Source organism: Eschscholzia californica, unplaced genomic scaffold (genome assembly GCF_041429995.1).
Source record: "Eschscholzia californica isolate CP2 unplaced genomic scaffold, dmEscCali1.0.p SCAF_1, whole genome shotgun sequence".
Lineage (NCBI taxonomy): Eukaryota > Viridiplantae > Streptophyta > Magnoliopsida > Ranunculales > Papaveraceae > Eschscholzia > Eschscholzia californica.
In genome coordinates, this window is record NW_028238198.1 from 15,205,759 (window position 1) to 15,258,109 (window position 52,351).

A 52,351-nucleotide genomic window follows, 5' to 3' on the forward strand; every position below is an offset into this window, starting at 1 on the left:
TCTAGGGGTGCTCCTGGTGACAGATTTTGGCCCATATAGAGACGGTCAGGCATATATATAAGATCATTGATCTTGGTTTACATGATTTCCAGGTAAAAAGATATACAAAATCTTGATATGAACCATTTATATCTGCAAACTCTTTCATTAGAACATCTTCTTACACTTTAACCTCCATTAACATCTTTCCTAAAGAAAAAAAAATAGATCAAGTCGAAATTCCTATATCACAATAACTCCAACACTAAATAGACGACAAACAACAGGGTTTTTTTTTTAAAGAAACAATTTTTCCTCTCGCATCTTCAATTGTTCAGAAATTAAACATTAGGGTTTGCACCAGACAACATAGCCATTAGTTACCCTGATTTAAATCAATAAGATCCATAACACAAATAATATCACATTAAACTCAGAAACATATATACAGTTTCATATTTTAGCGATTTACTTAAATTACCGTGAGATTCAATTCTTCCCACGACTCTGATGCGTAGCGAAGTACTGTGGATTTGGCCTCACTCAACCTCTAGTTATCTGGTTACGTGGGCGCGTGCCTAGCTGGAGTCCAGGTGGATTGACGTGGCAGACTAGAATTGGAATGCTAAGAATGTGGGCTTAAGGAAACACGGCATGCTTATTGGGTATGGTAGGCATGTTGGGGTTGTTGGGCAAGAAGGTTTTAGCGGGCTTCCTCGTTAGGCTAATCGGGTTGTTAGCGGGACAACCCCCTTGTTGTATTCGGGTGGGTGCACGAACTATATACCACGTATGTTGACATAAAGCTCATATGCCATTTTTTACCAATGTCGTCTGTCCCACACTCTCTGAGTTAGCAAGTGGTTCACTTAGAGAGTAATAAGGACTTAAAGTTATGGAAGCCTGTCTAGAAAGCCTTGGCGTATATCGTTGTCATTTTGTACGCTATGCTTGGTACGTCGGGACATCCCATATGAGAGAGGCTCAGGGATTTTTCTAAATCGAAATACATCTGGTCGAGAAAGATAGGGCTTCATGTAGTGCCATGGTTTCGTATCCGCCCTCCCGATTTCTTTAGGTACCCCGAACCTGCAAATTATATGATTCCACACAAAACTCATTACCCCCTTATCTTTTATTTAGTGGAAGGCCTCAGCTTCGATCCACTTTGAAAAGTAGTCGGTCATGGCCAACATGGTTGTAACGTCTCTCCAGCGGATATACGGTGAAAGGTTTTTTGAGAGTTCAGGGAGGACCTACTTATCCAGGGCTGGATGAGCTTCCGTATTCTGGTTTGTCGAGGAGGTAAGGGCAGACCTCTTTATCCAGGGTTGGATGTGTCGTATTACGTTGTTCCGGGGTGTCCGAAGATAAATGGTTCGGGCCCATTAGCCATTAATTCATGGGTTTGATCACCGTGTAGGCCCATTAATCATGAATTTCTAGGGGCGCTCCTGGTGACGTATTTTGGCCCATACAAATAGTAAACCGGAGATTGAGCTATCGAATATAATATTTGACCAAGACGATCGTTGGAAGAAAGAGTGATACAATCGGGTGTATGTTGGCGTAATTCTCTGGTTGTCGAGTGAGATAAAGTGTTTGCACCCCTTGGTCGTGTGGAGGGAGAAAGACTAATCGTCTTCCTTGATTAGGTGATCATTAGGAGAGAGAAAGATCACTGATCAATTGCTTAACCAAGTGGTCGTCAGGAGAGAGAAAGATCACTCGTCAATTACTTAACCAAGTGGTCGTCAAGAGAGATAAAGATCACTCATCAATTGCTTAACCAAGTGGTCGTCAGGAGAGAGAAAGATCACTCGTCAATTGCTTAACGAAGTGGTCGTCGGGAGAGAGAAATATCACTCGTCAATTACTTAACCAAGTGGTCGTCAGATAAAGATTAATCGTCTTCCTTTACAAAGTAGTCGTTGTCTGCCAGAGGTTTAGATGAACGATGTGAGAGAAAGTAATCAGTTGATTGTGGGAGAATTAGATGTCGGGTGTTGTTATCCTTGATTGGATTTCTTAATCGATAATCAGATGATCGGTAGCATCTTCCTCTCAGTCATTTTATAGCATTGGTGGTTGACTGTCAGCCGGTGACTAGCTGTTCTCTTTAATGTGGTAATGCCCGGAGCTGTCACCATAAATAAGAATATTTTAACCTCCCAACGGGCGTATTCGAGATATACCCGTCCTAGATGACTGCAATGTCTCCTTAACGAATGTACTGAAGGAGCTTGGTCGAGGAGGTGGGGACTGACCCCTTTATCCAGGGTTGGATATGCTTGTTCCTTCGGTGTGCCTGAAGATAAATGGGTTGGACCCATTTCGTCATTAATCATGGGCTTGGGTACCGTTTAAGCCCATTAATCATAAATTTCTAGGGGTGCTCCTGGTGACGGATTTTAGCCCATACAGAGACGGTCTGGCATATATGTAAGATCATTGATCTTCGTTTACATGATTGTCAATACAAAATCTTGATATGAACCATTTTGTATCTGCAAATTCTTTCATAAGAACATCTTCTTACACTTTAACCTCCATTAACATCTTTCCAAAAGCAAAAAACAAAATAGATCTAAGTTGAAATTCCTATATCACAATAACTCAAACACTAAATAGACAACAAACAGAAGGTTTTTTTCCAAAGAAACGGAAGATATTTTTCCTCTCACTCATCTTCAATTGTGCAGAAATTGAACATTAGGGTTTGCACCAGAGAACATAGCCATTAGTTACCCTGATTTAAATCAAGAAGATCCATAACACAAATAATATCACATTAAACTCAGAAACATATATACAGTATCATAAACCCAAATAATCATTGACACGTATAAAAAGCAGTATGGTGGAGCCGAGTGGTGGTCTCGTGGAACGCTGGAGGGTTGGAGGCAGTGTAGGGTATCTAAATAATGAAAGATGGGTTTGGTGTTTATTTATAGAGAATATATTTTGATCCGACGGTTGAGCGATCAAACGGCTGGTGATGCTCAACCGTCGGATCATATAATCTGATTATTGGACTAAGGTAATTAGGACGGACAGACGGGTAACAGATTCTATCGAGCGGGCTGATTGCGTATATTCGGGGGGGCGGGTAGTTGTTGTCTGACGGGTGAGCGTAATGGGTCGGGACTCGGGCAGGAGGAGTTACCTGAGTACTGCCCACGTCCGCCCGATATAACGGGTCGGGTACGCCCGAGTCGGGTGCTTCTCGATCTCCGGGTCGTCTCGGATCGGGCGGTTAGTGCTTCAAGGAATGGAGTACTTGGGCTTTGAAAAAAGCCAAGTAATTACTCATTATGGTTTCATCCCACTTGTGATCTTCATCGGAATGAATTCTGAACCAAAACCACATCTTTCTCAACTCCTTAGCCCCGTCTGAATCAAAATATCTTTTATACAACTTGAAAGATGGTGTTTTAATCGATTGTTCTGTACTATGAATCGACATTCAGGTTCTTTATTTGTTTTAGGTTTTTTCTATTCCGTTCTCTATTGTAATCTGACTTATTTTATGAACTCGAACATATATATATGAAGTTTATTTAAATTATTATTATTTTGTTTATATTGTTTCAATTTCTGATTAAATCTAAACCCCATTGGATTGATGATTATACACAAAAAATTAATTGGTTTTCGTTTTCATTGAATTGATAACAAACTATTACAACTCAATATATAGTTCTCTTAGAGAGAGAAACAAACTAAAACGAAAACAAAACTGTTAGTAAAACAGTTACAAGTTTGTTATAACCGAAATTAACAAACTAAGGTAATGATCCTGTGCTCTTTTTCATGATTCAGTGCTTCGCAGCTAGATAATCTCAATTACCCCCCTTCAAACTAAAGTTGTCTTAGAGAGAACTTTCAGTTTGTTTCGAAGTGAAATAAACCTAGGACCGGGCAAAGCTTTGGTAAACGTATCAGCTGGTTAAAGATGAGTGGAGATATAGCTAAGGCTTAACTGTTTGGAAGAAACCAACTCTCGAATGAAGTGAAAATCTAATGCTAGATGCTTGATTTTCGAATGAAATAATGGATTTGAGGCCAATGAAAGAGCAGAGATATTATCACACCAAATTTTAGGAGGTGTGGGAAGACAAATGCGAAGTTCCTTCAATAGAGAACAAATCCAAACTGCCTCAGCTGCTGATTGAGCTAAGGCCCTATACTCAGCTTCTGTGGAAGAGCGAGAAACTGTTGGTTGCTTCTTAGCAGACCAACTGATGGGGTTTCCAGCTAGATAAATCACAAATCCACCAGTACTTCGACTATCATGAGTACTACTAGCCCAATCAGCATCAGTGAACACGTCTAAGTGAAAATGAGAAGACTTGGAGAGATGAATGCCAAACTGAATGGTGAGATATCTTAAAATTCTCTTAGTTGCTTGGTAATGAGCATTAGTTGGTTTATGCATGAATTGGCATACCTGACTCACAGCATAATTTATGTCTGGTCGAGTTCAGGTTAAGTATTTTAGAGCACCCACAAGACTCCTATAGGAAGTTGGATCATTTAATAGATCAGCATCATTAGGGCCTAGCTTAGAAGAAGCAGCAAGAGGAGTAGAGCACGGTTTTGCACCATCCATTTTTTGTCTTTTGAAGAAGATCAAGAATGTATTTCGATTGTGTGAGAGTTATACCAGACTTATCTCGAGATACCTCTAAGCCTAAAAAATAGTGCAAAGAACCCAAATCTTTCATGGAGAATTTGGTATGAAGTTGCTGAGTCACCTCTTGACAAATACCATTTGAGCTACCTGTGATGAGAATATCATCAACATAAACCAGTATATAAACCAGATTCCCTTTATGACAGTAAATGAACAAGGAAGAATCAGAACTAGATTTGGTGAATCCAATTTCAAGAAGACAATCAACCAATACCTCATACCAAGCTCGAGGGGCTTTTGTTTAAGACCATAGAGAGATCTGTGTAATTGACAAACATAATTGGGTTTCAAAGGATCTTGAAATCCAGGTGGTTGGGTCATAAACACAGTCTCCTTTAGGTGTCCATGAAGAAAAGCATTACTGACATCAAGTTGTCTAATATCCAAATCATTTTGAACTGCCAAATTGAGAAGAATTCGAATAGTAGATGGTTTAGCTACTAGACTGAAAGTTTCAGTGAAATCCACTCCTTCTCTTTGATGAAAACCTTTGGCCACCAATCGAGCTTTGTATCGCTCAATAGAACCATCAGAGTTTTGCTTAATTTTAAACACTCATTTACACCCCACTCAGTTTTGATCAGGAGAGGGAGGAACTAAAGACCAAGTGGCTGACTTTTTGAGAGCAGCAAACTCATCACACATAGCTGCACGCCACTTTGGGTCTTTGTTAGCATGTGTGAAACATGTGGGAGTAGGGGTAAAGCAATGCCTAACAAAATGGGAGAGATAGGATGAAGAGTAGAGAGATGATAGGCTTTTGGTTTAGAGATGCCTGATTTAGCTCTTGTCTGCATAGGATCACTACAAAATTGACAGACATTAGCTACGACCCTTTTGTTATGGTCTTCAATAAGCGTAGCTACTAGCCACCATTTGCTATGGATATCTTCTGTTCATAGCAAATGTCGACCAACAACTACAAACTATATATGCACCTGCTACAGATGAGTCCGTCTTAAATATGTTTGACACGCAATTATTTCGAAAAATTTAAAAGCCTCTTTTGGCTACGACCTAAAAGGCATAGCAACTGGTCGTCAGTCGCTACGGCTTGTGGCATAGCTAATGTATCAAAATTGTAGCATTAAGTTGGGAGCGAAAAAACTCCGCCAAAAATTTGGATATTGCGCGAAAAGATTAGAAGTTGCGCCAAAACCTTGGGTGCTCACTGTAAAAGAGGGAAAATATTCGGGCGCCTTCTGTAAAAGATGTTAGGTTTTGCTGTGCCTAAATCATCCCATATTTATTTTGGAAATAGAACAAATCGAGAAGTTTAGGGCAAGAGATTTTTGAGGGAAGGAGAGAGATTTCTAGGCTGCAACAAAGAGAGATTTTCGAGCTCGACGAGGAGAGGAATTTCTGAGTAAGTTTTCGGAATAAATACCACTACTCGTCATCGAACTTGGAGAGAGATTTTTGAGGGAAAGAGAGCGATTCTTGTTCATACTTTCAAAGAAGGAGAGGTAGTAGAGAGAGATAAAGAACAGATTTTTGAAGAAGGGTTTTATTGATTTGTTGGTGGGAGACAAGTCAGGTACTTCTTTATCTTTTGATTTTGTTTCATAATTTCAAACCCTAAATTTTCAATTGTTGGAAAAATTGATGTAGTTGTATTAGATTAATTTTAAATTGCTGAAATCCATCTATAGTTTTGCTCCAAAAGCTTTAAAAGAGAATGGAAATATAAAGTTTGAATCTCAAACTTGAATATCTATAACATCATTAAAATGGCTAAAGTAATTTATAGAGTGAGAAAGTATGAACAGGAAGCAAGGGTTGATTCTCTTAGTCTTTGACTAATTAGGTCAGAAATTACTCAGATTATCATCTTTCTAAAAGTTTTCCTCAATTGTATATTCAATTTGGTTCTATAATTGGTTCAACTTTGAAATTGTAGTTGGTAAGTAGTAAAGATCTATGATTACTAGAATTCGAATGTTTAGGATTTTGATCTAAATACTTCCCACCTACACAAATGGCAATTGAATTAAATTGAGTTTCCGTGAATAGTTATTGATAAATGGATGTTGACCTTGTTGTTCAAAATTGAGTTTCTATGAAGATTTGATGATCTCTAATATTGATTGTTGAGAACTTTGGATGATATCTCTGATATTTACAAGTGAGTTTATCTCATTATATGGTTTTTGCATGAGTTGATTGTGTTTACCTTTTAATTCAATGAAGTAAAATATAGTGATCATATATAACTACCTAGAAATTTTACTTTCTCTTCTCCGTATTTCTTGATTTTCCTTTGTTTTAGGATAGTGTAAACTAGCCAAACTACGTTGCCTTGCGGCAAGATTGTTATTGTTGTATTTTAACAACCCAAGCAGTAGTTAAATGTTAATAGTGGCGCTGAATTTTAAAAGTGTTAGTCACAATATAATTTTGAGTTTCATTACAATTTTTTTTAAACTGTTGTTTGTTGTAACAGAGTTGCAGATCGTATTTCTAAAAAAATTTCACTTATTAAGTTCTTTTAAGTGTTTTCTGAAGCCGATGGATAAAAGTTGGATTCATCTGTGTAAAAATTCTCAAGGTTATGATGAAGGAGTTTTTGCGTTTTTGGATTATGCTTTTGCTCATGGTTATGTTAACGAAGAAGGTCTTATAAGGTGTCCATGTATAGATTGTAAGAACTTCATCTTCAAAGATAGAGACACTATCTATGACCATTTGGTATGTAGAGGGATGTTGGGAACATATACAACATGGTATCATCATGGAGAGAGAGCAGAAACGACATCAAAGTCACCTACAATAGTTGAGAATAGAGAACATCTAAGTGATGAGAATGTTAATGAGGATAATATCAACGGTATGCTGCATGATTTGTTTCCCAATAGAAATGAAGACATGGCTGATGGGGTGGAAGGAGCCAATGGTAGTAGCAGTAATACTACTTCTGGACAATTTAACAAGTTATTAGAAGAAGCAAAAAAGCAATTGTACCCAGGATGTGAGAAAAAAACAATGTTAGCATTTCTTATTCGAATGTGGCATTTTAAATGCCTTGGTGGGTGGAGTAATAAAACTTTTAGTATGATGCTTCAGTTATTAAGAGGGTCTTTACCAGATGGATGTACTTTGCCAGAGAATTTTACACAGTGTAAAAAGATTATTTCTGATCTAGGATTGAGTTATAATAAGATAAACGCGTGTGAGAATGATTGTATGCTGTTTTGGAAGGAAAATTCTAACCTACAATCTTGCGCTATTTGTGGGGCATCCCGATGGAAGGTTGTAAGATCTGGAAAGAAAAAGAATACACCTGTTAAGATCCTTCGCCACTTTCCTTTGATTCCAAGGTTGCAACGCTTGTATATGTCTCCAGAAGTGGCGAAAGACATGAGATGGCACGAAGAAGTTCGCACAAGAGATGGAGTTTTACGACATCCCGCAGATTTAATGGCTTGGAAACATTTTGATGAAAAAAATCCAACATTCGCAAAAGACTTGAGAAGTGTACGATTAGGTTTAGCGAGTGATGGGTTTAATCCATTTAGAACAATGAGTTGTGCGCATAGTACTTGGCCAGTGGTGCTTATTCCTTACAATTTGCCACCATGGTTGTGTATGAAACAACCTCACATGATTTTGTCGTTGCTTATACCGGGTCCTAAAAGTCCAGGTAATGACATCGACATATATATGAGACCTCTAGTAGAAGAGCTAAAAGAATTATGGGAAGGAGTCGAGGCATACGACTCATTCAGTAAGGAAATGTTCAAATTACATGCAGGGATATTATGGACTATAAGTGACTTTCCCGGTTTTGTAATGCTTTCTGGATGGAGCACCAAGGGTTTTAAGGCATGTCCCACGTGTCATAAGCATACACACCACAAGCGTTTGAAGCATTCAAAAAAAATATGCTACATGGGCCCTAGACGATGGTTACCTTTAAATCATAGGTTTCGCACACTTAAAAAGGAATTTGATGGAACCGTTGAACGTGAAATGGCCCCAACTCCACTTACCGGGAAGGATGTCTTGGAGAAGCTAAAAGATGTGCAGTGTAAATTTGGGAAAAAACCTGAAGTCAAAGATACATTGTCATCTATTCGAAGAAAGAGACCAAGAGAGACTGAGTCTTTACCTAACTTTCCAGATAATTGGGAAAAATTGAGTATATTGTATGAGGTACCTAGTTTTGCTGAAAATCTTCTTAAACACAATCTTGATGTCATGCACATTGAGAAAAATGTATTTGATAATATTGTCGGTACACTTCTGGATATTGACAAGAAATCAAAAGATCATGCAAAAGCAAGACTTGACTTGAAAGATATGGAAATCAGGTCTGAACTTCATCTACAGTTTGAGGAAAATAATACAAAATGTTATATACCCCCTGCGTGTTACTCCATGGACAAGCCTAGAAAAGAGTTATTTTGCAAGATTTTAAAGAATATAAAGATACCAGAAGGCTATTCTTCTAACTTTGCTAGTCGAATTAATGTAAAAGAACGCAAAATATCTGGTTTAAAGAGCCATGATTCACACGTTATTATGCAACAATTTCTGCCTCTTGCTATTCGAAAGACATTGCCAAAGCAAGTCAGCTCTATTATAATAGAGTTAAGTTCATTTTTTCGTGATTTATGCTCTAAAGTGAACACACCAGATGATTTCAAAAACTTGGAGGAGCGTATTCCTACAACTCTTTGCAACTTAGAGAGGATCTTTCCCCCTTCCTTTTTTGATATTATGATCCATTTGGTCATCCATTTGGCATCTGAGGCACGTATAGGTGGTCCTGTCCATTTTCGATGGATGTATCCTATAGAAAGGTAAAATATCTTGCAAGTTATAATAATTTTTTAATTTTTTTAGTTTATAATACCCAAACTAATTTAGTTTATGGATAAATGTCTTTGCAAATAGATTTTTATGTACTTTAAAGTCGTATGTGCGGAATAGAGCTCAACCCGAAGGATCTATTGCAGAAGGATATATTGCCAATGAATGCCTCACATTTTTGACAAGGTATTTGGGAGATGTGGAGACTCAATTAGAAAGACCACCTAGATACAAAGATAATAGCCATATTGGGGGGCTCCAGGGCTTTATTCTTGATCCCATAGAAAGAAAACAAGTGCACGACTACATATTGTTTAATGACGATGATGTTTCTCCATATGTGAAGTAAGAATTTTTTTCTCTTATTTCATTGTTATTCAAGCATATTGTTAAGAATGATGATGGCGTTTTTCCTTATAAAGCATAATTTTCTATACAGGCAACATGCATCATATGTTAATTTGATGGCTGGACGAAGAATTTCAGCCCTTGAAAAACAAAAAAGGCACAAAAGGGATTTTGCCAAGTGGTTTAGTGAAGAAATTGAGCGGAAAAAACAAGCAAAACAACCATTTTCTGAAGATCTCGATTCATTAGCTCGAGGTCCGCGCTCTCATGCAAAGAGGTTCACCGGTTACACGGTGAATGGATATGTATTTAAAACATTAGAAAGAGAACGTGATTCTAAAACTCAAAACAGTGGTGTAATGCTTACAGCAACAGTCATGAACTTTTCCAGTGCGAAGGACAAAAATCCAGTTAACGGAGAGACATTATATTACGGACGTTTGAATGACATTATTGAGGTGTCATATCCACGTAACCGTAATTTCTTACTATTCAAGTGTGATTGGGTCGATGTTGACAAAGGCAAAGGCATAAAAAAAGATGAGTTAGGATTCACTCTTGTTAATTTCAATCATTTACTTGCATCGCAAAGAGACGAGCCATATGTCCTAGCATCTCAAGTCAAACAAGTTTTTTATGTTGAAGATCCCACTGAACCAGGATGGCAGGTTGTTGTTAATAATAAGCCAAAAGACACTTTTGACTTGGGGATAGACGATCAATTATTGGATATTGAACCTTTTCCTCACCTAGCACATGCCGTTAATGAAGAAGAAAACGATATAACATTAGTACGAGAGGATTTGATTGGAACTACAATTGAAACACCTGTGAACACAAGTCGTACCCAGGCAACTGACTCAATGAATGTCATATATAATGATGACACTGAAAGTGCCGATGAAGATGAAAGCACAAATGACGAGGATGAAGATGTTGATGAGGAAGATGATGAAAATGAAGATGACAATGAAGATGGTGATGAAGAGGACGATGAGGATTCAGACATATGAATGCAACTGTCATAATAATATTTTCAAAACAGAATGACAACTTAATGATTCCTTTAAGTATTTAAATATATTTATGAATGATAACATTTTTACTTCGAATTTTTGAATATAATAATGATGGGAAGTATCACGTACATTTTTCTTCAATATTAACCTATGTTTTCTTTGTAGTGATCTAACTCGGAAACTGTATAGGTGACGGGATATAAAGCTTTTAGGAAGGTGATGGCCGGAGAACAATCTCAATCTCTTAAACGAAAAAGAGGTCTAGCTAAGTTGGAATTTTTATCAAAGATTCCTCCTGGCACCAAACTTACGGTAACTACTCAGGATGGAATTCCTTATGGTAAAAATTCTACAAAATTAGCTGCTTATGTAGGAAAGTTAGCCAAAGATGGTGAACACTTCCCATTTGACGAGCCTGTATGGAGCAAAATGGTTGATAAGGTAGAGAGGGTAAAACGGGTGAAAGATGACTTGGAGGTAAAGATTATTGCTCACTTTTTCTTTCTCTCCGATCTTATATATGATTGTATTTGATGTATGTCTTTCTTTTCTTATAAATGTTCATTTTTCTTAGAATATCTTTGACATTCCCAAAGGATATGATCGTTGGTTAGAGATTACTCTAAACAACTGTTGGAGGAGCCATAAGTACAAAATGAAGCGGAAACATTTTGACCCATACAACAATCATAACGAGTGGTATGCAAACTGTCCAAAAAGTGTCATACCAACTCAATGGGTGAATATGGTTAGTTATTGGCAAACAAATTCTGATTTCAAGGTTTGTCTATCGTATCCTACATATATATAGTTTTATATATTTCATCTTTATTTTCATCATAAAACCTAACGAGTAGTATAGTTGATATTGAATTCAACTTCATTGTATAGAAAGCAAGTGAAACAAACAAGAAGAATAAGGCGATGAGCAAGGATCCACATATTGGTGGTTCCAAATCTAATATGAATTACGCTAAGGAGGTAAAATCCACATAAATTATCATATAAAGAGTTGTATCAATGTAAAATTACTTATATTATTTGTCTTTTTTTCCCCTTATTTCCTTTCTTCTTATAGATAGAAGCTGCAATGAATGTCAAGCCTACTCGGTCATTGATTTATAAGAAGACACATCGTCGTTCGGATGGGACTGTAGCTTCTGACGTTGCAACCGAGAGAATAGTATTATTCTAATATGTTTACAGTTGCTTGACATGTACTCTTTTAATATTCATATTCATCTTTGAATCTAAACTTTTGTTGTATACTTACGACGCAGAACAAGATGGATGAGATCTTGAGCAGTGGTGGCGAAGATGTCGTCTTATTTCAAGAATCTACAGTGGACTTGGCTGGAGACATCTACTCGCAAGTTGTAGGACCTGAGAAAAAGGGGCGATGGCGTGTTGTAGGACCTAGAATGAAATTTAACAAAACTGATAAAAGTTCTTCAAGTTCTACCAACAATGATGACAAGATCAACAATTTGACGGAACAAGTTGAAATGCTACGCAAAGACCGTGATGATATGTTGACTATTATGGATCAAATGAGAAGGGAGATATCACAACTATCTCATCAGGTATGTACATTTTTATATGTGTAATAAAAAATTATTATAAGTTGTCAAAGTTTCAACTATTTTTCCTATTTCAAACAAATAATAATTACTTTAACTATTTATAGGGTACTTCATCCTCCAGCACTGAGCAACAATAAGCATGCTACTACTTTTTGGAAGCCATGAGATTATATACGGTACGTTTATAAGTTACTTTATTCGATATATTTATGATACACTTCCTTGAATATATTTATTCAAGTATGCAAAATAAGTTAACCTAATGTCCTATGTAGATGTTTGCATGATTCTGTTTGGAATCTATTGCAGGTTCTGTATAATAAAAAACCTAATTTAGTTTCTATGTATTCATCATTGATATAAATATATCTATACTAAATAAATTGGTAGTTCTTCATGTAGCGAGGTTACCCAAGTATACAGAATATATATCTCATGTCAATTGTGTCTTGAATGATCATTCTAAAGTGAAGAACTTAGACAAGAAATATGTCAGATATCTAACACTATATAATCTCTACTGTTTGTGTATTTTACCTGAAACTATTATGGCTGATTGTGTGAATATTGGTTGAGTTATATTCGTGAACTTTAAACTAGAATTATTTTGTTTAAAGGCTAACATCCCATCCATCATCTTATTGCTTCAGGAAAGTGTAAAACTATAACACACTGCTCTTCAAACTAGAATTATTGTTCTTCATGTAGCTAAATCACCAAGTGCCTTTTGCTACTTTTGCTTTTCACTTTTTGTGTTTATATATTGATCTCACGCCCATTCACATTCTCTTTATCGAATCCTTCTAGACAGATAGAACGACTCTACTTTCTCTTTGCCTTTGTTGCTTAGATACATTTATTGTTGGGTTGGTCATGCCCTTGGAAGAATACAACTCTTTGTTGGGCTAGTTATTCAGAACGAGATACTTGTATTTAGTGGGGCAACATTAACAGCATAATAATTGTATTCATATGGCCACCATCAGTTGTCTGATACTTTTTTTTCTCATGCACTCTTGTGGATCCTTCTTATCAAGTTTAACTCAAATCTTTCTTTTCTTTCATATCATTTGATATTTCATGATCATCTTCGATTATATATGGTTTTTGATGATATTTTATATTGTAACGATGCAGGATAAGTTGGACACGGGCATGCTGGAGGGAGATTCTTTTTTTTTGATATATTATGTGGTGAATTCCTAGATAGACATGGTGAACTTGGATTGTTTTATGGATAACAAAATTTTGTTAGTATTAGGTTCAACTCTTATTAGGTATGATGGATATATGTGAGTGGAAGGTTTTGTCGAAATACAATAGATTTCTAATGAATATTGATTGGATTTAATTATTTATATGTGCGTCTTGTTGCATATGCATCTTAATTATGAAGTGATATCAGTTATTGTGTGTATATAACAGGTCAAATGAGTCCAGGTATTGACGTCGTATTTCACCTTTTGCTGACTTTTTACTATGGGAACTGCTGTAACAAATAAAAACCAACAGTCACATTATTTAAAAAATATATGACATCTTACTACGGACTATACCATAACTATTACACATCCAACGGTAAGATTATATTTGAAATTCAGGACCTTTTGCTACGGATTCTGCCGTAATTATTGCACATTCAACGGTCATATTATTTGAAAAAACAAAAGACTTTTAACTACGAGAAACATCTGTAGCGAAAGATGAGAAATTTCCGTTACGGACCACAGCCGTAGCAAGAAGATCGTAGCAAAAACCTTTTGCTACGGCACTTTCAGTCACGGGGTCAAGGTCGTAGTAAACGATCAACTGCTACGGACTTCTACGTATCAACTACGACCTCGATCCATAGCTAAATCTGGTAAGTTTTGTAGTGGATGAATAGAGTGAGAAAGTGGTTGAATAGGTGCAATTGGTGAGCTTGGCTCAATAGGTACAATTGGGTCATTGGGTGCAACATGTGCAATAGGTTCAGTAGGTGTAGTGGAAGCATTAGGCTCAATAGGTACAATTGGGTCATTTGGTGCAACATGTGCAATAGGTTCAGTAGGTGGAGTGGAAGCATTAGGCTCAATAGGTACAATTGGGTCATTGGGTGCACCATGTGTAATAGGAACAGTAGGTGTAATATGCTCCATGGGAATAGTGGGAAGTATAGATGGAATAGAAGCCTTGTGAAGTATCATTTCACTTTTCATTTTTTGAATCAGACCACAGATATACCTCAATTTTAGCTCTGGGGTTTCAATCTGAGATATTGGCAAGTGTGAAATATGATCATATTGGCATAATTGTTACATTTATTCTGATCTTGGTGTTCATTTTAGTCTCATCAAATCATTTGTTTTCTTTCTGTGTCTGGTTATGGTAACTTTTTATTGGGAAAGCATAATTTCTTATTTCTTCTTGTTCTTCTCAATTGTCTAGTATAAATGCAATCAATATCCTAGTGAGTCTACGATAATAGTGATTCTCATTTGCTTTCTTTATAGTATTCACGTGCCCTTGGAGACACGAGCATGTAAATGTCTATTTTTTTTTACCTTAAATGCTGAATCTTTTGGAAATCTGTTTGGATCTAGGAGTTTAAGAAACACTTATGCTAACTTCTATAGCCTGGTAATGTATTCAGTTTTAAGATGTCATCTCTGTCACACGCGAAAATAACACCACTAATTTCAGTTTCTGAGATTCCCACCAAGTCAGAATCTGAAAGTGTTAGGAGAGCGAGAGGAAACATATTTAGTGGTCTTGTGACTCTTGTATATGCTTACTTCAACTGATTTTACATAAGAGAAAGTTGTTTTAAAAATGTGAAGAAAAAGGAAAAAATATAAGCTCCGTTGATTCTCCATTTTGAGATGAAATCGGATATGAACTTAATTTATTTTTTTGTAACATTTTCTTTCTTGAAGTATTACATAATTTACCATTAATATATTCAACCAAATTTTCCGATTTAACTCGGATCGGAATCAACTGATCCAGGTTGACACTCGCCAAGTCAGGACCAGGTTCTGAGTTTAATTGCATTGTAATTATCGCTAGTTAATGATAATTTTTATACATGGAATTTTTTGGGGTATGTATCGGAAAGATGGAGTATGTCAAACAGAGCCGTTTTAGGTTTTGCCCTTTGACTAGCTATATAAATACCACATTAGGTTCTGCAACTCATTTTCTGCCCCCGGATTACTGTAGCACAGAGAGTTTTCTTAAGCTACAGAGAGGTATTACTTGGTCTCTACAATTGTTATGATTTTCGATGTTTCTATGTTAATTTTCGCAGGATTCTCCTTTACGCTCTTTCTCTTTGTTGAAATTCTTCGTTATGTTTGATCCTCTTTTTTCCGTCTTTAAGAACAACTATTTTAGTTGATACTTCATTAGGAATATTGTATGGGAATACGGAATACTGAGAGTTTTGCTTAATATGTAGGGAAAGGGCCAGCGATTTTGCAATATAAATTTTGATCCTCCTTCACACCCTGTTCTTATTATTTATTTTTTCAATTTTCATATATGTTGTTTCCGTCGCCAGTATCAAATGCTGATTTCCTTACAGGCTTATATATTTTCTTCATATATAGATCAAGTACTTTTCTGGATCGAATAAACTATCATATTCTTCTTTCTGAAACACCATAAGTATCCTGCATGAAGGTTAGAGTATTAATCTTTGATTGCTTTGTCATTTCTTACTATCACAGATAGCCTCACCTCAGGAATATCTCCCTTCATCTTCACCTTCTTTACGAAATGGGCAAAACCCAAGATCCACAGCGTCCACTGCTTTGTTATATGCTGCTCAATGTAAGAACTGTTTCAAATGGAGGCTTGTTCCGATGAAAGAAAAGTATGAAGAAATACGCAAAAATTATCAAATCATCTCCAATAATCTTCCCAGTCTGACTAACACCAATGAAATAGGGTTTCATCATTCTAGAGATCAAAATAATCTCCAGTACTCGTCTGAGAGGGTGGTAATATCAGAGCCTCCACCTCCACCTCCACTCCAAACTCAGCCAGCCAACGATCATCTTCTGGAGGCGGTAATATCAAACCCTAGAACCTCTCAACCAAAGCATCAAAAGGTCAATGATTTCGCCAGTTTGATGGGTGAACTACTACTACTACTGTAAATCATTCTGGTTCTGACAATAAAAACAACATTAATCATCAGCGGGCGATTGTGACTCATGTCGATGATACTCGTGGTGATGAGAACATGATCTTAAACATGATACCTGATAAGATACAAAACTTGGTTTCTTGTCTCTGCCACCCAATAAACGAACAATTTTGTGTGATCTGTTACTTCCTTCTGATAGCAATGGAGCCACCCAGTTGACAACACCGAGGATCATATCCCTGGGCAACGGGGATTTCTCGACTTGGTTAACCATCCTTACCTGTGCTGCACCATTTCCTATCTTCTCAGAGAGTCGTATAGTCGGCAGTTCAGTTATGTGGTTGTCTCTTTGATTTATATATAAATTATTTCCAGTGATGGTTGATTATTTATGTCTTTTGATTAAATGTATCAATGAAATTGTACCGAGTATTTTGATTTATGGTCATATCTTTCGATCTGTGCCTTATGCCCCATTCCCTCTAGTCATATCTTTCGATCGAGTCAACGCTTTTTATGTGTAATCTATTGTAGGATTCGATCATTGTTAGCCGCGCGGCAATCCAAATGAGCTGCAAATCCTACTTGGTTTCTAGCTAAATATTATGATCAATAAAACAACCAGACTTGGTGATCTTCGTCATTTTCGAAAAATTGGTCGCATTGCCTTCTTAACTGAAAAAACAACAGCTTCTCTGAACCACTTGTCAGGAAAGAGAGAAGGAATGGTTGCTCACCAGACTACTCGTCTAAAGATAGAAATACTGGCTATTGGCACTCTTTTAGTCAAAATTAGATGACCTCTTTAGTGGCTTGACTCCCTCCTTTATGGTGTTAGAGATGTCAACTCCCTTTTTAAATGGGGTGATTTTCCCCTTACCTCCCGATCATTAACATATATGCATATTCGACGTAGGTAATAACAGAAAGAGACGTTGGAAGTTGTCATTTGGTTATCTGATAAGATACGGGGGATGTTTTGATGTCCGGGATGTTGTTCGATGACATTACGATATTGGCTATATTTACATTGCGATGATAGTCTTTACCGGAATGGCAAGTGGAGATGTGGGGGGTATCGGTGTACTGTCCAGTGGCCGCGTGTCTTAGACCTTGACTGTCGTTTGCAGTCGGACCCAACAATTAGCCAGTTTATAGATTTTGACCATACAATTTGTCTCTCACTCACCAAGTCGAGGCTTGGATACTTAAATAGTAATTAAACATTATGTGATGAACTTAATAGGTGTGTTGTAAGGACACAAATGCAAGTAGTGTTTCATTTAAAAAATTGGCCTGGATCGCTTCGAGGAAAAAACATATTGAAATGATCTAGTGTTGTCTAAAAGGTCGGGTCGCGTCCGGCCGGGTCCTTACATGTCCGGGTCGTGCGAGAAAACGAGCCAGATGGCCCGGGTTCCTTCCCTATCTTGGGCTAGGCCTCTGTTTTGAGGATGAGGGGTCAGGTCTGGCAAAAGCCCGGGTTCGACTCCTTTTTTTGCTTTTTCCCCTTCTCCTCTTAACATTTAAAAAAAAAATTACTGTATTTTAAATTCCTTTAGTTTAAAATCTAAATCATTCAAGAAATCCTTAAGTTTTTTTTCAAAAAAATTCCTAAATTTATTTAAGTAAATCGTTCACAATTAATTGTTCTCCAAAAAGTCATTCCCAAAATCATTTCCAAAAAATCTTTCCTAAACATATTTGTTTCTTTACGTAAATACTGCTCTATTAATTATTCTCAAAAATCTTTCCAAACAATCATTCCTAAAAAGTCAGAAAATCATGTCTTGGTAATTATTCTTAAAAAATTATTCATAAAATCATTTCCAAACAAGGTTTTCAAAAAATCATTCCTAAACTATGCATTTATATTTTTTGATTTCAGAATTTTTTTTTTTTTTTTGTTGAGAGATGATATATATTAGATAGAAATAAGAGTTCTATTACAATACAATTTACAAAGAAAATAAGGTACTTGTTTCCAAACCTTCGATCTGTTTTTCTTTCTTGCCCATTTTGCCAATTTGTCCGCTGCTTGATTGAATTTCCTGCTTGTATGAGAGAATTTCACTATTTCTAATCTCTTTTTTATTTCCTGGATTCTTTTGATATGTATTAGGGATTGCCATTGAATATTGTTCTTTCCTTTCTGAAGATATTTTATGATATTGATGTTGTCACTTTCGATAATGATTTTTTTATATTCATGAGATTCTGCCCATTGTATTCCTTTGAGGATTGCAATAGCCTCACCTTCCTCCGCGTTTCTACTTCTTGAGGTGTATGATGCCGCTTCGACCAATTTAGATTCATTGTCATGGACGATAAGACTGATACCTGTGATACTTTGTGTGTTTATAAAAGATGCGTCTACATTGATCTTTAAAAAGGACGTTCCAGGGGGGATCCATTTTCCTTGTTCTGTTTTGGTTTTTGTTTCATTCACTATTTGAATTTGTGGGAAAGTCGTAATGATGGTAATAATTGTGTCTAGCGTGTTGATTTCGTGTTGAAAGCAATGGTCACATCTAATTTTCCATATGTTCCACATAATGGTAGCGTAATGAATGTTGTTAATTGTGTAAGCATTCTGGTCATTTATTTCCCAGGAGAAAATCCAATCTCGAACAGATATAATATTTTCAGAAATTATGTTAAAATAGAACCAAATATTTTTTGCCAGGGGACAGTGAAGGATAGCATGTTCTATGGATTCTATCTCATTACAATTCGGGCAGATTCTGTTGTTATCAATGTATTTTCCTATCCTATCCCTAACTGGGAGTGCTTTAGTACAAATTTTCCATAAAAACATTTTTACCCTGGGAACAACCGGTAGGGACCAAAGGAAGTTCCAATTAGGGGATTGGGGTTGGGGTGTATTCATACTGATACATAGGTGTTGGTACATGGATTTGACACTAAATTTTCCTGATTTGGTAAGAGTCCATTTCCTTTGATCTTCACTATCTATAGAGATCGGGATCGCTAGAATAAGATTTTTAGTCTCGTTATCGAATTCATTGTTAAGGATGTTTTCGTTCCAGTTACCTTGGTCCATGAGCTGAGATACCTTATTTAGGTTAGAATTCTGGTTATAGGGAATAGATGGGAGCGTGGGGATCCAATTGTCAGTCCAAATATTTATACTTTTTCCGTTGTGTACTTCCCACATCGTGTAATTTCCTATTATATTGAGATATTTATTAATATTTTTCCAAATCCAGGAATGATGGGATTTCGCCGGGCCTGGGTTATCTGTATTATCAAAGTACTTGGCTTTCAAAAGCTGAACCCACATGGACTCCGGTTCAGATTTAATTCTCCAAGCTAATTTGCTCAACATCGCTTGGTTATCCAGCTCTGGGGGGTGGATTCCAAGACCACCCATGTATTTTGGAAGACATATCGAAGACCAAGATTTGGTACATATGCCTTTGGACTTACCCCACCAGAACGACTTTTGCAAAGTCGTAATGCTTTTGCATATGCCCTGGGGAAGGGCGAAGCATTGCATTTGGTATCGGGGTACGGCCGCGGCTATAGTCGAGATGACTATAGTGCGACCCGCTTGAGAGAGAAAACTGTGATTCCATTTGTCTAATTTCATTTTTATTTTATGGAAAATATCATTAAAAATTTGCTTTTTATTAGCACCTATGAATAATTGTGTTCCTAGATATTTCTCCGACGTGGAGGCGTATTTTACTTTTAGAGAACGCATAGATTTCAGAATTTAATACAACTTAAAAAATTGGGGTACAGTCAACTCTGATTGAAACCCGACCCAAGACTATTTCAACTCTCGTTGACTGGGTATGGCCCAACCTTTTAGGCACAACTAAAATGATCTAACACTTAGAGATATCCTCACAATTTCAATACGCGAGATTTGTATAGTGTAAATATAATAGGAATTTGCAAGTGAACAAGACCGAAGAATCTACATCTACCTCTTTCTTTTATTTTAGGTTATGTTTTCTATGACTTAGACGTTGATGTTTTATTGTTTTGATATTTTCTTTCCTTTGTCGCAATTAATAAAATCATTCTTGTTCTTGTTCGGGAAAGGACATTGGAAACGGCCATTTGGTCATACATGAAAACTCTTAACTTCTTTGTGACGGCTAAAGAAGTTAAGTCCAATTACCAAATTAAGTTAAATTACGCATTCATGTCGTGAGCAAGACCAAAAATTCCTTTCACAAACGGGCGGGTTAGTGATTATTAATAGCCATGTTTAGTATTATAATTAAATAATATATGATAGCACAAAAGCCATCTATGAAAAAAGAAGTAGATTTGGTAAAATGACTTATTTTTTTAATCTTTAAGATTGTATTGCAATAAAAAAATCTCAAGGGCAATAAATTTGAGATTTTCAGAGAGAGAGAGAGAGTTATGAGAGAGAGGGGCTCAAAACTGTTATAAATACTGAACCATATGCATATACATCTTCTCACAAGAGAAAGTGGAGAGAAAGAAGAGTTGATGAAATGTGGAAAAATATTTTGCATCAACCTTTGATAGTTTTGTGCAAGTGTTCGGAAAATGGCGGGTGACGGTAGTTGTGAAGTGTTGTTTCCCTAGTTCTCTTTTAAGAGAATAGTTTAATCTTTATATTTTTAACAAAAACCGAGTACACCCACTTTGTTTGTTTTTCTATCTGATAAATCAGAGAAAGAGTTATCTTCTAACAATTAAGATAACAACAGTGGTTATAAAAAGAAAAAATCAAATGTAAAATATCTGAGTCGAGGATACCTTTGTCCTTAAAAACAATTTACACCATGTATATCAGTACCAATAGTAATGGTGTATGTCTCCCAGGATAAAACGGATTACCTATCAAAATAAAGATGGTATCTCTTAGTTATGATAGTCTGACGAACTTTGTAAGTAATATGAACTTCTCATTCTTCTCTTAAGTTCACTTTTTTGTTCATTTTTTATTAGGTTATGTTAGTTCGGCCGGACCGACCAACCGAACTCAGTCGAGCCGAGCCGAACCGAGTCGAAAGAAGTCGGTTGACGATTTGATCGGCTCGACTTCGGCCGATGATTTAGCCAAACCGTAATTGATTGGTTCGGCTTCGGCTTGACATTAAATGGTCGGCAACCGACCGCTGCTCACCCCTATGAACAACAATCCTTAAACTCTAATGCTTGAAAATGAATGCTCAGAAATGCAAAAAACTCATGATTTGTTTATTGAATTCTCATGGTATTTATAGGGGCATTGACACCACTTTGTATGGGTGCCTATAGATGAATGGATGCTTCCCAACAGTCATATTTGACTGTTGATTTTCTGGTGCCATGTTGACCGTCAGATCTTAACGGATCTATTAAGATTTCGCGCATTGAACGCCCGCCGTTAGATCATTAAGATCTTAACGAAGTGCAAAGTGCGTGCGGGCGCCTCTAAAGCGCCCATTCGCCCATGTCGCGCGTGCGCGATGCGTGGTTTGCGTGGTGCAAACCACGCCCAAACATTCCATCATCCCAACCAATCTATTATTAGTAACATAAGGAAAAGTCTATATAAGGAAGTATAACTTTCAATATTTTTCCAATACGGTACTAATAATAAAACTACACGTTGTAGTTATCCCTATATTTTTCCGAAGTAAATCAATGATAGCTCATTCATATGAAATCGGATTCTGACAAATTTTATGTCTAAATTCAAGAGCTCGACGAGACGAATCCAATGGTCCATCCTGATCTTGATTTGGACAACATTTGTTTGGCCAAATTGATAAAAAAACAGATCCGGTTTCTACATGAAGTTCCAACTACACCAATCAACATGTTAACTGTAGCTATTACATGAAGAAGAAGCTAGGGTTTTGCACAGAAGAGAAGAGAAGGTTCGCCAGACAAGAGGCTAGGGTTTCGAATAGATGAGAAATGAGTTAGGGTTTCCTAACTCATCTTTTATATGTGGACCAGTCAATACATCTTGACTTTAAGTCAAGTCCTGGTCGTGGTCTTCTTGGGTCTCTTGGTCAAAGTCAGTTCATGTCTGAAGGCAGCCACAAGTCAGCAAATCCATTCATCTGAAAGCACTCCTGAGTCAGCTAGCTGAAATAATAAACAATAAGAATTAGTTACTAAACTGTTTTAGTTTGTTAATAACTGAATCTGTTATTATAACTAAATCTGTTATAATAACAGATCTTCTCTCTCTTCATCTTCTTCTTCATTACTAGTATAAATATAAGATGTAATCACAATTTAGAATTGATTGAAATAAAATAGGGTTTGTGAAATTCTTACATGGTATCAGCTTCAGGCTAGATCTTCATCAAGTTTTCTCCAAACTCAACAACAATCTCAATATTAAGATCAAACATCTCGCAAAATCAAACATTTCAAAGTTAAAATTCGTTACTACAATACCAAAATCATCAAAATCTTAGTGATTATCACAGAAAACTTACTGTTTTTTCAGGCCTTTTCATGGCTTCCGCAACTCAAAGCAATCTTCCACCAATTTCAGCAGTAACCAGCTTCATTACTGAAAAGTTGGATGACTCCAACTATCTCATGTGGAGAGATCAAATCGAGACAATGCTTAATACCTATGAACTCATAGGTTTTGTTAATGGTTCCATTGAAGAACCTCCTCAGTTGAAAGTTATTCATGGAGTTGAACAGGTGAATCCAGATTATCAGCAATGGAGGACAAAAGAGAGTTTTGTCAAATCTTATCTCAAAAGCACACTGTCAAAGTCAATCTATTTTGATATCTATGGTCTTCAATCAGCTCAAGAAATATGGAATTATCTTGATCTCACCAACAATGAAGGCTTAGAATCAAGGAAAGATCAACTTAGAAGAAAACTTCAAAACATTAAAAAAGGTGATGCTTCTATAGCTGAATATCTTAGAGAAATTAAGCACATTTCTGATTCACTTTTATCTGTTCATGATAGAGTAACTGAGTCTGAGCTAGTTAGAATAGCTATTCATGGTCTGTCTTCAGAATATGACCAATTTGTTATAGCCTTAAGGGCTAATAATGAATCTCTCTCTTTAGCTCAACTTAAATCAAGGCTTGGTCAACATGAACAATGGTTATCTACCAAAGATTCTGCTCATGAAGTCTATTATGTCAATAGATCAGGATATAGACAAGGGCAGAAACAAAAACCCTCTCCTACTTTCTATAAGAATCAAGCACTTATAAAGAAAGAAGGTACTGTTCTAAATACTTCAAGAAATCAATATAGAAATCAGAAAGCAGAAGACTTTGATTTCTCTACAGTACCATGTGGGATCTGTAAAAGATGGGGTCATGCTGCTGGAGTATGCTATTTTAGGTATAGACAACATAAAAATCAGAATGGATATCATATTGAAGATATTCAACAATTAACTCAAGATGCTGAAAATATACAACATGATTCTAAATCCTATCCATATGAGGAAGAATCATTGCTAGAATGTAACAATGCAGCAGTTCAAAATCATACTTTTAGTGATGATGATGATGAGTTCCAAGAATGTCATACAGCTATAGTGTCTGATGAGAATGCAGATGAATTTTATGACTGTGAAAACTTTGATATAGACATGGAAGTATCAACTGAAAAATGTTATACAACTAGTAATTTGTCCAATACAATTGCTATCAAAGAACAGTCTTGGCTGGCTGACACAGGAGCAAGCAGTCACATGACTCATACTTCTGCAAATATACTATCTCCTCAACTTTATCAAGGAACTGAAGCAGTTATGGTGGGAAGTGGTAAATTTCTACCAATTGAAAGTACAGGTACTTTAAAATTATCAACTTCTAATTGTGTCTTTGATCTCAATAAAGTCTTATGTGTGCCTAATCTCAAGAGGAACCTATTATCCATCTCAAAATTCACTAAGGATAACTCTGTTTCAGTAGAATTCATGCCTTGGGGATATAGTATTAGGGATATTTGGTCCAAAAAGATCCTAGCTGAAGGGCCAGTAAAAAACAGTTTATACCCTATAGAAGTAAAACAGGATCTGGTTTCACATAGAACAATAGAAGCACATATGACACAGATTGCAACAACTTTTGATACCTGGCATGCTAGACTAGGTCATTCCCATCATGGTATTGCGAAGCAACTTCATAAAGAAAACAAAATTCAGCTATCTACAAACAGTGACAAGTCATTTTGCAACTCATGTGAGTTAGGTAAGAGTAAGTGTTTACCTTTTGACACATCTCATACCACCACTAATACACCTCTTCATTTAGTTCACTGTGATATATGGGGGCCTTCTCCTATTACTACTCCAAATGGTGCTAGATATTATATCTTGTTCTTGGATGATTTTAGCAAGTATAGTTGGATTTATGCTATGAAGTTAAGGTCTGATAGCATCAAGTGTTTTCAACACTTCAAATCCACTAATGAGAATCTACTCAAGGTAAAGATTGTTTATTTTCAATCTGATGGAGCCCCTGAATTACAGAAAGGGGATTTCAGATCCTTTTTAGACTCTAATGGCATTATCTTTAGGAGTTCTTGTCCATATACTCCTCAACAGAATGGAAAGGCAGAAAGAAAACATAGGCACATAACAGAGTTAGGAAATACTCTGTCTTTTCACTGCTCTTTACCTAAGTCTCTTTGGTTTGATGCATTCAACACTGTTGTCTATATTATTAACAGACTGCCTACTCCAACTCTTCAAGGTATGTCACCTTTTGAAGTATTGTTTCATGTTGTTCCTGATTATTCCAACTTGAGGATCTTTGGGTGTGCTTGTTATCCTCATTTAGGAGAGCTTAGAAAAGATAAGCTCAGTCCTAAGAGTGTTAAATGTGTCTTTTTGGGGTATAGTAATGAGCACAAGGGATATAGATGCTTTGATCCTACCACCAAAAGACTATATATTTCTAGACATGTTACTTTTGATGAAGGTAGTTTTCCATACACCAACATCCATAAGAAGAAGTCTAGTTGTGATCAGAATTCAGAGCCTTTCATTTCATTACCTCTGCCCTCTCTTCTCACTACTCAGTCCTTACAGCCTGAATTAGGTACATCTAGTCCTAGTACTAGCTCACCAGCCAATTCAAACTCAAGGGAGTTGTCTGCTCATGAGATAGGGACACCTAACAATCCTGTTAGTACACCAGCTATCTCTCAAGTTCAACCACAAACTGAGCAAATGATAACTAGAGGTAGAAATGGTATTATCAAAAATAAAAGTCTACCCACTGACTTTGTGGCTCACTACTCATCATCTCACACCCTAAATGTAGCCTATCTTTCCATTCTAAAACTACCCACTGAACCAACAACATATAAAGAGGCAGCAAAACAGAAAGAATGGTGTCAGTCTATGCAAGAAGAATAAATGGCATTGCAGGAAAATAAAACTTGGTCATTAGTTCCATATCAAAGTTCAATGAATGTATTAGGCTGCAAATGGGTATACAAGCTCAAACAGAAAAGTGATGGTACTATAGAAAGATATAAAGCAAGGTTAGTTGCAAAAGGATTCCATCAACAAGAGGGTGTGGATTTTTCAGAGACTTTTAGTCCTGTTGTCAAAGCTACTACTATTAGATTGATTCTATCATTGGCAGTAACAAAATCATGGCATATAAGACAGCTAGATGTGTCAAATGCATTCCTTCATGGAATTTTGGATGAGGCAGTGTTTATGGTTCAGCCTCCTGGATTTGTGCAACCAGATAAAGAGTCTCATGTTTGTCACCTTCATAAAGCCTTATATGGCCTTAAACAGGCTCCTAGGGCATGGTTCAATAGGTTTGCCACCTTCCTTTATCATTATGGATTTCACAAGAGTAGAACAGACCATTCCATGTTCATACTTCATAAGGATTCAGATATGATAGTCCTATTATTGTATGTTGATGACATTATTCTCACAGGCAGCTCACTGTCTCTCATCAACAAGCTAATCAATGATCTTAGTGGTACATTTAAGATGAAGGACTTAGGACCTCTGGCTTATTTTTTGGGTATTGAGGTCTCTCAAGGGTCTGCTAAACCAGGTATACTACTCACTCAGCAAAAATATACTCTACAACTTCTTCAAAAGGCCTCTTTACTAGATTCCAAACCATCTAAGCTTCCTGTTTCTAGTGGTCAAAGACTCTCAATTTCAGATGGTGATGAGCTCCCTAGCCCTACTGAGTATAGGAGCTTAGTTGGTGCTCTTCAGTACCTAACCTTAACCAGACCAGATATTTCATATGCAGTAAACTATACAGCTCAGTTTATGCATAAACCCACATCTTCTCATCTGGTTCTAGTCAAAAAGATTTTGAGATACTTAAAAGGGTCTGTGGGATCTGGTATTCGATTATCTCCTAGCAATATTACTCAACTTATTGCTTATTCAGACTCGGACTGGGCTGGTTGTCCAGATTCTCGAAAGTCTACAGGTGGTTTCTGTGTTTTTCTAGGTTCTAATCTAATATCATGGAGCTCTAAGAAACAGGCAACTGTTGCGAAGTCATCTACAGAAGCAGAGTATAAATCTTTATCTACCACAGCCACAGAATTAGTTTGGGTTTCATACCTGATGAATGAACTCAAGTGTTCATTACAAAAGCCCTTTCAGTTGTTCTGTGACAACATCAGTGCAAAATACCTCGCCTCGAATCCCATTTTCCATGCTCGAACCAAACATATTGAGGTCGACTTTCATTATGTTAGAGATCTGGTGGCTGATGGATCGGTTCAAGTACTTCATGTTTCCACGACAGAACAGCTCGCAGATATCTTCACAAAAGGGTTATCATTTGAAACCTTTGCTCGATTACGAAGCAAACTCATGGATCATCTTTCATCTTCACCATGAGTTTGAGGGGGGCTGTTAACTGTAGCTATTACATGAAGAAGAAGCTAGGGTTTTGCACAGAAGAGAAGAGAAGGTTCGCCAGACAAGAGGCTAGGGTTTCGAATAGATGAGAAATGAGTTAGGGTTTCCTAACTCATCTTTTATATGTGGACCAGTCAATACATCTTGACTTTAAGTCAAGTCCTGGTCGTGGTCTTCTTGGGTCTCTTGGTCAAAGTCAGTTCATGTCTGAAGGCAGCCACAAGTCAGCAAATCCATTCATCTGAAAGCACTCCTGAGTCAGCTAGCTGAAATAATAAACAATAAGAATTAGTTACTAAACTGTTTTAGTTTGTTAATAACTGAATCTGTTATTATAACTAAATCTGTTATAATAACAGATCTTCTCTCTCTTCATCTTCTTCTTCATTACTAGTATAAATATAAGATGTAATCACAATTTAGAATTGATTGAAATAAAATAGGGTTTGTGAAATTCTTACACAACACAACTCCAGGACATTGATAAGTCCAATATTCCTCAACTATCTCTTGGCTAGGAGTGATTAGTTTCTTTTAGAAGTGGATGATGCACAAAATTAGTAGATATATGAGCATCTCTATAGCTATTCTTTTAACTATTTAGAGAGTTTTCATGTTTTACTGACAAAGTTTTTGCAACAAAAAAAAGTTTTCTGGGAATTTTGTGCATCCTGCACTTCCAAAAGAAAATCCTGTAAAGCAAAATAACTTCTCTAAAAGTAGTTATTGAAAGAAAAGATTATAATAAGCATATTCACATACTTGAGAATTTAGTGCTTCCTTCACTTTGAACAGTATTTAATCGCTCCAAGTCAGAAGGGGTTTGATGAATGTTGGCCTTATCAATTGCACTCCCTGAGTCATCTTGGTTGATATCAGTTGGAACTGCACAGCTAACGTCAGGGCGTCAGTCGCTTGCACTCTCACAAATAAATGGCCGGCATAAGATATTTTTGCGTATTTCTTCATACTTTTCTTTCGTCGGAACAAGCCTCCATTTGGAACAGTTGGTACTTTGAGCAGTATACGACACGAATAGAGCTTTGCATTGAAGATTTTCATCATATCTTAAAGAAGGAGACAAGGAGGTGATAAGGAGAAAAACGAACACTCCTGTGGTGATCAGTCCATTGGATGAAATAAAACAAATATGCAAGCCTATGGAAGCAATAAAACATCTTGATCATAAGAAAATTTGTGCGCTCAACCGAAATGAGAATACCCTACTTATTTCTTTTTCTTTGCTTTGGCTAACATGCCTACAATATATTTACATAATAATACGATTGTTATTCATACTTTATTAAGAAAATCATTTCACAAATGAAGAACATGTTCATTAATGAAATTGTATGAGGTTGAGCAAACTGTATCTAAAATGAATTAGCGGCATATCTCGTCTTATAATTGTTCTTATGATGTTTACTTTTTAGATATCTACATACTATTGTACGTTGTGGTGAAATTCATATTTATGAGTGATTATATATAGTTGTTGTCTCTCTATAAGAGAAGATTTTGGTGTGTCGTGGAATTTATAAGAACCCAAAGAATGGATCACAGACTCCATTCCCTAGTGTGTCACTGTGTCGTTGAATTTATATCATTCCCTATGAGTTTCTTGTCTGGCAATTTCAAAACCTTCATATATAGGTAACTTTTTTGGTACTAAATATTAAATTGTATTTCATCAGATAAGGCCGAAATATTTAAATTTCTAATTTTTTACCGAAAAGTTTTTTTTACTTCATATTTGTCATCTCTTAACTAAAAGGTATTTAAATTTTTGAGGCCGACCTGGTGGGGTTTCGGTGCAGGCATCCACCAGGCACTTCCTACCACATGAGACTCATCAACCATTACCCAACTCTTACGTAAGGGAAAAAATTTCAACTTATAATTCTTCAACAAAAAAATTTATAATGAGTCTTTGTGCATCCTAAAAGGAAGATGGCTGACAATATAATGTATCATATTTCTGTCATTCAACTCATTTAGGGACTTTCCTGAATCCAACCTGCTCTACCTTTACCTATCCTCATAAGGAGAACTATTCAATTGGCAATACAGGCATGCGATCCCTTCACCTGGGGGATTGTTCGACTCCTTTACTAAAGATCTTGCACTCGGACTTGTCTCCGACTGTATCTGGTCGGGATTTGCCTCGATCCCTCTGTATGTGACTACATATCCAAAGAACTTTCCTCAAGACACGCCAAATAAACATTTATTTGGATTTAATTTCATGTTGTACATTTTTAGGACCTTGAAAGCTTGTTGCAAATGGTTGATGTATGTTGCCGCTTCCAATGATTTGACCAACATGTCATCTATGTACACCTCCATTGTGTCGCCGAACGTGTTGGCAAACATCTTGTTCACCAATCTTTGGTAAGTAGCTCCTGCATTCTTTTGTCTGAATGGCATAACCTTATAACAAAAAATGTCTCTTTTCGTTATGAAAGAGGTCTTTTCTTGGTCTTCGGGGTGCATAAGAATTTTATTGTAGCCCGAAAAAGCATCCATGAAACTAAGAAGCTCATGGCCAGTTGTGGCAACTACTAACATGTCAATATGAGGTAGGGGAAACGAATCTTGTGGGCATGCCTTGTTCAGATCAGTGAAGTCAATGCACACCCTCCATTTCCCATTTTTCTTTTTTACTGCGACAACATTAGTTAAGTAGTCGGGGTAATGAACCTCCCTAAAAGACCCTATGTCTAGCAGTTTTTCCACTTCTTCGTTTATTACCTTGTTTCGTTCAGGCGCAAATCTTCGCCTATTTAATATTTATGCGGGCACCGACAACGTCTTTGGGCTTAACCTATGACAAGAGACAAAACACACGTGACCATAAGATCCTTGGGGACACCAGGATGGTGCCGACCTAAGGGGGCTCCGACGGTCAAGTCAGTAAACTTGATAAACGACAAATACGAATAGTAAACCAGAGATTTAGCTATCGGATATGATATTTGAGCAAGACGATCATTGGGAGAAAAAATGATACAACCGGGTGTATGTTGACCTAATTCTCTGGTCGTCGAGTGAGATAAAGTGCTTGCTTGGTTGTGTGGATGGAGAAAGACTAGTCGTCTTCCTTGATCAGGTGGTCCTTAGGAGAGAGAAAGATCACTCCTAGATTGCTTAACCAAGTGGTCGTCAGAAGAGAGAAAGATCACTCGTCAATTGCTTAACCAAGTGGTGGTCAGGAGAGAGAAAGATCACTCGTCAATTACTAACCAAGTGGTCGTCAGATAAAGATTACTCGCCTTCCTTTATAAAGTAGTCATCGGTTGCCAAAGGTTTAGATGAACGATGGGAGAGAAAGTAATCAGTTGATTGTGGGAGAATTAGATGTCGGGTGTTGTTATCCGTGATTGGATATCTTAATCGATAATCAGATGATCTGTATCAGCTTCCTCTCAGTCATTTTATAGCATTGGTGTTTGACTGTCACTCGGTGACTAGTTGTCCTCTTTAATGTGATAACGCCCGGAACTGTCACCATAAATACAGATATTTTAACCTCCCAACGGGCGTATTCGAGATATACTCGTCCTAGATGACTGTAACATCTCCTTAACGAATGCACGGAAGGAGGTTGGCCGAGGAGGTGGGGACTGACCCCTTTATCCAGGGTTGGATATCTTGTTCCTTCGGTGTGTCTGAAGATAAATGGGTCGGATCCATTTAGCAATTAATTCGTGGGCTTGGCTACCGTGTAAGCCCATTCATCATAAATTTCTAGGGACGCTCATGATGACGGATTTTGGCCCATACAGAAATGGTCAGACATATATGTAAGATCATTGATCTCGGTTTACATGATTCCCCGTTCAAAAGATATACAAAATCTTGATATGAACCATTTTGTATCTCCAAACTCTTTCATTAGAGATCTTCTTACACTTTAACCTCCATTAACATCTTTCCAAAAGATAAAAAGAATAGATCGAGTTGAAATTCCTATATCACAATAACTCAAACACTAAATAGACAACAAACAAAAGGGTTTTTTCCAAAGAAACAGAAGGTATTTTTCCTCTCACTCGTCTTCAATTGTGCAGAAATTGAACATTAGGGTTTGTGATGAGACATAAAAATGTCCCATCTGAATCTCTTAACTCGGGTTAGTTAGTCCAGTACGAGCCGTTACTCTGATGATTTGTTTGTTTCTCTTGTCCAGGTATCTTCTAAGGAATTATGCGCGAAAAGTGGCTAAAATCGGACAAAAGACATACTAAGGGCATTTTGGTCGTTTAGTGGTGAGGGTGCTATGGTAAATTTGACCAATGTTCATACTCCGATGAAAATAGAGTTCAAGACGAGATCGTGGGCGAAAACAGAAGTAAAATCGGAGTCTGGGTGCGAAAATTATACGAGGTCAAAGTTTCGGTCAAAATCGGGTCAAATTAGGTTTTTCAGTGCCACGTGGCGCGCTAGCTGACGGTGAGGGATATGTTCTCGGTACACTGGTGGGCGCACGGGTGATATTCGGGACAACATAAGGCTCTGATTCAGTGTGGTGCGGTAACTAATAGCTCGGTGATCCCCACACGTTACAGCAAACTTCCTTGCGACACGTGTGTAGTTATACCATCCAGCGGCTACTTCAATTTATTTCGATGATCCGTGAAGCACCATAGCTGCCCCTACTTCCAGCTACATGCACGTAAATTAGTTATTATCCTCTCCCATCTCCATTTGACAACCTAATTGGAAACAGCTAGAGATTTAGAACAGATAAGGAAAGTGGAGATATATTGGAGATAGAAGGAAAGATATTCGACTGGTTAAGGAAGATTTAATTCAAAGATGATTGTGGATTTGTGGTAGCTGAATTTTAGAAAGAAAATCCGAGAGAGATTCATCTAAAAAGGAATATTAGAGAGAGAGAGGGAGTCGGCCATGGAATATAAAAAAACAGAGAAGAACAACTGATGAAGCATCTCTGGATCGGGGGTCAAAAGCTCAATTGAATCGAAATATTAGAGAGAGAGAGAGAAAACAAATCATCTCACGGCTAAGACAAAAAATAACACAGAGAGAGCTTGGTTTTTAGAACAGGAATTCGAAATCAAACCCATCATCATCTCTGATTTCTATTTGGCTTTTCTCTGTAATTTTACTTTTTTTTGTGAGAGAAAAGAGTGATTGTAGAGAGAGACTTTGTAGACAGAGATTATTATAAAAGTTCAAAAGTAATCAAAACCGAGATCATCATCATCTATCTTTCTTCTTCTTCTTCTATTTGCAATTCTTTTTAGTGAGAGAAAAGATTATTAAGAGAGAAAGAGAGAAAGAATTTCAAGAGATTCATAGAGAGAGAGAGAGAGAGAGACAGAAACAGTAGAGAGAGAAAGTAAGTGAAGAAGACGAGAAAATAGGTGGGAAAACTATTTTCCAACAGAGAAATTAATTCCGGGAAGATGAGAAAATCGTGTTCCTTTAGGGTCTGTTTGGTCTGCCGATAAAATTATTTTCCCATCTTCTGGAAAATACTTCCCTAAGGCCCTGTTTGGTTCTGAAATAGCGAAAAAGTTAAGTTTTCTTCTCCCTCTCTTTACTTTATTTTCTAATTTCTTTTATTTAATGTCCATGAGTAACTAATTCTCTATCTAGGGTTTTAGATGAAGTTCTTTATAAGTAATTTTATCGATATGATTTATTAATATTTTTATTGCTTTTCATGATAAAATCTTCCGGATTTTTAGACCATTCATGGACTAGAATCTGAGTGATATATAAAATTCGCTAATCAAATCCAAATAAATTGTCGTTAGAATTGTTAGGAGAACGGATTCAGAAAACCCTAGGCTCTCCCCCATTTGAGTTCTTTGTATCATTTGTAATTATTTTCTTACCGTAATTTTACTTTAATATTTTATTCATTTCAAAACCAAAACCAAATCATTTTAAAAGTCTTATTACTTCCTAGTTTTAGAATAGATTCAACTAGTCTCTGAGGAACGAACCGGTCTTACCGGAATTTATTACAACTTGACACCCGTGCACTTGCGGGTGTAGACCTATTTAGGAAACTTTTTAGGCCCATCAGTTTGCCCCAGACAACATAGCCATTAGTTACCGTGATTTAAATCAAGAAGATCCATGACACAAATAATATCACATTAAACTTAGAAACATATATACAATATCATAAACCCAAATAATCATTGACACATATAAAAAGCAGTATGGTGGAGCCGAGTGGTGGTCTGGTGGAGGACGGTGGAGCGGTGGAGGGCTGGAAGAGTGTAGGGTTTCTAAAGAATGAAAGATGGGTTTGGAGTTTATTTATAGAGAATATATTTTGATCCGACGGCTGAGCGATCCAACGGCTGGTGATGCTCAGTCGTCGGATCATATAATCTTATTATTGGACTAGGGTAATTAAGACAGGCAGACGGGTAACGGATTCTACCGGGCGGGCGGATCGCGTGTATTTACGAGAGGGCGGTAGCGGTTGTCTAGCGGGCGAGCGTAATGGGTCGGGACTCGAGCAAGAGGACTTACCCGAGTACCGCCCACGTCCGCCCGATACAACGGGTCGGGTACGCCCGAGCCGGGTGCTTCTCGATCTCGGGGTCGTCTCGGATGGGGCGGTTAGTGCTTAAACGAATGGAGTACTTGGGGTTTGAAGAAAGCGAAAGTAATAACTCATTATGGTTTCATCCCACTTGTGATCTTCATCGGAATAAATTCTGAACCAAAACCACAGCTTTCCGAACTCCTTAGCCCCGTCTGAATCAAAATATTGTTTATACAATTCGAAAAATGGTGTTTTAATCAGTCTTTCTTTACTATGAATCAGCTTTCATTCGGCGAAACTTCCACTTCAGGTTCTTTATTTGTTTTAGGTTTTCTTTTAACTCTGTTCATTCCCTTTATTGTAATCAGAGTTATTGTTTATGAACTCGAATTTATAGATAATTAAATTATTATTATTATTTTGTTTATCTGTTTTTAATAGAGATGATGTAATAAGAGTGTAAGAATGTAACTCGGCTAAGTAAATAAGAGTGTAAGAGAGTGCCTATAGAGAGGGGTATTTTCGTCTTTTCAGCTGAAGAGAAAGTTTTGTTATTCTTTTCCCTCCAACCCTTTTGCTCTCTCTCTTTCTCTACTCGAACTATATAAACAGAAGTGTATTTGGATTAATCATATACAACAATCACAACTTCTAAACTAAATCTCTCTCTCTCTAAAACTCTCTAAAACTCACATGGTATCAGAGCTCTAGGGTTTCTTAGAACCTAACAATGGAGGAAACAAGCTCACACTCAAATCCTTCTTCTTCTTCTAATTCAAATCATCTTCCTTCCTTTAATGTCACGAATTTTATAGCAGAGAAGCTAGATGAAACGAATTTCTTGCTTTGGAGAGATCAATTCGAAACCATCTTGATCAGTAATGATCTAATTGGTTACGTCGATGGATCTATAACTGAACCAGAAGCTTCGATCTATGAAAATGATAGAGAAATTCTAAATCCAGCTTATCAGATCTGGAGAAAACAAGACAACTTTGTCAAATCGTGTCTCAAAACTACATTTTCTAGATCTGTTTCGTCAGATGTACTTGGATTAAAGATTTCTCAACAAATTTGGGAGTATTTGAATACAGTTTATGCTGAGGAATTCGAGGCTAAGCAAGATCTTCTTCGAAGAGAGATTCAAAATACAAGGAAAGGATCAGCTACAATCAGTGAGTATTTACGAAAAATTAAATCCTTATCTGATTCCTTAATTGTTGTTAATGATAAGATCTCTGAGAAAGAGATAATTCGAATTGTTCTAGCTGGATTAGGAAAGGATTATAGTCAGTTTATTGTTGCTATTGATAATAGAACAACTAGAATAAACTTCCTGAACTTAGATCTCGTCTTCTTCATCATGAGCAATGGTTGACTGCTCAAGAGAAGTTTGATGGACAATCTGCCTATTATGTGAAGAACACAAATTATCATAAACCATCCACATATCCTCAAAAGAACAATTATAACCAAAACAAGTCAAATTACTCAAAACCATGCTATACTAGATACAATTCAGATAGATCTCACACAACAAATCAAGTAAAACAGAGAAATCCTTCTCAAACAAAGCCTCAAACATCTGAACCACAACATCCACTACATAACCAAAAAGCTGAGAACTTTGATTTCTCTAGCATTCCTTGTGGAATATGTCATAAATGGGGTCATAAGGCTAGCAAGTGTAGATTTCGATATGCTCCTTCTAGATCTTCAGACTCACCATCATTTGCTGGACTTCACATTGGAGAATCATCAAAATCTCCTCAAATTGATGGTGATTCTGAGCCATCTCAAGAGGAGTGTAATATTGTTGTTATTGAAGAAGGTTTCACTACTAATCTAATCTCCTCACCTAATTCAAAGTCTTGGATAGCAGACACAGGAGCATCAAGTCATATGACCCATGATTCAAAGGTACTTACACACTCTACTTCTTATCTTGGTACTGAATCAGTAATGGTTGGTAGTGGTAAAACTATTAGTATTACTAGTACTGGTAGCTCCAAAATGATATCTGCCTCACAAGAATTTGATCTTCATGACATATTACTTGTACCAAGTATTAGAAAGAACCTATTGTCCATTTCAAAATTCACTAAGGACAATGATTGCTCAGTAGAATTCTTTCCTTGGGGCTATAATATCAAAGATTTAGCTTCTCAATCTACATTGTTAGAAGGACCAATGGTTAATAATCTTTATCCTATTGAATTTACCATGGTCTATCAACCAAATTGAAGCCTTATCAGCTAATTTGGTAGCTTCTCCATCTTTGTGGCATCAAAGATTAGGACACACTGCTCATGCTGTTCTTGAAACTTTACATAAGTCACATCTTATTCAACTTACATCTGAAGACACATCTAAGTTATGTGATTCATGTCTTTTGGGCAAAAGTAAGTGTCTGCCATTTGAGCCATCTTCTAGTGTGACCTCAGCACCCCTTCATTTAGTCCATTGTGACATATGGGGGCCTTCTCCTACACCATCAGCCACTGGTTTTAGATATTATATTCTATTCTTGGATGACTATAGCAGATTCTTGTGGATTTATCCATTAAAATACAAAAGTGACAGCTTAGCTTGCTTCAAGAAGTTCAAAATTACCACTGAAAACTTGTTATCCACAAAGATTAAGCTCTTTCAGACTGATGGTGCTCCAGAACTTACAAAAGGTGAGTTCAAGAGGTTTCTTGATGAGTCAGTTATTACATTAAGAATCTCTTGTCCATATACTCCTCAGCAGAATGGAAGAGCTGAGAGAAGGAACAGACAAATCACAGAGATAGGAAATACCTTGTGTTTTCAAGCTTCCATTCCTAAAGAGTATTGGTTTGATGCTTTTGAGTATGCTTCTTATATCATGAACAGATTGCCTACTAAGATCCTAGATGGCAAATCACCTTTTGAGGTTCTCTTTGATAAAGTACCTGATTATTCTGTTATAAAGGTATTTGGCTCAGCTTGCTACCCTCAATTGGGAGCAATAAGAAAGGACAAGCTCAGTCCTAAGTCAGTGAGGTGTGCTTTTCTTGGGTTTAGTCCTCTTTACAAAGGATATAGGTGTCTTGATGTTCATTCTGGAAAATTTTATGTCTCTAGACATGTTGTGTTTGATGAAGGTTCCTTTCCTTTTGAAGACTTTAGTCTAATCCCCTCAAGCACACTTCCATCTGTACCTTCTCCTACTCAGGTTGTACTTCCTATCCCTTCTCAAAACATTTCTACAATATCTCAGCTGCCTACTATTCCTGATAATAATGATATCTCTTTTGAGAATTCTGTTCACACAAGTGGAGAATCTAGTTCATCTCCTTCACTTGCTGTTTCTGCTCCTCTTGCTCCTCAACCTATACATCATATGACCACAAGAGCAAGAGCTGGCATTCATCGACCTAAAATTCTTCCTGAATTTGTCTCTCATCACACAGTGTGTCATCCACTTCCTCAAGCTTTTGTCATACTTTTACATCAATCCATTGATCCCACCTCTTACACTCAGGCTTCTAAGTTTCCTGAGTGGTGTCAAGCAATGAATGAAGAAATAGAGGCTTTACACAAGAATCATACTTGGTCTCTTGTTCCTGCTCTACCTTCTATGAATGTGTTGGGTTGTAAGTGGGTCTTTAAGACAAAATTGAAGGCTGATGGGTCTGATTAAATCTGGTGTTCATGTTAGTATCATCAAATCATTATACAAAAAATGGGTAGTGATCTTTTCTGATTTTTAAAAGAAACCTGGTGGTTATTAAATTATTGGTAAGTGTGGAATTTGATCATACTGGCATAATTGTTACTTTAATCGGATCTTGGTGTTCATGTTAGTATAATAAAATCATCTATGACTTAGTCATTATTTTTTTATTGTTTTGATATTTTCTTTCCTTTGTCGCTTTTAATAAAATCATTCTTGTTCTTGTTTAGAAAAAGACATTGGAAACGGCTGTTTGGTCATACATGAAAACTCCATAACTTATCTGTAACAGCTAAAGAAGTTAAGCCCGATTACCAAATTAAGTTAAATTACGCACTCCTGTCGTGAGCAAGATCAAATATTTCTTCTACAAACGCATGAGTTAGTGATTATCAATATACCATGTTTAGTATTATAATTAAATAATATATGATAGCACAAAAGAAATCTATGAAAAAACAAGTAGATTTGGAAAAATGACTTTTTTTCTTAATCTTTAAGATTGTATTGTAATAAAAAATCTCAAGGGCAATAAATTTGAGATCTTGTTTCAGAGAGAGCGAGTCGTGAGAGAGGGGCTTAAAACTGTTATAAATACGCACCCATATGCATATACATCTTCTCACAAGAGAAAGCGGAGAAAAAGAAGAGTTGAAGAAATGTGGAAAAATATTTTGCATCAACCTTTGATTGTTTTGTGAAAGTGTTAGGAAAATGGCGGTTAACGTTAGTTGTGAAGTTCCAACTACATCAATCAGCACAACTCCAGGGCATTGGTAATCCCAATATTCCTCAATTATCTCTTGACTAGGAGTGGTTAGTTTCTTTTAGAAGTGGATGATGCACAAAATTAGTGGATATGTGAGTATCTTTATAGCTTTTCTTTTAACTATTTAGAGAGTTTCCGTGCTTTACGGACAAAGTTTTTGCAACAAAAAAAATGTTTTCTGAGAATTTTGTGCATCCTGCACTTACGGAAAGAAAAGTCAGTAAAGCAAAATAACTTCTCTAAAAGTAGTTATTGAAAGAAAAGTCTATAAGCATATTCACATACCTGAGAATTTTGTGCTTCCTTCACTTCGAATAGTTTTTAATCGCTCCAAGTCAGGAGGGGTTTGAGGAATGTTGGCCTTATCAATTGTACACCCTGAGTCATCTTGGTTGATATCAGTTGGAACTGCACGCTAATGTCAGGGTGGTCGCGTGCACTCTGACATATAAATGGCTGACATAAGATATTTTTGCATATTTTTCTAACTTTTCTTTCGTCCGAACAATTCTCCATTTGGAACACATGGTACATTGAGCAGAAAACGACACGGATAGAGCTTCGCATTGAGGATTTTCACGATATCTCAAAGAAGGAGGAGATAAGGAAAAAAGAGAACATACTCCTGGGATGATCAGTCCATTGAATGAAATAAAACAAACATGCAAGTGTATCGAACCAACTAAACATCTTGATCACAAGAATTTGTGCAGTCAACCGAAATGAGAATACCCTAAATTTTATTTATTCCTTTTCTTTGTTTCGGCTAACATGCCTACTATATATTTATATAATAACATGATTGTCATTCATGCTTTGTTAAGAAAATTATTTTACAAATGGAGAACAGGTTCATTAATGAAATTGGCTATATGAAGTGCGGAGAACAATTAATTATAAGGAAACAGTATCTAAAATGAATTAGCGGCATATATCGGCTTATAAATGTTCTTATGATGTATACTTTTTAATACTCTTATTGTTGTACGTTGTGGTGAAATTCAAATTTATGAGTGATTATATATAGTCGTTGTCTCTCTATCAGTGGAGATTTAATTTGGTGTGTCATCGCATTTATAAGAATCCAAAGTACGGATCACAAACTCCACCCCTTGATTTAGAAAAGGAGAAATGCTACAATAGCACTTAATGTTAATCTGGCCCCTTACTCAATTCATTGATGGTATATTTAATATCTTAATTTGGCTTTAGATATTTGAATTTTTCAAAGAACACTTGATGAAAATATGTAGCATAGAAGATATCACACAAGCATTTATGTCATTCTCTATGGATTTCTTGTGTGGTAATTTCAAAATCATCAAATACTGGTAAATTTTTGCTATTAAATTAAATTTTAAACTGTCAGATAGGGCCACAATGTTTGACCAAAAAGTTTTTCACTTTCTTATCTAAAATGTATTTAAATTTTTAAGGTCCTCCTATCCGGCGTCCAACTGTCGCTGGCCTAGAGGTGTACACGAGCCGAGCTCTTAACGAGCTGCTCGAGTTCGGCTCGAAAATTGCTCGTGCTCGACTCGAATATTAACGAGCACGAGCTTAACACGAGCCCAATATCATGCTCGTTTATGTAAACGAGCCGAGCTTGATCATTCTTTAGTGTATCACGAGCTACTCGTGAACAACTCGTTTAACATACTCTTATAATATTATAGTACATAATTACGTATTAGTATTGAAACTTGTACATGAAATATCAACCATTAAAAAATTATCGGAATATAAATAATTAATCATTATTATTGTATGTGACAAATGATCATTGAAGTATTTTGATAATTTAGGAAGTTTCAATTTGAAGTACTTTGATAAACGAGCTTAAGACAATGCGAGCTCGAACTCGAGCTCGAGCTCTTTCAAACTTATACGAACCGAGCTTGAACAAGTGGACAATTACTCGAACGAGCTCGAGCTCAAGCTCGGTAGTCAAATACTTGAACCGAGCTTGAACATCTTACTACTCGGCTCGGCTCGACTCGAGTACACCCCTACGCAGGCCCCTTCCCACCACATGATAGACTCGACCATTACCCACACCTCTCACGGAAAGGAGAACTTTTCAACAAAAAAGATTATAATGAGCCATTTTGCATCCCAAAAGGAGGATGGCCGACTACAAAATGTAGCATATCTCTGTGGTTCAACTCATTTACAAACGCTCCTGCGTCCAACCTATTCTTCCATTACCTATCCCAATAGGGGAACCATTCAATTGGAAATACATGGTATGTGATCTCTTCACTTAGGGTTGTTCGACTCCTTTACTGAAGATCTTGCACTCGGACTCGACTCATTGTTCCATATTTTAACTGTTTACTCTCTTTTAAGTTAGCGCAAGATTCTATTTTCTACCACGACTCTGATGTGTGACGAAGTACTATGGATTTGATCTCACTCAACCTCTAGTTATCTGGTTATGTGACCGTGTGGCTAGCAGGAATCTGAGTGGGTTGACGTGGCAGACTAGAATTGGCATGCTAAGAATGTGAGCTTAAACAAACAGGACATGCTTGTTGGCCAGCTAGGCATGTTGGGGTTGTTCGGCGAGGAGGTTTTAGTGGGCTTCCTCGTTAGGCTAATCGGGATGCTAGCGAAACAACCCTTTTTTTTGTATTCGAGTGGGTGCACAAACTAATCCCCCACGTACAATCTTTATTGACGAAAAGCCCATTTGCCATTTTTGGCGAATGTAGTTTGTCCCGCACCCTATGAGTTAGCAAGTGGCTCAGTTAGAAAGTAATAAGGCTCGAAGTTATGGAAGCGTGCCCGGAAAGCCTCGGCGTGTATTGTTGTCATTTTGTATGGTATGTTTGGTACGTCGGGACATCCCGTATGAGAGAGGCTCAGGGATTTTCTGGATCGAAATACGTCTTGTCAAGAAAGAAAGGATTTGTGTAGTGTCATGGTATCGTGTCTCGTGTCGATGTCATGGAGATGTGCCATCGGCGACTTTCGTAGCCGAGTGGGGGTCATGCCCATCTGGGTAACTAAAAGGAGGGTCGCTGTCGAGACTCGGCGGGTCGAGCTGGAGATGTCTGACCTTGTCCTGGGCAAGGTAGGGAGAACTTTCTTAGCTTCGTCGAAGGCATAATAGGACGGGTGCGTCGTGCTTCTCTATGCGTTGCCGGAAGAGAATATCCCGCCTTACCGGTGCGCACAAGTATGGTGTTCCTGAACCGCTTGGCATGGCAGGATGCTCCTGCCAGATGGCTCCTGCCCCTCGTGGTTGCGGCAGCGCCGGACGTTCCTGGTCTGCCGAGGGAATGGCATGGAGATCGTGCTTTGCCCGGGACTTTACCTTTTTTCTTTATTTATATTATTGATATATATATCAATATATGTAGATATCTATATTTTTGTAGATCTATACAATGAGGAAAGAGGGTATCTTTTTTAAAATATACTCTCCTCTTCAATGAGAAATATTACACCTCTCAAATTTATCTCCAAGTTTTAAGATTAACATCTCCCAAATTTAACTCAAACGATTGAGAACCATACTTCCCAGACTTATCTCCAACAGTTAAAATCATAGAACTGTTGTGCCTACCAAGCACGGGTTGTATCCTCCAATATAATATATATATATATATATATATATATATATATATATATATATATATATATATATATATACAGACACACATACATGTATATGGTTAATTATGTTTTAGCCCCCATTTTGTGACCGACTCACCATTTTTGCCCCTATAAGTGTCCAGCAGTTTGATTTGGACTCCAAAGGCCAAATTTTTGACGAAATTATCCTCGGGGGCAGTATGAAATTATTTCTTAAAAAAATGTTAAACGCATAAAAGCCACATCACCTCTTTTTCCTTCACCTTATCTCTCCTTCATCACACCACCTCCTCTTCACCTCACCTTTCTTCTCCAGCTAATGGTCACCGACCGGAATAAAAAATCCCGACCGGCCACCTTTAACCTAAAAAAAACTGTCGGAGAATTTAGAGAGAGAAGAAGAGAGAGAAATGAGAGAGAAGAAGAGAAAGAAATGAAGAAGAAGAAAGAAAAAGGAAGAAGAAAAGAGATAAAGGAGAGAGATTTTTTTATTTTTTTTGGGTTAAAGGTGGTTGGCCCGAATTTTTTATTCCGGTCGGCGACCATTAGCCGGAGAAGAAAGGAAAAAGAAGAGAGAGAAAGGAGAGAGATTTTTTTTATTTTTTTAGGTTAAAGGTGGTCGGCCAGAATTTTTTATTCCGGTCGGCGACCATTAGCCAGAGAAGAAAGGTGAGGTAGAGAGGAGGTGGTGTGATGGAGGAGAGATAAGGTGAAGTGGATGAGAAAGAAAGGGGTGATGTGGCTTTTATGCCTTTAACCTTTTTTTTCAGAAATAATTTCATTTTGGCCCCCGAAGATAATTTCGTCAAAAGTTTTGCCCTTAGGGACCAAAACGAACTGTCTGACACTTATCGGGGCCAAAACTGAATTAACCCATTTATATCAAGAGTGACCTTTTTTTTGTTTAAAGATTTCAACAGTTACCTAGGCAGAGGTTCTTTCCTCGAGTTCCCAAAGTGGGTTGATAAATAAACAAATTCAACAGAGCACGTCTTGTGTGAACTGGGATGGACCTTTGCTTAGTGATGCGACGATATGATATATCAAACTGTCTATTTCGCTCATTTTGCTTCACCACCTATTTGGCCCTATATAAGGAGGTGAAGGGTCTTGGAACCCCGCAACTTGCAAGTGAATTTTGGAGATGATTTTCTGAGGAGAAGCTTAAAAAGAGAAATTTTGAGGATTTTAAAGATTTAGAGGTAAGCCTTGAACTTTCTTTCGACTTTCTTTGTTCCTTCCTCACATATATTTACAAAAAAAAATTATGTTTGATCTTTGATAGAAGAACTGAAACATATTTGTCATATTTCTTAATTTCGATCCAATGGTATGAGTATGAATCTATCAAGTTATGTTTGTATTGCTTGTCATGTTAGTAGAGTGAACTCAACCCTTTTATAGTAATAAAACTGTGCATGTTTTAGTAGGCTTACAGTAAAAAATAGGGTTATTTCTCAAATGGCCCCCAACTTTGTGACCAGCTTCCTGCCTGGCCCCCTACTTTAGCAAATATTCCCATATGGCCCCTTTTTTTCGTTATCTTTAACTGTCCGTTACTCTCACTCCTCCACCTCATTTCCTCTCTCTGCCAAGTCATCTACAAAGCCACATCATCATCATCATCTCTGGCATGGGTCGCCGGTCGGCCAAATTTCCGGCCGGCGACCTTCAACCTAAAAAAAAAAAAAAAATTTCTTCTTCTTCCTCTCTCTCTCTCCTGTTTTCTCTCTCTTCTTCTTCCCCTCTCTCTTCTTCTTCCTCTCTCTCTCTTCTCACTCTTTCTCTCTCTCTAAAATGGTCGGCGAAGGGGATAACACTTCGCCGGCCATTTTAGAGTGAGTGAGAAGAAAGGGAATGAAAGAGAGAGAGAGGAAGAAGAAGAGAAAAAAAAATTAGGTTGAAGGTCGCCGCATGCCGTAGAAGATGATGATGTGGCTTTGTAGGTGACTTGGCAGAGAGAGGAAATGAGGTGGAGGAGTGAGAGTAACGGACAAACGGAAAAAGGGAGCCATATAGAAATATTTGCTAAAGTAGGGGGCCAAGCAGGAAGCTGGTCACAAAGTTGGGGGCCGTTTGGGAAATAACCCTAAAAAATAACCAATGCGGAATGGTGGGGCAGAATTTTGGATTGGATTGTTGCAATAGCTTGGGCTTACTTCCATCTTTTAGCGTTACTGTGGGCTAGAATTGTGCTAGATCTTTAGTTGCCATGCACACAGGGGCAGCCTGGGACAGATCAACCAAGGCGGTCGCTTTTGGACCCCCAACGTAATTAACGACCGCTATTTCGAATTTTGTATGTTACATTTATTGTCATGATCTTGAGTTCAAGCCAGACTTGCTTAGACTTACTCCGCTCTTTTCGTGCTAGTGTGTGGTAGCATTATGCTAAACTCGTACTTTCCATAACCATATAAGCGAGGCTAGACTTGGACTAACTCCCATCTTGTTATGTGCCGGCGCATAAACTTGCCTTGTTATCTCCAACCTTCTGCAGTCATGTGCCCATGTACGCTAAGGTAGACTTGCCTTTTCTTCCAAGTAAAGAATATCTCTGGCCGGCCATGTTGGACCTTTATTTGCCAGTGACCACAGGCTAGGATAGACTTATCTTCTCTTCCATGTTTGACCTTTGGTGGTATTGTGGGCTAGGTTAGATTTGCCTTGTATTCCAAGTAGAGAATATTCTGGGCAGCCACATTGGACCTTTTATTAGCCATGAACACAGGCTAGGCTAAACTTCTCTTTTCTGCAATGTCAAGCCTTTAGTTACCATGATCATTTAGGCTATGCTAGACTTGCCTTCTCTTTCAAGGCGGCCTTTGGTGACCAACTAGACTTGTGCGGGGGGTTGTCTTATCTTACCAACTAGACTTGTGCGGGGGGTTGTCTTATCTTACTTAAACCAATCAATTCTAGGATGGCCAGACAAACTTACTGACCGGCTACATGGGGTATCATTGCTCAAGAACCCTTTGTCGACTCTTAGCAACAACTACTTGAACAATGCCACTAGGGCGAAATAAGAGAAAATGAGCAAACATACCTGACATTTTCACTAATTCTTTCATATAGACACCACAACTAAAGTTATACCAATATATTGGCTGATAAACACAGGCAAAATCCAAGACAACTGCATTTTCCGAAGTAAAATTATCTTACAAGAGGAGAAAAGTGAAGCACAAAGTTGCACGACAATTTCAAATAGTTCTCAGAATAACGAAAAATATTTCCTTCTAAGACGGGTTTCAGTATCGGCAGCCTATACGGAGCAAGTACTGAAGTTCGCTTCTTAACAGTTTCCTCAAGTGCTCATTGGCTCAGTAGTAGCTGCGGAAAGTATGTCCAACAAGGAGTTGTGGGGCTCCAACTCTTCGTGCCATAATGGAAGGGTGTCCCCAGCATAGAAGTTCCTCGTCACTCCCTCTGAATTGATCTGTAAGAAACATGCTGGATGGCTCAGTTGAGAGATAATAACTATGAAACTATTGGAAAATGTTAAGTGAAGAATCCAGATGTGATAGGCTTCAAGAAGAATCTCTTCCATGGAGTTTAAAGTAGTCTAAACTCCATAATTCCAGACATAAACTTTTTCAGTAAAATCGAAACACATAATCAAGAGTCACTTCCAAGTTCCAGCTACTAAATCGACTAAGAATTTTAATAATGAGGAAAAGGACCGCTTACAATAACAGTGCGAACAACACCGCCGCTAGCACCATCACGAGCAATGGCAAGAGAGACTGCCTTTACAACCAATTTCTGCAATAAAACAAAAAAACTTACCATTTTTTAGTCATTAATCTAAGCAATTCGACTCGGAATCGGCTTGGCCAATGTCCGAGTCAAGGAGGCAAGTCAGTCGAGCAAGTCACTCGGCCAAGTCAATCTTTCAGCTTCATGTTTCATGAGTTTGCTGCCCATAGCTTCCTTGTTTCTTTTCTCGAGTGTTTACTGCCCATAAGTAGTTACTAACGTACGTATATAATACGATTAACATGACTTGTAATATAATCAAACATAAAAAATAAAAAATAAAAACTATTTCATGAGTTTGCTGCCTATAGGTCTATGTGGTTGGTCTCGGCCGAGACAGCTGAGAATCTCGGGTCTCGTCTCGGTCTCGGCCCTCTCCCGAGACGAGACTCGGCCGAGACCACGAGTTAGGGTTTGGCCGAGATTCTCGGCGAAACTCGGCCGAGACAACCCGATACCGAGACAGTAATTTATAAATATTTAGAACTTTTTTTTTTTTGAAAAACTCTTAGACCTAATAGATCTAATATAAATAGCAATAATACTATATAGGATTTTTAGGTTTTATACCTTATAGAAACTTTGAAAACTCTTTCGAACCTTTCAAAATTTTAGTAGATTATGATTTATTTATACAATTATTAGGTTAGAACAAGTAGTAAAAACTAGAATTAAGAACTAATAAAGAAGTAAAGAACACAAGAACCTAATTTTAGTAGATTAGGATTTATTTTATGCCTAAGTAGTACCTTAGTAGTAGGCCAATAGCTAACAGCTACACTTGCTGTCTCGGCCGAGAATCTCGGTCCGTCTCGGTCTCGGCCTTCAGCCGGACCGAGACCGATACCGAGATCAACTACATAGCTATAGGTTTCTCACTCAAGAATTTTTTTTTTTTTTTAAATTTGAATGAAAATATATTCACGAGAAAGGCAAACTGTACAAAGAAAGAGGGTGAGAAAACTAAGAAGACTTGTTACAGCATCCAAGCCTCCTAGTTAACCACCATATCAAAAAAAGATATATTCTTAAAATCTTTTAAAATCCTAGACCAAGCGAAGATTGTTCCTTTGAATTTGTCTATTCTTGCTTTTGGTGGCGAATATTCCGAGTCTTGAAGTTGTAGAGACTAGACTCTTGAGAAGTACTTACTACTAATAAAAATTTCTTTTTATTTCTAGAAAATCTTTTGGCATTCCAAATATTTTAAAAACTTTACCAATACCAACTAAATTGCAAATTTCTATAACTATTTAATATGCTAATACTTTTAGTAATTATTTCTAATTAGGTAGGAAATAAAATTCAAAACCAACATTCATATTTGACAAATAAAGAAAACAACAAGCATACCCACAGTGGCGGACCCACGTAGGGGCCCGTGGGGTCACGGGCCCCCACGGTCCAAGGCTTGTTTTCAACTAAATGAGGTTAAACTTGTATTAAAAAACGTAAAGTAAAAAATCTTGTGCAAAGACTACGCCTCAGCTTGGCGGAGTGAGAGAGAGCAAAATGCATAAGAGGCAGGGGTTCAACTCCCACCACCCATATTTTTATTGGTTTTTTTATGGCTAGATTTGTTTGTGGCCTCAAACTTTCAATTTGCTATCATTTGGTCCTTGCATTTATTCTTTATGACTCCATACTTTCAAATAAGTTCATGTTTGGGTCTTTTTGTTGTTTTCCGTGACCTTTGTCAGACCTATTTTATCCATATTATTATGTCTTCTTTTTTTATTTCTTTTTTCATATATATATATATATATATATATGTGTGTGTATATTATATTTCAGGCTATTTTTTTAACTTAGTCAATTCTCTCTCTTTTCTTAATTTCTTTAAGAGCGTAGAATGTGGTAATCAGTATTCAAAACATGAAGGACTCCCATTGTTTTGACATAAAATTTACACATTATTTTTAGTAAAATTCAAATGTATATGAGAATATTTGTTTTTATTGAGACAATAGTCAATGCAACTCACATGTTAGCAATAGCCGAATGAGTTACGAGTGTAGGTATAAGAGACATAAATCAATCGCTCGAACGCCATATCGAAATTTTTGCACAAATTAAATTTTCTTTTTATAATTAAAAATGCACCCACAACATAAAATTTCTAGGTCCGCCACTACATACCCAAGCCATACCCGAGTCATTAAAGACACTGACTCTGCGAGTCACTCGCGGAGTCACCCGAGTAACTCGGGTTAACCCTACACTTGGAAACTCGGTGAAGCTCGGCTCGGTGTATGTCCGAGTCGAGTCTCGAGTCACTCGGCTGACTCGGCCGAGTTGGACTACCTAGTCACTAATATCTTTCAACTGGAAACATAGTCAACTTTTTTGAAAGATAATAAATGCAGGAGCACAATGAAATATCTGGTCACTAACAAATGTATCCCGTCCTAGCCGTAAATTTCTCAAACAACTGAGGTCTTTCATATATTCTTTCTTGCTTTTTCTAATGTTTTAGATAAGCTCTGGTGAATATGAAGGAACTTCCTTCTTAGCAAGCTATAGCATTCAGTAGAAACTAATATGAAAAACACATGCAAGTGGCCTATGTGATCTAATCTCAAACATGAAAACGAACCAATAAAGCGATGGACCAGGACCACCCTAAATAAAGTATAGTGCCCATCTAGGTAGTCCGACTCGGCTGAGTCAGCCAAGTGTCTCGAGACTCGACTAAGACTTGGACATACACCAAGCCGAGCCTCACCGAGTTTTCGAGTCTAGAGTTGGCCTGAGTGACTCCGGTGACTTAGCAAGTGACTCGTCGAGTGAGTGTCTTTCCTAACTCAGGTATAACTCAGGCATGCTTGTTTTTTCCTTTATTTGTCAAATATGAATGTTGTTTTTGAAAATAATTTATTTCCTACCTAATTAGTAATAATTACTAAAAGTCTAAACATATTAAATAGATATAGAAAGTTGCAACTTAGTTGAGAGTCAGTAAAGTATTTAATATTTGGAATATCAAACGATTTTATAGAAATAAAAAGAAAAAGTTTATTAGTAGTAAGTACTTCTCTAGAGTCTAGTCTCTACAACTTCAAGACTCAGAGTTTTCACCACCAAAAGCAAGAAGAAACACATTCTAAAGTGAGAAAGCTATGTGCAGCAAACTCATGAAAGAGGAGCTAACAGATTTTTGAAGTTTGGATTTGATTATATTTTGAATTGTCATGTTAATCATAGGCAGTAAACACCAAACAAAAGAATCAGGGAAGCTATGGGCAGCAAACTCATGAAACAAAAAGCTAAAAGATTGACTCGGTCAAGTCGCTCAAGTGACTCGGTCAAGTCGCTCAAGTGACTCGGCCGCCTCCCCCTTGAGTCGGACTCGGACCTTGGTCGCGCCGAGTCCAAGTTTGAGTCGAACTACTTAGGGACTCGTATTTGTGTATATCGATTATCAAGCTTTATTTTACCTCAACTTCATCCTTGGTCATGCCTTCTTTCCATGCTTGATCAAAGAAACCATACAAGTAACTGGAACCAGATCCTGCAAAACATAGAATGATTATTGATAACTTTGTGACGTTCAAAGGTTGAACAAAAACCACGATAAAAAGAAGTTCGAAATAAGGTATAAAAACATACCTCCAATAGAAAAAGGTTGTTCTAAGATGGTTCCACCAAGGGGCACTGAGTATATTTTACCTCCTTCATATTTATCCCACCCACCTACAATCATACCGGTTTGAAGCATATTCTGCAAATTACATAACAAAAGTCGTACATTGGAATTTGAAAGTTTAAAGTACAGCATGAAATTGGTGAAACGACAAACTGAACATGAAAATTTAACAATCCCTACTGGATTTAGAGCACAAATGGATTATACATTCGATCACATATAAACGATGTACGAATCTCTCTATAGTATGACCTCTACGTTCTGATCTACCTTTGGTGTCATTTCATACCAACAACATTAACACAGAGAGAGAGAGAGAGAGAGAGAGAGAGAGAGAGAGAGAGAGAGAGAGGATAATTGCTCAAGGACATTTTGATGTAGTGCATTTTGTACAAAACAAATTCAAAGAAACAATTCAAATAGGGTTACTGGAGCTGCTAGAAGCCACTAAATCATATTGTAGTGCTAAAAACTGGGAATTTTTTGTAAGACAAAACCAGTGTTTGATAACCTACTCCAAAAACTGAACATTTAGAACCCAACTTATACATGATCGAAGTGCAAAAGGAAAAAAGAGTACTGTAGGAGAAATTAACACTAAGCTAGTAGACAGAAGGTGAATCGTCTAGCTAGAAATTAAGGAATTCATAAAATTGAACTGCAAAAACTCCTTTTACCAAACCAACCTTCGCAATGTAAAAGCATTACAGTCATATTTTCTGGCAAAAAACTGGAATCGCCCAACAAACTAAACAGCAAGAACTATCATGTAACGGCTATTCTTCAATGAATAAGAAACACCAAAAGAATAATGTCCGAAGGACCCCAAGAAAACTTTCAAATAAGATGATGCTATTAAAGAGGATTTACAAATCTATCACGTCAGCATCCAAAATCTATATTCAGCATTCACAGACACAATTCAGAGAACCAGAAAATTCTATCTAAAAGCAACTCAAAGTCTCATACTTACTTTGTTACCGTAAGACAACAGCCTAATCAGGTTAGCAGCAACTTTAACAGTCGCAGGCTGCCCCTGCTGTATCCTGTACCCATATACATTGCATCAGTAGATAGTGAAGAAGTAGATAAGCGTAAGCAGGAAAAAAAAAATTTATCTTTACATATAAAGGAATCGCCAAAAACAAATAAAAATGACTGAACATAATTCTTCTGGTGCTAATCCACATAATGTATTCCCTCCTCTCCTTTACATCTAATCTAATAAAACAGTTAAGTTTTAGTTATTCCCTAAACTAAGAACTTTAAGCAAGGAATACGACTGATATAGTTGACAAAGAAATGAGTAACTCCCGAAAGAAAAACCCTCAATAGTAAGTTGATATTGGTAGATGTCTATCTTCGTATTAGATGTCTGAACTCCTCTCTAGCCATATGAACTTAAGTCATTGCACAAATACCGGATTATGCTCATTTTGGTGGACATAAAACTTATACATGCATAAAATTGAACGTGGAGGGCCTTTACGAAAGACAGACAAGAGATGACTACATGAACCAACAAGAATGCGATATAAAGAGTTAGGGGAAAAAGAAAAGAAAGATGTATTCACTCACGTGTGCTGGTGAAGAAAGTGACGAACATAATCGGAGACAACTTGCGAGTCTGCAGCCTGTAGAAGTTAGGAAACATTAGCACTATCCAGATGTAAGTGTAGTCTGAATTGGAAAATAATTTTGTGCAAGGAATCTAAGAAAATTAAAATTAAAGCAAAATTTTCAAACAAAGAAGAAAACATAACACTTGAGAAAGGTAAAGGCTGTATAAAAGATATTAACTGATCCAGAGCGACATAAGTAGACATTGTCTGTAAGCTGTGTGATTTTGTCCGAGGCACGATTGGCAACGTACATACCTAGAATAGCCACAAGAACACCCAAATCAAAATTCAGAACAATTAGGGTTTTTCAATACACAAAAAAGAGGAGGAGAATGAAGCATCAATGACAACAAGTAGATTTCAATGAAGATAAAAGAGGTAAGGAAGTAAAATTGTATAAACAGAACTAATCATCTACTATGATACTCCATGAATAACTAGAAAATGATTCAATTAATACAAAATAAAACCCTAGACTACTGGATATGGAAAAAAAAAATTAAAAAAATACCAGTGCTAGTTCTGGAATCGGCTCCGAGGACAACACCTCCATCATAGGTTACTCCTATGATGGTGGTTCCCATAGAATGAGGGGCATTAAGGTTCATATCCATAGCTAGATTTGTAGAGAGAAAATGACACAGATTGAGAGAAATCAGACAGGGCGATCCAAATAAATTGAGAGCGTGAGAGAGAGAGGAACAAAAGAAACCCTAGAAATTGAAGTTGAAGATGGTCAAGTAACCTCCTAGTCAAGTTACAACATGAACAGTCTAGGTCGGGTTAGATGTTAGCCCGCACCTATCTCAATTTTTGGGCGCGCTTATGCTTTCGGCCTACTTGAGGTTTTGAACCCTTGCCCTACCGAAGTTCTAGGGAACGGTTAGGGGCACAACCAAACCAATTTCACAAGGATGGTGCTATAAGCAGATGACTTATTATTTTAACTAGGGTCAATGAACCTTAACTAAAGCACTTGCACTAGCATTCTAAGAGCATCTCCAATCCCAGCATGTCTTAGGCCGAAAAAACCATTTTTTCACCTAAAATTATTGGCCTCAGCTCAGCCTTTAAAATTCAGATCCAGCCCCTGCCTCTCTTGAGGCCGAAAATTTGAATTAGAAATTTCTCAATTTACTAATAAAATTCAATTAAAAAAACATCGATTACAATTAATAATTGATTAAAAATTTAAAACTACTTAAATACGACTAAACAACACTAGAAAAATTAATTAAAAATAACTAGAAGGGGTTTCTTGGGTCTCGTGGTGCACCGTTGAACCAAGCGT

At 37.2% G+C, this 52,351-nt stretch overlaps 3 protein-coding genes across 3 annotated transcripts; 2 read left to right on the forward strand and 1 right to left on the reverse strand.

The window, feature by feature from the left end:
- The first annotated feature begins 5,953 nt into the window (after window positions 1-5,953).
- On the forward strand, window positions 5,954-10,982 carry LOC147564449 (uncharacterized). The gene is made up of 4 exons (XM_086646396.1): window positions 5,954-6,212; window positions 7,119-9,477; window positions 9,572-9,832; window positions 9,927-10,982. The coding sequence occupies exons 2-4, from the start codon at window positions 7,184-7,186 to the stop codon at window positions 10,846-10,848; spliced, it is 3,477 nt and encodes a 1,158-aa protein (XP_086502522.1). The 5' UTR covers window positions 5,954-6,212; window positions 7,119-7,183; the 3' UTR covers window positions 10,849-10,982.
- Window positions 10,983-11,073: 91 nt separating this feature from the next.
- On the forward strand, window positions 11,074-12,574 carry LOC147564450 (uncharacterized). The gene is made up of 6 exons (XM_086632805.1): window positions 11,074-11,331; window positions 11,429-11,635; window positions 11,746-11,835; window positions 11,933-12,037; window positions 12,135-12,437; window positions 12,542-12,574. The coding sequence occupies exons 1-6, from the start codon at window positions 11,074-11,076 to the stop codon at window positions 12,572-12,574; spliced, it is 996 nt and encodes a 331-aa protein (XP_086488931.1).
- A 32,492-nt stretch (window positions 12,575-45,066) lies between these two features.
- LOC147564451 (proteasome subunit beta type-6) lies at window positions 45,067-51,881 on the reverse strand. The gene is made up of 8 exons (XM_086646423.1): window positions 51,572-51,881; window positions 51,239-51,315; window positions 51,017-51,072; window positions 50,412-50,484; window positions 49,402-49,513; window positions 49,230-49,303; window positions 45,724-45,798; window positions 45,067-45,472 (listed from the first exon to the last, which is right to left on the reverse strand). The coding sequence occupies exons 1-8, from the start codon at window positions 51,672-51,674 to the stop codon at window positions 45,341-45,343; spliced, it is 702 nt and encodes a 233-aa protein (XP_086502549.1). The 5' UTR covers window positions 51,675-51,881; the 3' UTR covers window positions 45,067-45,340.
- Window positions 51,882-52,351: the final 470 nt, after the last annotated feature.

Coding starts and splice junctions, on each gene's coding strand:
- LOC147564449 (XM_086646396.1), top strand. CDS start 7,184: ATGGATAAAAGTTGGATTCATCTGTGTAAAAATTCTCAAGGTTATGAT. Junction 9,478..9,571: donor TGGATGTATCCTATAGAAAG/GTAAAATATCTT, acceptor CTTTGCAAATAG/ATTTTTATGTACTTTAAAGT. Junction 9,833..9,926: donor GATGTTTCTCCATATGTGAA/GTAAGAATTTTT, acceptor TTTTCTATACAG/GCAACATGCATCATATGTTA.
- LOC147564450 (XM_086632805.1), top strand. CDS start 11,074: ATGGCCGGAGAACAATCTCAATCTCTTAAACGAAAAAGAGGTCTAGCT. Junction 11,332..11,428: donor GGGTGAAAGATGACTTGGAG/GTAAAGATTATT, acceptor CATTTTTCTTAG/AATATCTTTGACATTCCCAA. Junction 12,038..12,134: donor ACGTTGCAACCGAGAGAATA/GTATTATTCTAA, acceptor CTTACGACGCAG/AACAAGATGGATGAGATCTT.
- LOC147564451 (XM_086646423.1), bottom strand. CDS start 51,674: ATGGATATGAACCTTAATGCCCCTCATTCTATGGGAACCACCATCATA. Junction 51,316..51,571: donor CGATTCCAGAACTAGCACTG/GTATTTTTTTAA, acceptor TGGCTATTCTAG/GTATGTACGTTGCCAATCGT. Junction 49,304..49,401: donor ACAACCTTTTTCTATTGGAG/GTATGTTTTTAT, acceptor TATGTTTTGCAG/GATCTGGTTCCAGTTACTTG.